The sequence below is a fragment of the Delphinapterus leucas genome, unplaced genomic scaffold (assembly GCF_059928025.1).
Source record: "Delphinapterus leucas isolate spDelLeu-1000000601 "Yukka" unplaced genomic scaffold, BTC_Dleu_Yukka2 spDelLeu_asBTCV2_sq49, whole genome shotgun sequence".
NCBI classification, from domain to species: Eukaryota; Metazoa; Chordata; class Mammalia; order Artiodactyla; family Monodontidae; genus Delphinapterus; species Delphinapterus leucas.
The window spans coordinates 3923542-3995630 of record NW_028322258.1 but is presented as its reverse complement, the minus strand read 5'-3'; positions in this window follow the sequence as shown (position 1 = coordinate 3995630).

Sequence of the window (72089 nt, the reverse complement as noted above, 5' to 3'; positions counted from 1 at the left end):
GCAGGCACTCAGTAAATGGCTAGTGCTTTTATTACTTTATTATTATTTAGGTCTTGGTTTTCCTTGAGTGTGTGAGTCCCCATAATGAAATGTAATTTCCAGTAGATTGAGTAACACCTGTTTTCACCAAAAATTTTAACTGAGTTCATTACTTTCTGTGCAACCCAGATTAGTTTTCTGCCTCCTTTTCTGTGCCGTATGTAGGTGTTCAGTAGATTTATTTAATAAATGTATGAATGCATGAACGCGTAGATGAATTTTTAAATGCTTCTTTTTGAGAAGGTAGAACAAATGTGACACAGTAGAACAGATAAGAAAATAATCCATGGAAAAAATGGCAAAGTCATGTATGTGTCCAGGGCCAGCCTAAGAGGAATTACTTTTTTTTTTTTTTTAGGAAAAATGTGTTGAATAGCTTATTTTAATTATTTTTAAAAGTTAAGTACAGGGACTTCCCTGGCGGTCCAGTGGTTAAGACTTCGCCTTCCAATGCAGGGGGGTGTGGGTTCAATCCCTAGTCGGGGAGCTATGGTCCCACATGCCTCGCAGCCAAAAAACCAGAACATAAAACAGAAGCAGTATTGTAACAAATTCAATGAAGACTTTAACAAATGGTCCACATCCAAAAAAAAAGTTAAGTACAAAACTTTGCTGATGATTTACATATTTAGGACCAATAAAATAATGTGAGATTAGCTGTACTAAAACAGAATGTTGAGCTACATTCACATTAAGTGACATTATATAGTCTGAGTTTATGGAAAACTTCTGAGATGGTGAGTGACCTTTGAGCAGAAAAAGACAGAAGGAGAAATGGCCTTTTCTACATTCTATTGTGCCTCTAAGTAAAATGCTTGGTAATCTAGCTACAAAGCTCTATGTCATTGGCCTTAGGCACGTACTGTGATCTACCTTGTGAAGATCAGATTTTGCCATGGAGAGGATTTGTAAAAGTATCACACATTCCAGTACCGTTGGCAACCACAGCTACCAAAAACTCCAATTTAAATTGATGAGCCTAATATCAGATGATAGTATCATTTCCTTGTGGGTGTTCTGGGAAAAGGTGGGTAGGAAATGTATAAAAGTGAATACTTTATTGACTGAAATAACACTTCATCATTTTGAAAACATAAAATACATTAAAGTTGTTATAGCATCATACATGAATATTTCACTGTATTTTAGACCTTGCCTACAAGCAATGTTTTCTGCCCTTTGAAAGAGAACCATGCTTGTGGTATGCATTAATCATAGAAAAGATCAAACACTGAAAAGAAATTCAGCCTTTAAAGACAATTTGCTTTGATTGATTCAGTGGGTTCTCCTAAAAAGTTAATACCCAGAATTATTGCTTGTTAAATTGGAGTTACAAATTCTTTCAGAGTTACTTAGTATTTTCTTTAATATCAGTATCAAGGAAGGCAAAGCAAATTTACATATTAGGAAATACAGGCACATAATCATAAAACAAGAAAACACAACGTTTTTATAGACTTTATTTTTTAGAAGTGTTTTAATTTTCCAGAAAAATTGAGAAGATAGTATAAAGTGTTTCCATATACACTATACCCATTTCCCTCTGTGACGATCAACTTATATTAGTATGTTACATTGTTACAATCAGTGAACAAATATTGATACATTATTGTTTACTATAGTCCATACATTAGTCCAGTTCCTTAGTTTTTACCTAATGTCCTTTTTCTATTCCAGGATTTCATCCAAAACATCACATTACATTTAGTTGCCATGTTTCCTTAGGCTCCTCTTGGGTTTGATAGCTTCTCAGATTTTCCTTGCATGACCTTGGCAATTTTGAGTGGTTAGGCTTGTGTAGGATGCCCGCTACTAGAATTTGTTTGATGCATGTTTCATTGATAATATTGGGATTATGTGTTTGGGGGAGGAAGACCACAAGAGTAGAAGGGTTATTTTGTCAGATCACATCAAGTGTACAAAGTATCAATATGCATTATGAATGCTGAGGTCGACCTTGATCACCAGGCTGAGGTAGTGTTTTTCAGGTTTCTCCATTGTAAAATTACTGTTTTCCCTTCTCCATATTGTACTTTTTGGAAGGAAGTCAATATGCTCAGCCCACAACTAAGGAATAGAGAGTTATGCTTAAGATGGAGTACTACATAAACTATTTGGAATTCTTTTGCACTGGAGATTTATCTATTCTCCCGCATTTATTTATGTATCCAATTATTTATTTATATCAGAAGAACTCACGGATTTTTATTTTATACTTTGGGTCATAATCTAATTCTACGTTAGTTACTTTGTTCCTCAAATTGCTCTAGTCCTGACCCTTGTGAACTCTTTTCAGTTCAGTGGCTCGTGTGCCACTCTGAGGTATCCCCATGCTATATATTTTTTTGGAACTTCCTTACTTTCTGACACTATAAGATGGCCTTGTATATAAATCTTGTATATTTACTGCCCCAGTCCTAGAATCAGCTATTTCTTCAAGGATAACTAGGTCTTTTTAGTGGAGAACAGCATTAGACAGCAGGATCTGGGTGTGGGGTGTGCTAATTGCTGCCCGGATGTCATTGCTTCTAGATCTTCTCAGCTGACAGAGCAAAGAGATAACATGTGTGTACATTCCCCACGTATATGGACATATCTATAAGTATCTCTCTACATAACCATGTGTGTTAAGGTAATATGAAGCAATATTAAGCTAAGCATGAATGTATATTGATGTTTCCAACTTTAATCTGTTACCACATAGATCATCTTAGCCTCATCTCTTGCTTATCTTTAAATTTCAACTGCGGCAAAACACTTGACTTTTAGAAGTATGAAAGTCAAATTGTAGCTACTTTGGGAAGCCACATCATCTAGCAGAAGAATTCTTAAAGGGCAAGGTGTATATCATCAAATTTTAATTTACAGTCAGCAGTACTTTGTAACATCCATAGGCCTCCAGACCTCTGCTTCCAAGAAGATGAAGTAGCCCATTTCTCCCAGGTTCTTCCACTTAAAACTAAAACCCTGAACATAACAACAGACAAACATAGGAAGACACTGAAAGGTGGAAATGAGAAGGCAGACTTAACTAGGGACTTTGGGACTTGAGGAATAACATGGTGATGAGTCCCCTGTGTTTCCTGTTGCTTCCCATACATCCTGGAGAGGGTATTACAGGAACCCCCAATCAATAACCACCAACAGAACAACAGACAAAAAAGCTTCAAAAAAGAAAACACAAAACCCCCGTTCCCCCTAGCCAAGGTATGAGGAAAGGGGTTGTCAAAGACAGAAAACCATTTGGGCGATAATATACACACTACTCGAGCCAAGTGCCAGTGGAATATTGCACCCATCCCCTATGTCCTGTGGTTTCAGTTGGGCCAAGCTAGGATTTGATCTTCCACACCACCCCACTCCTGCCCTCCAGAAGAGGCAGCGCTCTGATTCGCCACCAGGGCTGTTTCAGTGTGGTGCAGTGGTGAGCTGAGCCTCCACCCCTTTGCATTAGCAAAGAGACTTTCAAAGGTGGTGCCTGACAGGCTAGTTAACACTGGGCTGCCCTCACACAGTCGTGGGGTCCAATGGTGGGACCTAGCCCCCGTCTCTCCCTGACATCGATAAGAATAGGATGTTACAGGTTGGAGGGAGTAGGCACCCCACTAACCCCCAACACATGGTGTCAGTGAGACCCAATGGGGTGCTGAATCCCCATAACCGTCCTGAGGCAGTAAGACAGAATGAGATGGCACAAGCAGGGCTAGTTGGCAGTTCTCTTCCTCTTACCCTGGTGTCAGTGGGGCCAGCAGGTAGCTGACCCTCTACCCACACCCGGCATCAACAAGAAGGAATGAAGTGGGAGGAAGGACAGCAAACACAGCAAACACTTCACCTCTCCCCTCCCCTGGTGTCAAGAAATCTACTGGGGAGATGAACTTCCGCTCCTACTAAAAGGCAACAGAATGATATTAATGTTCCCACTTTTGGGGGGAAGGTGTCAGAAGGGCCAGTAGGATAGCTGAACTTCTACTTGATCTGTCTGCAGTGAGAGAATGTAAGTGCCCACTTTTGCTGGGGTTTTGACAGTAGGGCCCAGTGGAAATCTGTACGTAACCCCCCAGTCCTCATACTCCACCTCCAATAGGATGACTTCCTTCTAAAAAGTAATAATAAAATTAAATGGGATACAGAGTCATATAATAACTCACAATGTTTAGAATCCAATTGAAAAATACTCATGGCACCAAGAAGCAGGAAATCACAGAATAAATGAGAAAAGACAATAGACCTACACCAGCACTGAGATAAAACATCTATTGAAATTATCAGACAGGGGTTTTAAATAAGCTGTCACATAAATGCTTCAATTAGCAATTATGTGTTCCTTGACGGAAATGGGAAAAATAGAAAATGTGAACAAAGAACTAGAAGTTATAAGAATAAAAACAAATGAGAACAGTAGAACTGAAAAATACAACAATCAAAAAACTTTGCTCAAGAGTAGAGTGGAGATTACAAAGCACAGAATCGTGAACTTAGAAGAGATCAATACAATGTACCACATGTACAGAGAAAAATAGGCTGAGGGGTAGAGATGGGAGAAAGAACAGGATCTCAAGAACCTGTAAACAGTAACAAAAGCACTAACATTCATATCATCAAGGTTCCAGAATGAAAACAGAGAGCACGTAGGACTGACAAAGTATTCAGAGAAATAATGACTGAAACGTTCCCAATTTTTTAGAAGACATAAGCACACATCCAAGGATCTGAGCAAATCCAAAGAGGAAAAACACAAAGGTATCCTTGTCAAGACGCGTCATAATTAAACTTCTGAAAAGTAGAGACAAAACAAATCTCGAAAGTGGACAGGCAGAAACGATGCATCACTTATTGAGAAACCAATTCCAATGACAGCATATTTCTTGTCTAAAATTATGGAGTCAGAAGCATTGACATAACATTTTTCAAGTAGTAAAAGAAAAGAACTCTCAGCCACAAATTCACACTTTTTATATCCACTTTCTTGTTTGACTTATATTAATGGACTACCAACTCATCTTTCTATATCCGGGCCTGCCATCACACTTCTCCAAAAATCTAGTCACAGTATTTCCAGAGTGATCTTTCTGAAAAAGAAACAAATTTTTCTTATAAAAGTACCTGATTGTGTTATGAAACTTTTCTCTCTTCTAAGTTACCAGGTAAAATCCTTCAATGGATTCCCATCTTTCTTGGAGGAAAATCTCACATCCAAACTCTCTTTGTCCTTTTGGGCTGCTGTAAGATTATACTGCAGGTTGGGTGGCTCATAAACACCAGGAATTTTTTTTCTCACGGCTCCGGAGGCTGTGAGTTCAAGAATAGGTTGCCAGTATGGTCAGATGAGGGCCTTCTTCTGAATCACAGACTTCTCATTGTATCCTCACATGGCAGAAGAGCTTAGGGAGCTCTGTGGGGTCTCTTTTATAAGAGCACTAATACCATAATCATTTCCCAAAGGCCCCACCTACTAATACTATCAGCTACGGAAATTAAGATTTCAACGTATGAATTTGGAGGGGAACACAAAGACTAGACCATAGCACTTACTATACATACATGGACCATGCATGATCTGGCTTCTACGCCCCTCTCCATTGTCTTCTTTTCCTACACGCCAGTGAGCATTTCTCTTTTTTTTTTTTTTTTTCTTTTTTTTTGCGGTACGCGGGCCTCTCACTGTTGTGGCCTCTCCCGTTGCGGAGCACAGGCTCCGGACGCGCAGGCTCAGTGTCCATGGCTCACGGGGCCTAGCCGCTCCGCGGCATGTGGGATCTTCCCGGACCGGGACACGAACCCGTGTCCCCTGCATCGGCAGGCGGACTCTCAACCACTGCGCCACCAGGGAAGCCCCAGTGAGCATTTCTTATACTGATTATGAATGGAACTCCTTTCTGGACTGATCCTTAACCATTCATTTTCTGGTAAGTGTGAATTTATCTTCTCTTTTCTTCAAAACTTCATCCTTCCTTCGTGTTACATATCCATTTCAATTGCCTTCTACAGGAAGCCCTACTGATATCGCCCATATACTACTGTCCACAGCATGAATTAAGGTCTTACTGTGTCTTCCTATAGCACTCTGTAATATCTTTTACGGTAACTGTGGATTTTCTTACTTGAGTGTCACAATACATTGAATTCTAGGTGGCACTATAATGATTTTAGTAACAGTAACACTGGTGCCTAGTTTATCCCATGACATACTTTAGGTGTTCAATAAATGTGTGTTGAATGAGTGAATGAATGAATGGTCAATTTGAAATCTTAATCATGTTACTTTTCAAAAATCTGTTAAAAGATACCACAGTTTTCCAGAAGATTAGGGAGTTAGGACCTTAAACTTGATTTAACAGAGGAAATTTTTACTCATACATCCTGCTTAAATACCTCAAAGTAAAACCATAAACCCAGGAATTTAAGGTTATCCATTTGGACTTTCAAGCCAATAATTAATATCTCCTGCCCCGACTGTATTAGATGGTTTCGATGCTCCACTCATATCTCCCCAGCACTCATCATTCCAGTATATGCTGATAGAATCATGCTGCCGCCTGCAATTATCCACCTTAGGGCAGGCCAGAAGTGTACAGGAGTTAATGTATCTGGGTGTAGCTTTCAACCAAGGACAGAGGGGACTGGAAGATAAGTACTTCAAGTTTCTCACCGATTCTTGGGATAACTCTGAGACATGTTCTGTAGAGTTTCACAGAACTCGCCTGAAGTACTGGCAGCAGTTCCCTGCAGGAGTAATTTATTCGGTAATACACCTCTGTTGGCTTCCTTCCATGCCTCCATTCTCAATTCCCACTCCACTTCTGAGTTTTCTGGAAGCACCTCCCAGATGAGCAGTTTGCACTCAAATTATCGCCTCAAGTTCTGCTTCTAGGGGAACTCAGTTGATAGCCTCCTAACAACCCAGTGCTCCTTACAGAGCCGTCACTGGTACAAGTACCAAGGCACGGCACATTACGTATCACTCCTCCTAAATCCTAATATTTTTAAACAGATAGGAAAGAGCATGACCTTGAAGAGAAAAAGAGTTCATATGAGGATGGCCAATGGATAAAGGGAAGGAGGGACAGTGCCATTTGTTTTCCATTAATGATAGTGTGAAATGTATGGGCAGATGGTCTAACAGGTGTGACTATAATTTGAGGAGCCTGCTCCCTTGGTTACAGAAGACTGCTATTGTTATTATTTTGGAACCACAACCTCATGACTTTATAGTTTCACTTGATGTAACCTTCTCCTTTACCTTTAAATCTTCGTACATCACTGAATTGCAGCCAATAGATTTATTTTCTCCCTATGTCTCCATCACAGAAAAAGACACACACGTGCACACACACACACACGCGCGCGCACACACACACACACACACAGAGTTTTGTGTATGCCAGTGCTAGAAAAGACAAGCTCATGGTGCATGTATGCAATGGATATTGTACATTACAGGTCTCTGTGAAATAGTCTTCTGCAGGTTCCTATGTTTATTTTATGAATAATTAACTTTAGTAAAGTTAATTTCCTGAAGATCTTGTTGAAGACTGAAGAAAGGAAGTAAATTGTAAAGAAAAAGACTTCGAAACTTGCCCTTTTCGCCCTCTCTTTGTGTCTTAATGAACAAAGGATAACTGGGCCTTTTTTGAAGCCTTTGCTTGAGTTGAAGACACAAAATGCAACCTGTACTCTTATCATAATATGTTCAGTTTATGAGTACCCAAACTTATAAACCGTGAATTTCCCTAAAGTTATTATACCATCTAGAAGATGTTTGCTTGGACGTTTACTTAAAACCAAACAATTGAGGTCTATGTGTCCAAATAATTTCCTTCTCTCTTGCTGTCTCCATTTCAGTTTCCTGAGTTTCTGGGAAGGCCTGGTTTCCCCAAAGGAAGGATTTCTGGTAGAAGTCTGAAGGTCTGACCCAAGAAGAAAAAAATCCAGTACAGCCAATGAATTGAGGACAAGAAGTTTTCCGATCAGGTAGGAACATTTAATCTCATACATTACGATCGCCTTAAGTAAGGTGTGCTGATAGCTGGATATGATTTAACTGCTTGGAAAAAGATGCATATATATTATATGACCTACCCCACAAGGAAGCTGTTCTCAATTCTCTTAGAGGTTGTGGTGTTTATCAGAGAGCGCCTTGGGGGAAAATGAATACAATAACAGTATGATGCTTTTTTTTATTATTAGCTCATTGTTGCCAAGTACACTTGGTGACCTTGGTGCCTGTGGTTTAATCCAGGGGGTTAGACATGTGGAACAGCACATTAACCCTCTTTAGTATTTTCTCCCAAGACAAATCATTTTTATAGGTTGTCTCCATGGTCTTCTAGTTGCTTATCAAAATTAAGCATCAAGCCTTCTAAGTGTGCAATAGCCCCAGTCAGTGTGAGGAAATCAGCTTGGTTCTTATTGGGGCACAGCTTCTTGGCCTTGGCACAAAGTGACTTCGCATAGGGAGTTAGAAGGAGGAGAACGGGACATGAGAAAGGGGAGTTCTGTGTTCTCATTTACCTATGCATGTTGAAACTCCACTAACAGCTTTATTTTCATTAGCAATTTGTGATAAAAACTTAGGGTAAAGGGAATAATGAAGCTGTCCCATTATATGGCAGGACAAAAGATAGTAGTGACATCAAAATCAGGGCCTGTCCATCTCGTTTGCAGCTATATACTGAGTGTTTAGCATAGCATTTGACCCCTCATCAGTATTCAATAAGAAGATGCGTGTTGAATGATTTAGGGATGAATTGATGAATGAAAAAAGTTAATATGGTAGAAAATGTGTTTTATCCTTGTATTTTCGTGTGTTGACTTCTGTATTTCAAGACCCAGCACTGTAACTGACACATAGAATATAAGCAATAAAATGTGTTGAAAGAATGAATGAGTCCCCACTATTCTAAGAATAATTTTAAGACCAACACAGACCCCATATCTGCCAGAGGTATCCAGAGGTGAAAGCCTGGATCTCAGCTAGTGGTAGAGCTGACAGGATTTATCTAGTTTTAATAATTTACAGCTCATCCCATTACATTTAGGCATAGTACCTACATGAGCCATACAATTAAATGTTGACTGAAAAACAATGCACAACCTAGAAGTTGAGAATTATGTTTTATGTGGAAGACATACTGAGGACTGAAATCAGGAGACAGCCTCTCAGATAGCTCTGAGGGACTGTTCTGAAGAGCTAAGGGAGGGCACAGGGTATTTAGAGGTTCTTGCAAAAAAAAAAAAAGACAGGTAGTTGGAACATCAAAAGATTACTGTTAATTAAAGAAACTAGACATCTTAAGTTAATAAATGTAGCACTTTTCTATATATGGTGAGATGCAAGAATCTGGTCTCCTGGAAATCATTCCCTTGATTTGCACTTTAATTATCTAGGGCCAGTATCCTGTTTTCTCTATCCTGAATCCCCTCAGGGTGCGGCTTTGGGTGTGGCTTCAGTGGCTGATGGCTTGATGGCTATAACATCCTGTGTTACTGATAAGGCTGGCTACATTTTCTCCACATAAATGACTTGAATATGGATAGTAAATCTGTGGATTTGCAAAACGTAATTCTTGGAGCATTTTTATAAGGACAAAGTTAAGGGCAATTTCAGAATCACTAGTGGCTAAAATTGCTATTTATACTTTTCCACTGGTAGGTAGTAATCTGCTGTTGCTGTCTTCAGTATTCCCAAGGGATAACAAAAGCCATTTAATTCAAGAAAGAAAGGTAAAATTTAGCACAATGCAGCTTCCACAAAACCAAACACACACCCAACTCTCTCAGATATGAAGTAGTAATCTAAAATAGAATCCTGGAACTAATTGCAAAACAAGAGCAAATGTACTCATATTGGATAATTTTATTCTTTTATTAATGTTTGATACATATATGTATTTATTATTAAAATTCAAAGTTGCTGTATGGAGAAATAGTTTTGTACCAATAGTGTCTTTGTATGTGTTTATCAATAATGTATGAGATTGCCTCCTATGCTCCTTTTCTTTTATTGGGGGGGGGAGGGGGTGTGTCACGCTACGTCAAGGTCGGGAGTCAAACCCGCCACGACTGTCCATGAGGGGTTTTCCCGGGTCCCCACTTCAGGCCGGTGGGGGTGGCCAGGGGCAGCCGAAGACGTGCGTGCGTGCGTGCGTGCGTGCGTGCGAGCCTGCGAGTCCACGGGGCGGGCCGCGCGCGCCGGGAGTGTTTCAGCCCGGCCCCCGGCTCATTGTGGTCGCCTCACGCCGGCCCGAGTTCGCAGCAGCGCTGGAGGCCCCGGGCCTGTGACCACAAAGAGGGAGCCGGGGGTCGGACGGGAGCGCTGCTGCGGCAGCTGAGGCCCAGACCAGGCCCCCCTCAGCCTCCCGCCTGCCCGTCTGCCCCGCCCCCGCCGGCGGCGCCGCGCCCCTCCCCCAACCGCCAGACTAGCGCGGTGCGGGGCCCGCGCGCGAAGACATGGGGGAGAAGCTGGAGCTGAGGCTGGAGTCGCTCTTGGGGACCGAGCCCGCCGTCTACCCGTGGCCGCTGCCGGTCTACGTAAGTGCCACCCGTCCCCTCCTCCCGGACCCCCGCTCCTGTTCCCCCACGGCGCGCGCTGAGCCCACCGAGAAACGGAGCGACTCGAGTCGCCAGACCCTCTTTGGAGCCCCCCTTCCCGCCCCGCCGTGGTTCTCCGCGGCAGTTTCCAGCCCCCGCGCGCAGGGTGGGCAGAGGGGAGCCGGCGCCGGCCGGGGGTCACAGACTCGGCCGCGGGGATCCCGCGCTTCCGAGGGGCGCCCGAGCCGGTCTGCGGTTGGCTCTGCAGGGCTGGGGACCCCGGTCCCCCCGGTCCTGGAATGTCGGCGGGCTTGCCCTTCTGTGCTTTAGGATCTGACATGTAGGGTTTCTTTTTCCTGGTAGTTTATTCTTAGCGCTGTCAACGTGCTTAGTTTTTTTAATTTTTTTTTATTTTTCAGGGCACCCTTTCCTCCCTCTCTCCAGTTTTTTTGTGTTTCTGTTTTGTTTTGCTTTAGTCAGGCATTTTGTCCCTCTGATCTTGAGTGGGTGGGCTGGCAGGACACTTGGAGAGGAGGCGTTCTGTCCCCTGATCTTGAGTGGTCTTTGGAAAATGACAGGCCAGACGGAAATTTACACAGGCGTCCGGTGATTCCAGAAATGCAGGGTGTCCGGCTAGGTGGGCGCCCGGCCTGTCGTCCCCCGTGGCGGCGTGGTGCGCGTGTTCCTTGTCTCAGGGTTTACGCTTGGGCCCCGCAGCCCAGCTTCCAAAGGGAAAGCGCAGCGGGCGCCTTGGGCCGGCACCTTTGGGGCGCCCTTTCGTGCGCTCGGCTTGCGGGGGACCGGCCTCCAGGCGACCCGGCGGGGAAGCCCGCGCGACCCGGCCCTCGCGCGGGCTCCGTGTGTGTCAGTTTGTGGAAAGTGTGTCGCGCGCGGCCGGGGTCGGGGTCGGGACGCTGGGACCACTTGGGAGCCGATGTAGAGGGATATGATTTCCATTTTCAAGGCGCATTCATCCTGTGCAGGGAGACAGCCTAACATAAAATTTGCCTAACAAAAACTATATTAACAGGTGGAAAGACTATCTCCCAGTTGAACAGCGGATGCCTGGGACTCGTTTCATTGCTTTCAAAGTTCCTTTAAAAAAGGTGAGCAAAAGTTAATACCGTATTCTTCCAGAAATCTGAATTCACCATATAGAGCCCTGGCTCTCAACCCCGTCGTACTCCATTTTCCCTTTTTATAGCAAATACTTTTTAATACCTCTTTTACTATCCAGAAATGGGATTCATAGACAAATACAACCAACTTTTGTACTTAATTAAAAAACAAAAAAAAACAATGCAATGCCCTAACTATAAATAAAGAATAAAGTAATTTATAAGAAAGTAATATGTATCTCAGTATGTAAATGTTTGGGGATGACTATACTAGAAATAAAGAAATAGTCGGTTACTTGTACCATGAATGCAATAAACTGTGGACTTTGATTGATAACGATGTGTCAGTGTTGGTTCATGAATTCTAACAAATGAAGCACACTGGTATGGCATGTTGATAATGGGGAAGGCTGTGTGGGATGAAGGAGAGAGGGTGTAAGTGGGAACTGTGTACATTTTGCTCAGTTTTGCTGTGAATCTCAAACTGCTCTAAAACTAGTCTACTAATGAAGAAAAAAAGTGTGTGTTGCTGACACTTGAATAACCAAAGAGATCAATGGAACAGGGTACATGTATAAGCCAAATACATGAAAGAATATTTAGCAGTGAAAGCCATCCTTCCTATATGTAGATATTCAAGAAGTATTTACTTCTGTGTCTATTTTCAGGCACTCCGCTTGGAGCTGGCAATACAGTGGTAGGCAAAATTGATGTGGTCCCTGCCTTCTGGGAGTTTAGAGTCAGGTTAGGAGACCAACATGAAATAAACAAACATAGAAATAACTATATAGAAGTGAGCTTATTTTCTTCCGTCTAATCTCTCTGGAAGAAAGGATTGTAATATCGCTTGTAAGCTGCAGAGGAGGAAACTTGACTTTGAATCTCATATGTTAGCATCCCAGGGTTTGAATAAATGGATAACATAGTAAAGGATTTTAAACATATGTTCTTCCTTATTTTATTCTTTCTGACAGAGTTTTGAAAAGAATCTTGCTCCAGAAGAACGTTTCTCCCCCTTGGATCTCTTAACAAAATCCAAGGACAGAATGAAGAACTTGGGCTGATTATTGACTTAGCAAATACTCGCCGCTCTTACAAGCCAGAGGTAAATGGAAGGCGTAATTGAAAATGACCTTCTTTCTGATACTGTAATAATTCATAGTAGTTCAGTAGTTATCATCTTATGCTAAGGTGAGTCCTGGCCTTCTCTCGTGGGTTCAAAAAGGGAAGCTAGTGGTTTCCTTAAATACACATTTGTAATTGCTGTTTCAAAATGAGATGAAAGATATGAATTGAACTATAGTATTTGGCAGTAGGCTCTAGATATGCTTAAGAAATTCTATAAGCTTCCATGTTCTACATTTTGAAAATGAAGTAAACTTTTAGTAGTTACAGTAGTATCCTAAAAAGAAAGAAAGGTATGTCCATTATGTCTTTAGCACTTATGTTAAGCAGTTGCCTGAGCATGTTTAAGCATCAGTGTAAAAGACAATTGTTCTCTAAGTTTTATGCTTCCTTTTCCTGATGCCTTCTGATATAGTACAGAAACCCATCTATTCTCTTGGCCCATGTAGGACATTCCAGTGCAAAAGAATTATCCTCCTTCTGACCTGTTCCATGGCCTTGGGAGACAGTAACACCTAATGTCTTTTAATATTTGTAGAGCAGTTTGCCATTTAGAAAGTTCTTTCATATCCATTGACTTAGTTAATCTTCACAGCAATCCTTTGCTCTTGAAGTGGAAGTAGTACTGATATCTCCTACTGAGTGCTTACCCTGCACTAAGCTCAGAGGATAGACAACTACAATTACTAATTTTACAGACGATGAAACTGACTCTCGGAAAAGGAAGAATTGAAATTTCAGCTCTGTTATTGCTTTTTTTTTATTGTGGTAAAATATAGAGAAATCATATTTCTTTTAACCGTTTATAAATATGCAGTTCAGTGGCATTAAGTACAGTCACAGTGCTGTGTAACCATCACCGCTGTCTAGAACCAAAACTTTTTCATCATCCTCAACAAAAACTCTGTAACCATCAAACAGTAACAACCCCATTTTCCCTCCCACCAACCCTTGGTAACCTCTATTCTATTTTCTGTCTCTGTGAATTGGCCTATTCTAGGTACCTCGTGTAAGTGGAATCTGCAGTATTTGTCCTTCTGTGTCTGGCTTATTGCACTAAACGTCGTGTTTTCAAGGTTCATCCATGTTATAGCACGTAACGAAATGCCATTTCTTTTTTGGCTTAGAAAATCCCATTGTGTGTACATAGACCACAGTTTGTTATTCAACGGTTGATTGACACTTGGTTGTTTTCCACCTTGTAGGTATTGTGAATCATGCTGCTGTGATCATTGGTGTACAGATATTTGTTCAAATCCCTGCTTTCAGTTCTGTTAGATGTGCAGCGTAGGTAGTAGCAGAGTTGTTGGATCATAGCCTACTGCCAAATACTAAGCTCTACGCTTAACCTGTGAGAAAGTGCCAAACTGTTTTCTACAGTGTCGTCTTGTTTTTAAACAATTATCACAAATTTTAAGCATATACAAAAGTATAAAACTACTGTGAGTGTTCCTTGTATACCCAGGAACTCATCCAGCTTTCTTATTTACCAACTGATGGCTGTCATGTTTTATCTATACCCCCACCTGTTTCACCCCATTCCGTATTATCTTGAAGCAGCTCCGAGACAACATGTAAATTACACCTGTACGTTTTTGGTACGTGCATTTAAAATATAGGACTTTTATTCCTTAATATCATTTTTTAATATTAAATACCCAGGGAGTGCTCAAATTTGCAGTTGTCTCCTAAACGTCATAAAAAATTGTCTATAAGAATTTTGAATTAGATCCAAATAAGGTCCACACTTTGCCGTGGATTGTTAGGTCTCTGAAGTCTTGTTTAATCTATAGGTTCTCCCTCCATGTCTCTCTCACTTTTTTTTTCCTCCTTGAATTTTGTTTTTAAAGAAACCAGGTAATTTGTCCCATCTAGATGCCGATGATTACATTCCATGTGTTGGTAACATATTCTTCAGTCCTTTTATTTCCTGTAAATCGGTAGTCGATCTGAATGAAGCTTGCATGTTTTGTTTTGGCAAGACAGTTTCATGGGTGATGATGTGTTCTTCCATGGAGACGTATATAGTTGTGTCTTTCTGTGGTATTAGCAGTCACTGATGATTCATACCTACATCCATTAATTCAGTTGAGGCTTCAAAGAATGGTGAATTCTGTTGTTCTTTTTTTCACTTATTAGCTGGGTATATTTGTACGAGGAGAAGATTCCCCTCATCAGCTGTTTGGTTGCTCAGTTGTAGAGGCATGATTCTCTTCTTTTATTTAACAGTTTTCAAAATAATGAGTTGATTCACAAATATCCTCCAGTGTTGACCAGTTTTGTAAAATTTTATTTATTCCTCTCACCGTGGACTCCGTTACAGTTATTATTCTAACTGAGGCCCTATCTTTGGCCAGTTGGAGCTTCTCGGTGACTCCTGAGTCCTTTGGACATGACATCAGTTGTTTCTAGACTTTTTCAGTGGTCAGAGCTAGGAAATATGTACGTTTGTTTTTAATATTTTTAAAATATGTCATAGGTTCCTACTGCTACTTTCCATTTAAATTCAGAACTAGAGAATTTTCACTTATCCTTTTCTGTCTTCTATTGATAGTCTACTTTCTCCCACCTCAAGAATACCAGTTCTCAACAATGCCTGAAATTGCCTCTGTTTCCTAATTCGAATCCAAGTTCTTCTGACTCTATTCTACTACTCTCCTTAAATCACAGCCGCTTTATGGCCCTTGAAATGTAAGATAGAACATAAATGTAGGCAGAACTGTTTATATCATTTTGAGTTACATGTGCATTCATTCACATAGATTTGCTTTTCCTTTTGCATGCCTGGTAACTGTCCGTTCTGCAGTTTGAATGAAAATCAAGTGATAATTACTGGTTAAAGCAGCTTTGGAAAAAATGGCTCTCATCAGAATGACTGACATACAAAGTTTAATGTACTCTCCTGGTTTATATTCTGCCTTCTCTAATTAATTTTTTATTCTTTCCCTACAAAGGAAATAATACATATTTTCATGGTTTTGCCTTATAGGACTTACCAGAAACTCTTCCTTATTTAAAAATGTGTACAATTGGGCATCAGGTGTCAGATGACGACACTAGTTTTAAATTCCAGTGTGCTGTTAATGGGTTTCTGAAAGAACATAAAGATAACGGTGAGTTGCTTTTGTGTTTGTTTTTGTTTTTCCTTTACCTGAACTTTGGTATGCATTTTGAGTGGGGTTGGGGATTTTTAACATTTTTAGTAGTTCTGACATTCGTGTCAAGTTGTGTTTGGTAACATTAAGGTGGAAATGTCAGATGGTGCTACTAGAGTACGGTGTTTTTCCTGTTTATGGTCACAAACAATTGAGTTGAGTTTGGAAAGTGATCTTTGTGAGAAATATGAACTGAGCTAGCTTACTTATCTCTTTTTTAAAAATTTGAATGGAAAATACATAAAAACATAAAAATGTTCTTTTGTCCTGTTTATTGGTTGAGAGGTGGAAGAAAAGGTTTAGACTCTCAGGTTCTTAGCGTACATAAAAGAGAAAACAAAAAGCAAAGGTTCAGAGTGAGACAGATCCCTAGAAGCAAAACAAAACAGAGTGGACCAGGTAGAGTGGCTTCCTCATCATATATGTGTTTAAGATATTTTTGCTGCTTTTACCCTTCGGGTGCAAGTGAGGAAGAACACTACCACCTCTTACTCTTATCTTCAGACAGGAAGAACTTAAAAGGCTGGTGTTTTCTTGTTTCCGCTTTAAGATCTACTCTGTTGATAGTAGGTGTTAATAGCGTGTGAATTTTAAGGATCCACTTGCCTTTTTCTAGCATCTAACTATCAGAAGGAACATGGTGTTCGCCATGTTTTAAGACTGAGGAATCTTTTGTCTTTGGAACACCACTGACGCCCATGTGAAAGTGTTCATTTTGTCCTCTTTCTAAATTTAGCCTGAGGAGTGTGCACTTTATTAAATCAATGTAACAGACAGTAAATATTCCGTGTATATATAAAATGATGCACGTATATACATAAAACAGGGAGTAGGGGAGAGGGGATAGAGATGGAGGTGGGAAGATAGGGGATAGGAGGCGAGAGAGAGAGGGAGAGACTGGAATTTCAAGATAAATGTTCATTCTATAACCTGGTTGCTTAATGCAGGTACTAGCTCTTAAATATCTTCAGCCCTATTCACAGATCTTCCGTGTACTTTAGCTTTAAAACTTGAGAGGCTTGGCCTGTCCTGTGATAACCAGGGTGTCTAGAAAGGAGGCAAATTATCTGATGTGTTTAAACCGTAGTCACAGAAATGTTACCTCTTAAGACGTTAGGGCGCAGCTGCCGGCCTACTCACTTCCTCCAGGCTCCTTTGTGTGTGTTCTGTCTGTTCCGCGTGGGCTAGAAGATCCTTACAAGTGCATGAGAACACGTTTGTAAACCTTGATTGTTCACATGTTATACCAAGTGTAGTCCATTGCATATGCTGACTCCTCTGTGGGTCTTCTGCATGCAGTGGGCTAACTTCACCATGCTGTCTGCCATTGCAGTCTCAGGACCTTAGTTATGATCCATTGGTGACTTCCTCTGCTGTAAGGCCCTCCCACAGATGCCAGGCTCACTGATAATGAGGAGGAGACTATACTACGCACTCCCTAGAATGGGTAGAGACTCAGAAAATGAATTGTTTCAGTAAACACCGAGAGCCTTATAGGTTTGTTGTTAGGGCACGGGGATACAGAGGTGAGTAGAAGTCTTTGTTCAGTAGCAACTTCCAGTTGTCTAGGAAGAGAAACATGTAGTGAGTCTAAGTGGGTTAATTATGATAAAAGAATCAAGTGCAGCAGGAATATAGAGGAGAAATTGAGGAAGGCCTGACTGAGGAGACAGCGTTTGAGCTGGGCTTGGGGGAAGAGGATTTTGCCGGAATGAGGAAAGGACAGCCCAGGTATTGGGGACAGGTACAAAAGGCCCAGGGCTTGAACTTGTGCTCTGGAGGGGCAGCCTCTGGTGTGACTAGAGGGTAGTGTGAAAGGGCAAAGAAGTCATACATTCATTTTCAGCAAATATTTGTATAACACCTTCTAAGTTGAAGGCACTGTTCTAGGAAGTAGGAAGAGAACAAAGCTCTTGCCCTTACGTACTTTCCATTCTAGTGGGGGAGAGAGATGAATAAATAAGTCAATATGTGGAGTGTCAAGCGGTGGTAAATGCTTTGGAGAATAACAAAAGAAGATGAAGAGGTGAGGGAATGTGGTAGGTGATCAGGGAAGTCCCCTCTATTAAGATGTCGATTGAGCAGAGCCTTGCAGTGAGAAACAAGCCATTGGATATCTGGGAGAGTGGAGATGGGGTGGGAGGGTGTGTTCTGGGAGAGTGGAGATGGGGTGGGAGGGTGTGTTCTGAAGCAGAAGGAATAGTAGGTGCAAAGTCCCTGAGGCACGCCTGTGCTTGGCATGTTTGAGGAATAGTAAGGAAGCCAGTGTGGCTGGACAGGGGAAAGTGAGTGAGGGCAGGGCAGTAGAGAATGAGATCAGGGGAGGCTGGCAGGGCAAAGGAGGGAGGTGGATGATGTAGGTCCTTGTAAGTCATAGTTTGAACTTATAATTCAGTTGGAGAGACAGACTGATATTTGTTTATAAAGAGTTCTCAATGCTGTGCTAACAACCTGGGCTGTATTCTGTGCTAAGTGAAGATGTTCAAGCGACAGAGCAATCCAGCCAAGTTTATATTTTAGAAAGATAACAGCGTCACTATCCAAGACACATTGTAGACTAGGTATGTAGTACGTGTATAGTGTGCTGCTCTTCTATAAACTACAGGATACCTGTTACGTACAAATACTTACATACAAGATACAAGTGTGAATGTAAGCACTTGGGAAATATCTGAAAGAACCACACAAGAAACTGGGAGAGTCGGACAACTTTCCATGTCCCGTATGATTGGAATGCTGAAGGGTACACACACGAACTAATGGACGTGTGCTACCAGCCTCCGGCTAAGGAGGGAAATTGCAGGCATCAGAATCCTCTTTACCGATCAAGCGCGTTAATCCGCCTGCGTGATGACAGTCATCTCGACACGCCACGCGGTGGCGCATGCGCGGTAGAAGGAGGTCCGCGAGCTGCGTGGGCTTGTGCCTAGGCGCCTGTGGTTCGTGGCCTTGTGCTGGCACCGGGGATGCCGGGTTGGCGACTTTGGCACTCCTGGCGGGGGTGACATGAGCCAGTTCGTCGGCCACGAGGAAGGGCGGAAAGCACATCCCGGAAAGGTAATGCGCCTTGGCCCCTGGGCGTTGCCGGTGGAGCTCGGAGCCCCTGGGCCTGGGCTTCCGTCTCTTGTGCTGTCGCCTGTCACAGTGGCCCCCGGCGCTGTGCTAGGGGGTGCTGGTCGTCTCGCGGCTCAGTTCATAGTAGCTGAAAGGGACAGTGTGTGATGTTCTGATTTCTCCCCATCGTTTTAAAAGGGAGGCTCTGGCCATTGCTCCTTGGGTAAAATGCAGCGGGACTGCTTTTTAAGATGGGACTGTCAGTGTTGGGGACCCTCCTTAATTACCAGGATGGAATCCCCTTCAGTTCCTCAAGCTGTGTTGTTTAGGCACAGAAAATGTGAGTAATAGGCACTGGAACTAAGTTTGAGTGAAAAAACGCACCGGTACCGCCGAGTTTTCCATCGAGACAGTTGATCCGTGTTGTCTCTTGGAATTATAAAGGGCGTACTGTTGCTTCCTAACCAGTGTCCTTTGAGAGCTCTACCTCTGTACGTTCAAATGATGAATTTTGAGGCTTTGCTCATACGTGGAGTAAACCCTTAAATTCCCTAAGACCTTCCTTTCCTCCGTCTCATACCCCATTAAGCCCGCTTCAGTTTATCTCCTGAATTTCTTCTGAATCTGTCAACTCTTCCTCAACATCCTAATACTGAACTTGCCTGTCTGTTGCAGTGAGGCCCTAACTAGTGTCCATATATCTTGTTTCCTTCCAATCCATTCTTCACACAAGAAACCTTAGAAGCAAGTTGGGACATTGCTCATAAACATGGCTCAAAAACATTGTTTTGAGAATAGAAAACAAACTGTTGGCCTTTAACACTCTGCGTGGTCTAGAATCCTGTCTGCTTCTCTGCTACGTGGACTCCAGCTTGGTGCCTCTCCAACTTTAATATGGGTATGCCTCTCCTGTGGATCTTGTTAAATGCAGGCTGTAATTCAGTAGTTCTGGGTGGGGCCTGGATTCTGTGTTTCTAACGAGCTCCTAGGTGACGGTGACCCTGAGAGCAAGGGTCCAGCTCCTGCCTTTCTCCCTTCTTTCTGGAAGAGCAGGACGTCTGCCCCCCCGGGAGGAGAAAACATCTGCAACGTGACTACTAGCAACCAGCTTCCCTCACAGGCAAGGGACCTTTACCACTGCTCCCTACCATTTTGTCTGAGGCGCAGCAAGCCAAAACATTGACATGCTGAGGTTTGCAGCAAAGAGGAGGTTTATTCACAAGGCAGCCAAGCGAGGAAGTGACGTGACAATAGCTCTCAAATCCGCCTCCCCAAAGGCAAGGGGCTTGGGGTATCTATGGGATAAAGAATAAAGAAGCAGGGCAGTATGAGGCATGGGGAGCATGAGGAAAGGTGATTGGGAAAAGGTGTGCTCCTCATTGTCCTGAGCCGGCGTAACTAGGCTACGGGGCTCAGCACATTCTCAGGCTGTAGTTTTCGGCCCTCTGATGGCAGGAGGTCAAAAGGCACTGGGCCAGGTGGAAGATCGGTGGTCCTCTCCAGTCTTAACCAGCTCAGCCTAACTAGACACAGCTGATTCCAAGTTCCTGGACAATACCCGGGGCAAACATCTTATTGCTTATGCTACGTGCTATTTGGAGGACGTGCAAGTGTTCAAGCTACCTTGAGGAGTGAAGACAGGATTTGACTAATCCTTACACATGGTTTCACCTCCAGATGAGCAGAAGAGGCCTGTAGGCTGAATCTGGCTCCTGGCACCTGGAATTGGAGGCAGATGGTTTAAAAACAGGCTCTCCCGCCCTCTGTGTTATCTTAGGTAGATAGACTATTGAACCTTCCTGTGCCTGTTTCTCCACCAGCAGCATGGGGACACTCAGAGTCCCTCTCTTGGGGGCTGTTATGGGGGTTCAGTGAGCTATAGATGCATGCACAGGCACACGGGAGACACCCAGTGTGTGTTAGCTTCATGCTTACTTTTTATTAGGAGACCAGTATTGTTAGAAGATTTCTGGTTTGGACAACAGATTAGATAGGTGGTCATTACTATAGTTTATGCAACAGCAATTCACATTACCATTTGCAAAAAAGCAGTTGGTTGTCCAACGGGGATTATAAACATCCATTTACCATGAGCTACTGAACAGATACTTTACAGAGTAACTACTTCAAGTACTATTTAAGATCAATTCTCTATGTTGTCTTAAGCAGTTGTTAACCCCCAATTTCGTGAATAGTACCAAGTAAGTCACTTGAACATCAGCTAGAGCAATCTGTTATCACTTAGCAAGCCTAAAGCTATAGTTCAACAATTTTATTTACTGTTCTATGACAAAAATGACTCTCAACAGCTATGCCCTGGATAAGTAATCAGCTAAAGCTAGTTTGACTGACCAAATCTGATTTACTGAGTGAATAAGCCAGTTGATTTAGAAAGGTCTAATGCATATTTCTCATCCATTCAGCATTCAACTGTTTCCCATGCCTAAAATGTCTTTTTTCCCATTCGTACATATCCAGATTCCTACTTCTGTGCCGTAGGGCTTGGCTGAACTACAACTGCCTTTAGTGACACTTTTCTCACCTGCACAATTGGAGATAATTTTAGTCTCCTCAAGACTCCCACGGGGTTACCTCTGTTGTGACACTTGACGATTTGGTGGCATATTTTACTTTATTTTATTTTAAATAGCCTTCCATTACTCCGTGCACATCAAACGGTAAATGCTTTCTCCTAGTAAACGTGTATAACGATTTTCTGAACTCTTCTGCTCTGGGCAAGATTCATAAATACACCAGGCAAACATAGTGAAAGAGGAGACAGTACTTGTGTTATATTCAGTTGGGTCTTGATACCTAAGTGTGACTCTTAACCAAGGATTATGCAGTAATTAAGGACACAGGTTAAAGTTGTTTAGAGTGTGTCCTAAAGTCTCCCTGGCAGAATTTAAATCTCTACTCTGGAAATTGTAGACCTGAGACAAATTACTTCCCTAAACTTCATTTCCTACATCTGAGAAAGATAATAGTATCTACCTTGTAGTAGACTGAATAGTACCATTGCCCCCAAATGTCCACCTTCTAATCCCCAGAACCTATGAATGTCACCTTAAATGGCAGAAGGGACTTTGCCAATGGGATGAAAGTAAGGGTTTTGAGATGGGGAGATTCTTCTGGACTACCTGGATGGACCCAGATGTAACCACTGGTGTTCTCGTAAGAGAGAGGCAGAGGGAGTGTTTACTCCAAAGAGAATGTGATGATGAAGTTGGGGTTGGATTGATGTGGCCAGAAGTCAAGGAATGCTGTCAAGGAAACAGATTCTCCCTTAGAGCCTCTAGAAGGTGGATGGACGGCCTTGTCAACTCCTGGTTCCAGCCCAGGGAAACTGGTTTTGGACCTCTGTCTTCCAGAACCATAAGAGAATGAGTGTGTTTTGTTTTACGCAAGCTCATTGGTAGTCATTTGTTACAGCAGCCATAGGGAACTAATGCGTACCTCATAGGAACTATTTCTCCAATTAAAATGTGTGACTGGAAACACACTTGGTGGCATGTCTGACACACGGTAGGTATGCTACTGTGGGTAGTTCTTGGAAAGTAAAGCCTTGGTTTTTGAGGAATCATCAAAACCAGTACAATGGTTGCCATGTTTCTCCTTGTTCATCCTGGTGACAAACCTGTAGAGAGAGCTCCATCCTTTCCCACAGGACGCCCACCCCTAGTACTTACAGGGAAGAGGTTATGTCTCACTTCAGGCACCTTCCTCTTTCCCTTTCTACTTTTTGTTTCATTAATCTTCATCCAGCTGGCCTTTCTAAGTTAAAAAAACAAAACAAAACAAAACCATTTCTCAATGGATTCAGATACTACCCCAAGTTAATATTCCAGCCATGTTCTTGTTCTTCTGGGTCTCACCACCAGAAATTTCTGAGCTGAAATCCTCTCTAGTTTCTAGGATCAGTCACTTTCTAATTTCTCCCTTCTCAAGTTCAGAGTCTTGTCAGTTTAGTCCCTTCCCAAACCACAACATCTATTAAGGTGACACAGCAAAGTGATGAAAGTCTAGACGGTCTGGTTTTCATCCTGGGTTTCTGCCCGCTACTTACTGTGTGGCATTAGGCAAGCTATTCAACCCCCCTGGGCCTCAGTTTCCCCCCAAAAAGGTGAATATTATGAACATTACCTACCTATAGGGTTGCCATTATGAGGATTAAGTGAGTTAATATTTGCTAAGCACTTAGAATATTACTTGTTATAGTCTAAGCACTACAGTTGTGCTTGTTAATAATAATAAATGCAATTCCAAGCGTATAACTTACTCAACTTTCTGTCATAACTTTGAAGTGTTGGTCTATCTGTTGGCCAGCGTTGCAGGGAAATGAGTCGAGGCATGGGCTGAGGCATTGCTACCAGTGCGTGGTGTGTTCCCAGAACTAGGAACAGCCGTGTGAAATAGGTAGTGGTTCTACTTGGAGACGGGGCAGACTGGAAAATGACAGCCCTGGAGGTGTGTCCATAGGTTTGGTGTCAGAGCTGCTGCCTGCTGAAGCACTGATGCCGGCCTAAGCCGTAAATGGGGGGGGCGCTGGGGAAAACAGGGGCAGAATGGAAAGGGAAAATAGGGGAAGAACGGAAAAAGATAGCCTAGGGAGGAGGTGTGGTGTCCATAGCTTCGGGGTCAGAGGTGCTGCCTGCTGCAGCACCGATGACACCCGAAGCCGTAGATGGGGGGCTGGGGAAAAGAGGGGCAGAATGGAAAGGGAAAACAGGGGCAGAACGGAAAACGAAAGCCCGGGAAGGTGGTGTGGTGTCCATAGCTTCGGGGTCAGAGGTGCTGCCGGGAGCAGCACCAATGACACCCGAAGCCGTAGATGGGGGGCTGGGGAAAAGAGGGGCAGAATGGAAAGGGACAACAGGGGCAGAACGGAAAACGAAAGCCCGGGAAGGTGGGGTGGTGTCCATAGCTTCGGGGTCAGAGGTGCTGCCGGGAGCAGCACCAATGACACCCGAAGCCGTAGATGGGGTGCTGGGGAAAAGAGGGGCAGAATGGAAAGGGACAACAGGGGCAGAACGGAAAACGAAAGTCCGGGAAGGTGGTGTGGTGTCCATAGCTTCGGGGTTAGAGGTGCTGCCGGGAGCAGCACCAATGACACCCGAAGCTGTAAATGGGGGGCTGGGGAAAAGAGGGGCAGAATGGAAAGGGAAAACAGGGGCAGAACGGAAAACGAAAGCCCGGGAAGGTGGTGTGGTGTCCATAGCTTCGGGGTCAGAGGTGCTGCCGGGAGCAGCACCAATGACACCCGAAGCCGTAGATGGGGTGCTGGGGAAAAGAGGGGCAGAATGGAAAGGGACAACAGGGGCAGAACGGAAAACGAAAGCCCGGGAAGGTGGTGTGGTGTCCATAGCTTCGGGGTCAGAGGTGCTGCCTGCTGCAGCACCGATGACACCCGAAGCCGTAGATGGGGTGCTGGGGAAAAGAGGGGCAGAATGGAAAGGGACAACAGGGGCAGAACGGAAAACGATAGCCCGGGAAGGAGGTGTGGTGTCCATAGCTTCGGGGTCAGAGGTGCTGCCTGCTGCAGCACCGACGACACCCGAAGCCGTAGATGGGGTGCTGGGGAAAAGAGGGGCAGAATGGAAAGGGAAAACAGGGGCAGAACGGAAAACGATAGCCTGGGAAGGAGGTGTGGTGTCCATCGCTTTGGGGTGAGATGGGCTGCCTGGCTGATCTGAGAAAAGCGAGTGAAAGTGGGAGAGCTTCTCCCTAGCTGCTAACTCTTCTCAAGGTCTAGCACGCACTGAACACTGGCCTGCCGGCTCAGCCTGGGTGTTGCCATTGCATTGTACGTGTCACAGAGCAAGGGCGGGCGGGTCAGGGGGTGGGCTGGGGGCCCCACACAAGCCCAGCCCCTGGAGAAACCCGGCCCGAGGGCAAAGAGCCCGAGCCCTTCTGGACTTTGTAGCGGCTGGGACTTGTCGCTGTGGGTGGCAGGTGTTTGGCACCGGATGGGCCACCATGCGGAGACTGTTGGGGACTGTGGAAGCCTTGTCCTCCAGAGCTCACGCTGCCTGGGCACCGGCTCTGCAGACCCCTCAGCCCTGGGTATGTATCGGCCAGCCCTTCCCCGCAACGGGGCCCAGAGGCCAGAGCCTGCCCAGAGCTGAGTGCAGGAGGCACCCAGAGCTTGCCAGGCTGTGGCCCGCCTCCTCCGTGGACCTCCCCAGCTTGTCCGCGAGCCCTGGAGACAGGAGCAGGAGCGCCTTCTCCAGGGCTGCTGAGCTGCCAGCATCACCGTGAGCCAGGCGGTGAAGGTTTCTGAGCAGGGGATGCAGAGCCCTGACCCGACTGGATGCTGCACCCCACGATGCCCCTTCCTGGCAGGTAGGTTCTTTCTTCACTTGTTTTTCGAAATTTGGTAAAAGAACATTTCAACCTTCGACTGTTCTTCAGGGTATACAGATGGTAGTGGCTTAGCCGGGATTCGAAGCAAGCCTGTGTGATTCCAGAGCTCGTGCTCTGGACTCTGGCGCCTCCTTATCATATATGCTTCATGTGTTACTTTTTCTTTTGTTTCTTGAAGTCCTTATGATACTTAGCCCTAAGTGCCATACCTGTAATGAACACATCCACTGCCCTGTAGGAGGTGTTCCTTTGTTCAACGCGTGAATTGGTCATCCACCACACTGGGTTCTAATCTCAGAAGATAGGTCAGGGACCACCAGTTGTCAGCATAGCACCATCCCACATTTCTAATTGAGGCTTGGAGCCTAGATTTTTCCCTTTGGTCTAGTTTGAAGGATCCAGGTATGTAAAGCTTATATTCTAGATAAATCATGGGCTATCCTGAAAGGAATTCATCAATGAATTATTCTGTATGGATTAGAAGCCAGTTTCTCTGGCCTTCCTGGAGTATATCCAGTAAGGCATCTCATTCATGTCTAGAAAGCAAATATATCATTTATTGCAACTTCAGCGTGGAGCGATGTATTGGTTTAAAATAAAGTACGAGCAACACAATTTGGTCATTGTGAGTATGCCGGCTGGGTCCACTCTTTACTACACATATGTAACTCTAGAGCTTCTTATGCCCCATAGAGGAGACATACTCTTGTGTGTCTAGGACAAGGGAAACATGTGTTGTTATTCAGGAGCTGGAAGCTACAGCATGACAGGAAAGAATTGAAAAATCCTGGTCTTGGTCTACACGTCACTTTACCTTGTCCGAATCTTGTTTCTTTGGCTTGCTTCATTGGAGTGTTTTCTCTCTCCTGGGACTGACATTGTGTGTTCTGTATCAGGCATGTGACATGTAGAAGTTTCAGAACCCAGAATCATATAGATCAGTAAAAATCTATATATTTTTGTTTAAAATCTATTTAAAATCACACTGGGCATAATTCATATATTCCAAAAGTAGTTTGACCCTCTGCTCATGAGATTCTTTTTATGGTATGTCGAAGCAAATTTGGACTTCCATCCCCAATAAACTTTGAGGTTGGAGGACACAAAAGCTTTTGCTCAGACCTAAATTCTGTCTGAAAAAAAAAGGGTAACTATTATAAGCCCTTTCTAACCTCTCCAGGAGCAGAAATGATTTACAGCTATGGCATTGAACCATAATTTCTTGATCTCGTTTGAGAAGAGTTCAGTAAGAAACAGTGTCTTGAGTTTTGTTCGTTGGTTCCCTGTTTTCTTGTCTTGCGTGCCAACAATCCACTGTAATACGTGAGTGAGTATGGCAGCAGGCTGAGTGTTCCCTGGAGCTCATTAAATGAACGTGTTTTCCTGAAATGACTTTTGTCTCCTTGTTTTCAGCCCCTCTTCTTTCCTCTGTCCTTTACTATAACCAGGGCTCAGCAAAAGCTGACTGGCTTTGTGCAGACCCTACTTAGGGTAGTCTTTTCTTCATTATTTTATTCACGGCCCCTCCATTTCATTGTTTGCCTTCTCGAAATGTGTTGAAATCTTTCTGTGGTTGATGACTTCCACAATGTCTTGGCTCTTATTGGTTGATTAATTTGGGTATTTCTACAGTTTTATTTAAACCTGGTTTCAGGAGGACCAGAAAGTAAATATATTTCCTAGTCTGCCATCTTGAGCTGAAAATCCCTGTGGATTTTAGCATCCAATGTTCCCATGGGTAAAAAACCCAACCTTGGCCATTAATAGATGTACACTCAAGATTTCAGCTTTTCTTGAGCAATCACTAAGGATTTAATATGCGGTCACTTCTAATGGGAAAATAGTAACTATCTCATGGCGTTGATTTGAGGATTAACTTAGATAATGGACAAGAAAATGCTTGGTAAGGTTTTAAAAGCTATAAAAAATGTTTTTTGTTATTATTTGATTTGTTGCTATTTCAACTTTAGCTGACAGTTGTTTGTGACCTTGCTTATGTGAGAAAATGCCTTCTGGTTTATTGTTTTGAAAGCCAGATTATATTTTTCAATAGCTCAATGGAAATGGCATCATTTGTGAAGTTGAAGGGTGAAGGCATAAATGTTTCTTGACATTTGAATCAACTATTGGTCTTCTGGGGCTTGTCCTTATTCTCCTGCAGTCTCTAATCAACATGGCATCCAGAGAGATCCTGTTAAAACGTAAGTCAGATCATGTCACTCCAGGCTCTTCAGTGGCTTCTTCACAGGAAAAGCAAAGTCCTCAAAGTGCCTCCACAGCCCTAGAAATCTGGGCCTCTGTTTCCTCTCTGACTGTTTCCTTCTCCTCTCCACTTTGCTCCCTCTGTTTTCCACACACTGACATCCTTTCTGCTCCTTGGATACTCCAAGCCCACTCTTGCCTCATTGCCTTTCCATCTGACTGTTCCCTCTGCTTGTACTATTCACTTCCCAGATATGCACCTTGCTCCCTCTCACAACCTTAGGTTCCCTCTTAAATTTTATCTTCCCCAGAAAGCCCTCAGTGATCACTTAGTTTCAGATCGCAGCCTCCTCCTACCAGCTAACAATCTCCATCCCCCTTCCCCGCTTGCTGTTTTTCTCCAGCACTTACCTGATATACTAGTTATTCTACCCATTTATTCAATTTTTATTTACGTATTTACACTTACGATTTTATATTTGCTTCTTTACTTTTGTCTCTCCCCTCAGCTCGAGAGAGGCTATATTCATCTGTGTTAATCACTGCTGTGTTTCCTGAACATGCCTAGAAAACATACTGAAGAAGGGTGCCTGAAATTTGGTAAGGGAGCCATCAGTTTTCTTGGCTGAATGAAGAAATATGTTCATAAATTAATGAACAAATCTCTGGGGTTTCTGAATTAAGGACTAATGGGAAGAGGAAGGCAAATGGTTGGGACAGGGTACTGCAAGAAGTAGTATTTGGAGTACTCTGATAGCTCTCCTAATAGATAACATTTTGTTCATTTAAATAGTTTTAACGAGAGAGCTGGGAACTAGGGACACACAGCATCGAGGTTTTATAATGCATTCTGTAGAGTTCTTTTCGAGTGTGTTCAAATATCATTGAAAATATATGCATGCATATAAACCTCTGTTACTTTATTTAGTGCTTTACAAGAGCCCCTCAAGGAAGGGGTAGTAGCAACTATCAGTATCCTTCCTTTATGATGAGCTTAATTTATTCAAAATTACATCCTAATTTATTTGTAACTGTGAAACTAGACTTAGTTATTTAGTAGACCCTCCCTAGAAACCTATGACGTTAATAAAACCAGCAAAAATGTGTTCAGGTTCCAGTGATACACACACTACAGACTCAATTATGTGTCATCCATTTTAATGAAGGGAAGAAGTGATTTAGCAAACACAGAGCAAACAAACAGAATATGAAGGTTTGTCCTCCATTAATATTAGTAATGGATAAAGTGGGCTCCAACGCCTTCAACGTAGCTTGAGACCCATCATCTCTGTGTCATGGGAAGGGGGATGCTCGGCCAGGATGTCTTTCTGTGTCACTGAGAAAATTTTCCGTAATGTATAACGATACTTACTGAAACGGATATGGGGCATTTGGGTAATTAGGAATCCGTTAGCATATTTTTCCGGAAGCCTTGACTACGAAACGAAGATAGTAGATTTGGACACTTGCAGCTATGCAGAAGTTGTTTGGGTATTCATCTTTATGCCGAATGAAGTAAGCTTATTTCATCTCTGCAGCTTCCCATATACCATTTTCCCACCTCTGTTTTGTGTTTGGAAAGACTTTTAGAAATTAAAACTCAAGTTAAAAAGTGAGTGACGGGCTTCCCTGGTGGCTCAGTGGTTGAGAGTCCGCCTGCCGATGCAGGGGACACGGGTTCGTGCTCCGGTCCGCGAAGATCCCACATGCCGCGGAGCGGCTAGGCCCGTGAGCCGTGGCCGCTGAGCCTGCGCTCCGCAACGGGAGAGGCCACAGCAGTGAGAGGCCCGTGTACCGCAAAAAAAAAAAAAGAAAAAGAAAAGAGAGTGAGTGACAACTTAAATGATATATGGAATATTTTGCTGACTTAGAAGAGCATGCAGAATTAAATATGACCCAGTTGAAATGTTAATTTTATTTTAATGTGTATATTGGGGTGGAGTCTTAAAGGTGCCAGAAAACAAGCATTCACCCATCCTGTTTGGAAGTGCAGCACACAGGCACCTTCAGTTACCAGTTCTGTTCACTCCACAGAATCATCTTGGGAAAACATACTGTTTTTTAGGTACCTGGTGTATATCTTAACCAGTTTGAAGAATTTCCCAAATACCTGTTAATATGTAGTTCTCCGATTCCAATCTTGCCACGTCCTGTACCAGTGACACAGCACATAGGAGTTTTATTTCTCTTTCTTTCTCTGGGTTCTTGAGAACCCAACGAAAGAACAATGGAATGGCATCAAAGAGATCAGGGTTCTTGACTCAGATTTACCATAAAATAATAGTGTCCTCTTGGGAAAATTATAGTTGTTCTAGGCCCCTTTCCTTTTCTTTACTTTGACAGAGCTGCACTAGATGACCCCAAGTAACACTGCGCTCTTTGCAGTAGTAGCTTAGACGTTATTGGTTTTCTGAAACAAATGAAGACAGTGACACAGGAAACTGTGCAACATCTCTGTAACGATGTTTTCTTAGACTTGCCTCCATTTTTCAGATGATAAGATGGCTGAGCACAGAAGTAGGTGTTTTGACCAGAGGTTCCAGAGTAGAGGGAACTGAACCACAAGTTTCCTTCATTCCTGAAGCTCACTTAGCCAAAACATAGGCTTCTGAATATTAAGCTGTAAAGCATATTATCAGTGTGCTTTAAAAGAAGCGGTTCTTCTAGGATTTCTAATTAATAGCAGGCGGTTTTGAAATTCTTAGAAGATCATCGAATTTTGTGAGATTTACAGCTCTATTTTCCTGTCAAGCAAGTTGTATCAGTGCCAGACAATCATCTGAGCTTCTGGATGCTTCTCTGAACCTCTTGAATTTTTCTTCTTGCTATCTGAAATTCATGCCAGATAAGCCTTTTTGTAGAGAGCGTGTACAGACTTGTCTATTTTCATATACGAAAGCGATGCAGTGAGCCAGGTCGGGGGTTAAGCCCTCATTCTCAGAGTGGTATTGAGCTCCTGGTGAAATGTAATCCTCATTTCCTCAGAATAGAAAAGCAGTTATCTCACGTTTTTAATGCCATTAACTCTTTATACATTTATGTATAATACATATATTTATTGTACCTACGAGGTGTGCTCTCTTTGGGAAGTACAAAGCTATTTGAGACGTAAGTTGTTCATTTTTTTGTTTTCCCACAAATACTGTGACCCTTTGAGCAGGAAGGTCTGTGTTTTACTAACATCTAGAACAAGCAGCTAACACGGTGTCTAAGATGTAGTCAATAAATATGAAATAGGTAAATGAACACATTTTTAAGGAAGGGCCAGGGCATGAACAAATAGAAAATTTTCATTTTCAGTCACAAAGCCACAACAGACATAAAAATGATACAGACAACAAGTGCTACGGTCATTCAAAGAAGGCATAGAATAGATACAACAAGGATCTCCCCTATGGCACAGGGAACTGTACTCAATATTTTGTAATAACTTATAAGGGAAAAGAATCTGAAAACGGAATCACTGCGCCGTACACCTGAAACGGACACGACATTGTAAATCAACTATATTTCAATTAAAAAACAAACAAACAGACAACAGCAACAACAAAAACCCAAAGAGGTCATAGAAGTTCTTATGAGATTCCCGAAGAGAAGAGAAGCCAAATGAGGACGGGAGAGGCGGCTTTTGAATCCGTTCAGAGGAGAAGTCACAGAGGAACTAGTCATTGATCTGAACTTGAGATTAAGATTAAGATGAATTAATCTGAATTAATTAAGATTGCAACACAGGGATATTACAGATGAAGGTAATCACATAAACTTACTATACTGAAACTTGCAGAGGTTATGAGTGTTGTTCAAGATCCCAAAGCAAGTGCATTGTGGAATCAGAATTTTAAGTGAGGCCTGATGAACTAAAAACAAACCAACACAGAAACAAGCCCTTCCTGTGACACCACGTTGCCTTTGAAGTCGTTTTTTTTGGTGGGTTGGCAGAAACTGGTTCCAGTGTTTCTTGCAGGAATGACTGGCCATAGGACTGGGCGTCGTAGCTTCCTGCCAGGCGGCCGAAGGTCGCAGGCAGGTGGGTCACTGGGACACACGCGGAGGGGCTCCTGCCCGGCCCCCTGGCCGCTCAGTGCCCCTGCCCCAGAGCGGGGGTGGGGGCCTCAAAGCAGCCTTGTCTGAGTCCCCTGCCACTAGAGAGAGTATTGGCCCAACACTTGTAGAAAACGGGGACCTTGCTGGCAGTTCAGTGGAGGGACACAAATAAATCTTTGCCGACTTTCTGCTGAAGCTCACGAGGGCTCACTCCTAAGCCTCTTACAAGGCCAGCTGCCGAGGCTGCGAGAGATGAGTCAGGGCTCTCCCTCCACCACGGGGAGATCGCTGGTTAAAGCGCTCACGAGGGAGTGAACCGCGTGTCCGCACCGACACGCATGGGCAGAGCTCGTCGATGCCTTCTGTCCGGGGTACGAAGCCCTCTCCTGCCTCTTCCAGGCTCTCTAGAAAGCATGTGCAGAGCCTCCCACTCCACCCTCGGACTCCGTGGGCCACAGCTGGAGGGACCAGCCAAGGAGCCGTGGCAGGAGGAGGCCAGAGGGCAGCGGGCCTCGGCCGGAGCCCGTCAGTCGGTCCCCATTCACACACCACCAGACGATCCTCTTGACCTGGGCAGTAGCCGCCAACCGACCGCTAAGGTGAGCCCGGCGCGCGCTTGGCTACCTGGCATGGCTGGGAACCCCAGGATCTCCTGGCAGAGGCGGGCATTCTCCTGGGCCGGGTCCGCGGGCGTCTGCGTGTGCAGGGCCTGAACCACCTTGGCCAGGACGATCTGGCACAGGTTGAAGAGGCCTGGGGCGTGGGAGGAAGGAGACGGGGGGCTGGCACCGTGTCCAGGCCGCGCTTGCCAGCCGGGCAGACCGGAAGCCCCCTTCCCTTCCCTCGGTCCGGCCGCATCTGGGTTGGCCTCCCGGGACTTGATGAGCTTGTCCAGCAGCTCCTGAGGGACGGTGCTGCCCGTGCCCCACCAAGACTGGCAGCAGCGCCAAGGGCCTCACAGGGCACGGCGCCCCCGGCCCCGGAGCCTTCCCTCTGGTTCTCATCACCGGCTGTCAGCAGACTTGCATGCAACGTGCTTTTCTTTTCTCTTGTCTTCTTTACGTCCCTCAGCCACGCAATGCGGTGAAGCCCTGACGCTCGCTGCCACGTCGGTACACCCTGAGAACACGATGCTCAGCGAGAGAAGTCATACAGAGAAGGACACACAGGGCGTGACCCCACTGAGGAGAAACATCCAGAGCAGGTAGATCCACAGAGTCAGCGAGTGGGTTCCTGGTTGTCAGGGGCTGGCGAGGGGACGGAGTGATAGCGAAGGGCGTGAGGGACATTTTCGGGATGATGGAAATGGTCCAAAGCAGTAGTGACGTCTGTACGGCTCAGTAAACTGTACCCACACGCCCCGGTGCAGCCTGTGAGAGCATCACTCTCAGGATGAAGGGCTGACCACAGGAAGACCGAACGAGCAGAGGGTCCTGGGCCCAGACTCTCAGCTGGCGCCCCCCACGTGGGGAAGTCACTGGGACTTGCTGAGCCTCCACGGAGACTGGCAGCAGCCCCCGAGCTCACAGGGCACTGCGCCCCCGGCCCCAGAGCCTTCCCTCTGGTTCTCATCACCGGCTGTCAGCAGACTTGCAGGCAACGTTCCTTTCTTTTCTTTTGTCTTTTTTAAAGGCAACTCTTGAGTACATGTATTTAACATGCAGGGAACCAGCCCTGACTCCTTGATCTGGGTCTTCCAGCCTCTAGAGCCTCGAGGACATCCATTTCCGTTATTTACGCGCCCAGTGCCTGGGGTTTGATGATGGAAGCTGACACCGAGGGCGTCACCACGTGTGGGGTGATGTCAGTGAAAGAATCCCGTGGCGAGGGCCTGCCTGAGGACCACGCATGCCCGGGCCCTCCCCGCCCCCTGCCTGCAGCCCTGCGCCTGGGAGCGGAGCTGGTGCATCGCATGCCCGACGTCGTGGAAGTTGGTCTCCCGCTCATCATGCCGCAGCAGGGAGGGCAGGTTGGGCGTAGGCTTGGTGTAGTTGGCCACCATGGCCGCGATGGCGATCTGGCAGCTCCCATCGTGCTGTAGGCAGGCCGAAGCAGGCCGCGTGCCCGGACTTCCCCACCCTGCGGAGGGACGTGGATGGGGCCCCGCTTCCACAGAGGAGCCCCGGCCCACGGCCGACAGGTTCCCCCACGCACGCACCGAGGATAGAGGTCAGGTAGAACTTGCCGATGGATGACCTTGCCCGAGGCCGCGTCCCAGACCGTTTAGAGCCTCACGTCTTCGTGACACATGCTGGTGCCCTCCTCCAGGTCGAAGGTCAGCCCCAGCAGCTCCTGGGAGATGCCCAGCAGCCCGCGTGTGACCGCCTGCATGGGGAAAGACTCATTGAGCAGGTACTGGCCCACGTGGTAGCGCGTCTCCTCCCCCTGGTTCACGTAGTAGCGCAGGTCCCAGGCGTTGATGGGGCCGTCAAAGTGCAGGCCCCGCCTCTGGCACTCGGCCTTCTTTAGCTCCAGGATCACGGCCGCTCCTGCTCCCCGAGGGGCTTCAGCTTCTGGGCCAGCTCACCTGCGGGCGGAGGGGAGAGGCTCGGCTACGTCCCTGGGGCGGCCCCCCAGCCACCCCCGACCCTGTGCCCCTCGAGGCAGAATGAAGGGTCTGGGAAGGTGACCCCCAAGGGCTGACACAGTGGGGTCTCAGGCAGCACCACGTCCGGTCAAGATCCGCCTGACCCCGTCCCCACTGGGACTCAGGGGAAGGCGGTGTTACCTAGGACAGTGGCCACCACCTGGCTGGTCTTGTCCGTGTTCATCTCCAGCACGGAGTCGGCATGGTGCGGAACCCCAGCAGGCGGGACTTCAGGGCCTGCAGCCTCACCAGCTCCCTGAGGATCACGCAGTTCTCCCGGAAGCCAGAGACGGAAGGCGCTGGGGACCGAGGGCCACGCCCTCCCCACGGGCCCCGGGCCAGGTCCCTGCAGGCGGGCAGGGCTCCCAGGCCACTGGCGGGCACAGCCAATCCCCCTCCCTCCTCCTCCTGGCCCAGATTTCTAGACACTTTGGTGCTGTCCTAACACGTGGTCTTTATTAACACAGGTCCTTTTGGAAGCAGAAACGGCATGAACGTGATGGGCTCTAAGGCCAAGGGCAGGAAGAAATGCGGCCAGGCTCTCCAGGAGCCACCAAGGGGCCTCCCCGGGCTCAACAAGACAAACACGGCTGCCGTGCAGACAGTAGCTCAACCCCACGGCGCCCGAACACCCAGCCCCTGGACGGTGAGACACCTGTTGCTGCAGGTGGCCCGTGGCTCACTGATGAGGCCCGGCCCCAGGCGTACGCCACCTTCTCGGGGGCCACCTCTCCGGTCTGCAGTGGGGTTCTCCTGGGAGCCCCCAGTCACCACAGCACCAGCGTGGCCTGTCTGCAGCCCAAGAAGGTGGGGACACAAGACTGTCCCCCGTGCCCCCCGCATCCCCCGCGAGGCCGAGCGAGCACCAGTGGTGTCTGCGGGGAAGATGAAGGGCTCACGCACAGCCCGCATCTACAGAAGCACAGACTGCAGCCACATGCGCTATGGAACAAACACAAGTGTCCATGCAGGACCCGATGTCTGAATGTCAAGGCCATGCCCGGGCCACAGTGAGAAGGTGCATCCCCCATGCAAGCCACAGAGAGGGGATGGGGGGGGTCCATCTGCGATTCTGAGCTCATCGGGCATCACCCCAGAGGGAGAGGGAGAGGGAGAGAGGTAGACAGACGTACAGAGGGAGAGAGAGAGGGAGGGAGAGACGTCTCTCCCTTCCCTGGGGGTTCTCTAGTGCAGCCAAGGCTGAAAACCACTGCATTTTGGGAGATGGGTCCTCGTGGAAGAGTTAAATAGTCGCTCATGGCATTATCGACACATACTAAAAAGGCCCCAAATCTTGGGGAGTCAGGGAGGGGAGTGTCGGCTGCCTCGTAAACGAGGAGAGATTGGGCATCAGAGGAGGTGCCTGTGCAGCCTGCGCCCAGGGCCCCGCAGACTTCATCTCCCAGCGGTGGTCCTGGGCTGGAAGTCAGCGGGGAGGTCAGGCTGTCCAAGCATCAACGTTGACTTCAGGGCTGATCTAAAAGGCGCCTGGGGTTTGTTGAAGCAGAAAAAAGAGAAAGCAGTAGGGAGAGGATGGGAGTGGGAGGGGGAGGGAGCCCCCCTCCTCAGCACTTCTACCGCTCTCCCTCTCTCTCTCTCTCTCTCCCTTTCTCCCTCTCTCCCTCTACCTCGCTGCCTCTCACTCTCCCTCTGCCTCCATCTCTCCCTCTGCCTCTCTCCCTCCCTCTCTCCCTGTCCCTCTTTCCCTGTCCGTCTCTCTCTCTCCCTCTTTCCCTCCCCATCTCCCTCTCCCCCTTTCCCTCTCCGTCTCCCCTTCTCCCTCTCTCCCTTCCTCTCTCCCTGTCCTTGTTTCCCTGTTCCGCACGCTCTGGCTCTACCTCTTTCCCTCTCCCTCTCCCTCCACCTCCTTCCCTCTCTGGAGAGGGAAGGAGGTGGAGGGAGAGGGAGAGAGAGATGGAGAGGGAGGGGGGAGAGGGAGAGAGAGATGGAGAGGGAGGGGGTAGAGGGAGAGAGAGGGTGGAGAGGGAGAGAGTGATGGAGGGAGCGAAAGATGTCTCTCCCTCCCTCCCTCTCTCCCTCCCTCTCTCCCTCTCCCTCCCTCCTTCTCCTCCCTCTCCCTCTGGCTCCAACTCTCCTCCCTCCATCTCTCCCTCTCCCTCACTCCCTCCCAGAGAGGCAGAGATAAGGCAGAGGGAGAGAGGAAGAGGGAGAGATGGAGGGAGAGGGAGAGGGAGGGAGAGGGAGAGAGGGAGAGGGAGAGGGAGAGGGAGAGGGAGAGAGAGAGGGAGAGGGAAATAGGTCTCTTCCTCCCTCCCTCTCCCTCTCTCCTCCTTCTCTCCCTCTCTCCCTCTCCCTCTCTCTCTCCCTGTCCCTGTTTCCCTGTTCCGGTCTCCCTCTGTCCCTCTCTCTCTTCTTCTCTCCCTCTCCCTCCATCTCTCCCTCTCCCTCTCTCCCTCTCCCTCCATCTCTCCCTTTCTGGGAAAGAGTGAGGGAGATGGAGACATGGAGGGAGAGGGAGGAGAAGGAGAGAGGGAGGGAGAGAGGTGTAGAGGGAGAGAGGGAGAGACGTCTTCGCTCCCTCCCTCTATCCCTCTCTCCCTTTCCCCCCTCTCTCTCCCTCTCCCCCTCCCTCTCCTGCTCTCCCTCTCCCTCTTTCCCTCTCCCTCTCCCTCCACCTCCTTCCCTCTCTGGAGAGGGAAGGTGGTGTTGGGAGAGGGAGAGCGGAACAGGGAAACAGGGACAGGGAGAGAGGGAGGGAGAGGGAGGGAGGAAGAGACCTCTTTCCATCTCCCTCTCCCCCCCCCTCCTCTCCATATCTCTCTCCCTCTCTTCCTCTCCCTCCCTCTCCCTCTCCCTCCATCTCTCCCTCTCCCTCTCTCCCTCTCCCTTGTCTCTGCCTCTCTATCTCTCCCTCTCTGGGAGGGAGTGAGGGAGATGGAGAGATGGAGGGAGCGGGAGAGTTGGAGGGAGGGAGAGGGTGAGAGGGAGGGAGGGAGAGAGGGATAGAGGGAGGGAGCGAGAGAGGGATAGAGGGAGGGAGGGAGAGGGATAGAGAGAGGGAGGGAGAGAGGGATAGAGGGAGGGAGCGAGAGGGATAGAGGGAGGGAGCTAGAGGGATGGAGGGAGGGAGAGAGGGAGGGAGGGAGAGACGGTCTTTCGCTCCCTCCCTCTCTCCCTCTCTCCCTCTCACCCCTCTCTCTCCCTCTCCCCCCTCCCTCTCCTGCTCTCTCTCCCTGTCCCTCCACCTCCTTCCCTCTCCGGAGAGGGAAGGAGGTGGAGGGACAGGGAGAGGGAAAGAGGTAGAGGGAGAGCGTGCGGAACAGGGAAACAGGGACAGGGAGAGAGGAAGGAAGAGAAGGAGAGGGAAGAGGGACGGGGGAGGAGGGAAGAGGGAGGGGGGAGGAGGGAAGAGGGAGGGGGGAGGAGGGAGAGAGACGGGGGAGAGCGAGGAGGGGGAGGGGAGGGGGAGAGGGATGGGGGAGAGCAAGGGGGAGACGGAGGTGGAGAGGGAGTTGGGAGAGGGACGGGGAGGGGGGAGAGGGAGGGGGGAGGGAGAGAGGGAAAGAGAGAGAGGGACAGAGGGAGAGGGAGAGAGGGAGGAGGAGAGGGACGAGAGGAAGCAGGGAGAAAAGAGAGAAAGAACACACCATGCTACATTTCTGTCAAATGACACCGGGGATCCTTACACAACCAGGAGAAAATAAGACAGCGAGGCTCTTTCTCAGCTGGAACTGGAACTGCAGATGGGGCCAAACACCACCAGGGTGGCCACACATGTCCAGCTGCCGCCCCAGCCCCCTGAGTCTGGTCACCAGGTCTCTGAGTGTTTGCTCCAGGGACCTGGGGTTCACCCTGTCACCCTGGAGGTCGGGCCTAGACAGCATGGCCCCGGGCTGGACACATAGGGAGAAAAGCATCCCCACAGGCCAGCTTGTGCGAGCCGATTCAGCTGCCAGATTCTAGAGGCCCGGGATCACCCTGTGGCCCATGAAAGCCAGGAGCCAGGAGGGTCTTGCATCGGGATTCCTGTCCGTTGGACTGGAACGTTTATGTAAGGAGTCTTGGAAACAGTGGTAAGAAGACTGAATTCGAACGAGCTTTAGGATATTATGGACCACTCCGAAGTGTGTGGGTTGCTAAAAACCCTCCCGGCTTCACTCTTGTTGAAAATGAAGATCCCCGAGATGCAGCGGATGCTGTCTGAGAAGTAGACGGGAGAACACTCTGTGGCTGCCGAGTAAGAGTGGACCTGTCGAATGGGGAAGGGAGAAGTCGAAATCGTGGCCGCCTCCTTCTTGGGGTCGTCGCCCTCGAGATGATTATCGGAGGAGGAGTCCTCCCCCTCACCACAGATCTCCAAGACGGAGAAGCTTCTCCCGCAGCCGGAGCAGGTCCCTTTAGTAGATATAGGAGAAGAGAGAGATCACTGAGGAGAGAAATCGCAAGCCGTCCCGATCTTTCTCTAGGTCTCCTAGCCGATCCAGGTCAAATGAAAGGAAATAGTAGACCACTTTGCAAGAGGAGTGGTGCACAGGAAATACCTTCATTTGACAGGAGTATGTACAGAAAATTCAAGTTTCGTTTGAGACTTCCGAAGCTTGATGCACCTTTTAAATGTTTTAGCTGTTCCCGTTTGTCTGTCTCTTGGGACAGTGACACATAAAGGTGTCATTCTCTGTGGTTTGAAATGGGTCATATGAGGCATGTAATATGAAGAATTGTTTCTTTACAATGTTCTCTTAAGCAGAATTGAATTTGCTTTGAATTTTTGGTCTTGCCTAGACTGATAATAAAACTCTAACTCCTGCCCACCTAAAGTGTGATGTTTATCATTATGGAAACAACACTGGCAAACATTAAAAAGACTTTCTGTAGCTGGGATGTGGTATGCAGCTGTAGTCAAGCAAGCAGTCTTTTAAAGGTGCTGTGAACACAAGCCAGCAGGGAGAAATGAAAGCCGCACCCTTACCCTAGATTAGAGGTTTAAGAATTCCACTAGTCTTCACACTGGACAAGAGCTTGTCCAGTGAGTTTAGCATCTAAGAAGTTTCAAGGAAGTTAGTTAACCTTTGAGTTAGGTCATAAGTCCCCTCTGTGATTGCTGTACATGAATACATAGCTATTTGTAAAGTTTTTACGAAGTTGAGATTATCAAGATACCAATGTCCTGCCAGATAAAGAGTATATTGTAGAGCTGAACTTTGAGTTACTATGCAATTTTTTTTTTCATGCTGTCATTTGTAATATGTTTTGTGAGACTCCTTGGGATTAAAGTTTTGGTTCCAAACGGAACAAAGAAAACAAAAAAAGGATCCACCTGCCAATGCAGGGGACCCGGGTTCGAGCCCTGGTCCGGGAAGATCCCATGTGCCGCAGATCAACTAAGCCCGTGGGCCACAACTATTGAGCCTGCGCTCTAGATCCTGGGAGCCACAACTACTGAGCCCCCATGCCACAACTACAGAAGCCCGCACATCTAGAGCCCGTGCTCCGAAACAAAAGAAGCCACTGTAATGAGAAGCACGTGCCCGCAACAAAGAGGAGCCCCTGCTCGCCGCAACTAGAGAAAGCCCGTGTGCAGCAATGAAGACCCAACGCAGCAAAAAAAAAAAAAAAAAAAAAAAAAAAGACGCTACTGGCCAGGTGATCAAGGGTAAAATTGTTTGTCACAAGTCCCGTTGATGGTGTGTATTCTTGATGTGTGTATCCTTGATGGTGTGTATCCTTGATGATGTGACCTGAGGAGAATGACATTTTTATCTCTGTCTGCATCTTCCGCCCCAAACCCCATAACTCCAGCCCAACCATAAGAAAAACATCAGAAAACCAACAGGCAAACAAATTGAGGGACAAAATACCTGACCAGTCCTCCTCAAAACTTTCAAGGTATCAAAACCCAGGGACGTCTGAGAAATGTCACAGCCCAGAGGAGACTGGGACAGAAAAAGGATGTTAGGGGAAAGCTAGGGAAATTCTAATAAAGTGTGGACTTTAGTTAATAATAACGTATCCATCTCGGTTCCTTAGTTGGATAAGCATGTCGTACTAAACTACTAAGGTGTTGGAAATAGGGGTACTGGGTCGGGGGTCCACAGCACTCTGTACACCCTGTACAGATCTTTGCAACTTTTTTGTAACTCTAAGCTATTCTAAAATTAAACAACTACTAAACAGAGATAAGAATGTTATTTCCCTGATTTAAACATGCCTGAGTTTGTTTTCATGGTCACATTTGTGCTATCTGGATGTGTCCTGGAATCAGTAGCAAAGGAGAGTTGCCAGTCCCTGGGAAGATGCAGCTCGTTTGCAGGTAGCTTGCTCTGGAGCTGAAGACCACGGTGGGAAGTCTGCAGCCTCGGGCTGCACTTAGAATCATGGGAGGGGATGTAGCAGCTCAGTTAGGGATGGAACCTATAAATAAAACTTTTTCTTTTCCATTATGGCTTATCACAGGATATTGAATATAGTTCCCTGGGCTAGACAGTAGGACCTTGTAGATTATCCATCCTATATTTAACAGTTTGCGTCTGCTAACCCCAAACACCCAATCCAACCCTCCCTCACTTTTTCTCCCGCTTGGCAAACACAAGTTTGTTCTCTATGTCTGTGAGTCTGTTTTTGTTTCGTAGACAAGTACATTTGTGTCGTATTTTAGCTTTCACATATAAGAGAGATCATATATGTGTCTTTCTCTTCTGACTTACTTCACTTAGTATGATAATCTCTAGGTCCATCCACGATGTTGCTGCAAATAGCATTATTTCATTCTTTTTATGGCTAAATATATTCCATTGTATATATGTACCCCATCTTCTTTATCCATTCCTCCATCAGCGGACACTTAGATAGCTTCCACATCTTGCCTATTATAAATAGTGATGCAATGAACATTGGGGTGCATGTATCTTTTCTTTCTTTCTTTCTTTGTTTCCTTGTTTGTTTGTTTGTTTCTTTCTTTCTTTCTTTCCTTCTTTCTTTTTCTTTCTTTCTTTCTCTCTCTCTTTCTTTATTTTTTTGTTACACAGCATGTGGGATCTTAGTTCCCTGGCCAGAGATGGAACCCATGCTCCCTGCACTGGAAGCACAGAGTCTTAACCACTAGACCACCAGGGAAATCCCAGGGGTGTATGTATATTTTTGAATTAGAGTTTTCTCCAGATCTATGCCCAGGAGTGGAATTGCGGGACCCTATGGCAGCTGTATCTGTTCTCTGCACGTCTCACATCAACCGCGTGCACTCCAATCCTTGCTCTCAACGTCATCTTCGGGGAACACAACCTGCGACAGGGACCTTGACAAGAAGAAATGGCTCAGGGAAAAGCTAGCTGCACAGGGAGGAGATAGAGGCCATCGACCCTGGGGTGTGGCGGGGAGAGTGGGCACAGAGATTGGTCATTTCGTCCCTGATACTCAGCCCTCCTGGCTGCCCCACTCTAGGTCACCTCGGGATACAGAGGTGACCCGGTTAGAGTCCCAGCCTGTGCAGGAATCTCGGGGCACAAGCGGGTCTGAATAATATTAGTGCAGGGTCTCCCCCATGGCACTGGGGTTATTTGGGGCGGGTCATTCTCTGCTGGGGGCCCCTCTTGGGCACTGTGTGGGGTTCAGCAGCATCCCTGTCCCCACCCATTTGATTCCAGGGTCCCCTCCCCCCCAGTTGTGACAACCACAGATTTTCCCCAGACATCACTGAAGAACTGGGGGAGGCGGAAGCAGGATGGCCCTGGGTGAGGACAGCTGTGTTGAAGCAAGCAGCCTGGCTTAGGGCAAGGTCTGCCCCAATCCCGTCAGAGCCTGCATTTAGAACTGCCCCTTCCCTCTCCCACCTCCCATGCCCTGCAGTGGTCTCCGAGACATCATCCCCATGTAAGAAATCACACCTTCTCAGTTTACTGTCCCCAGCACCTAGAAGAGTGTCTGCTATGTAGTAGATGCTTCATAAATACTTGCTGAATAAAGGAGTTGAATAAAGGGATGAGTGGATGAATGAATGAAGGTTACCATGGAAGGAGGGGGGAGATTCCCTTTCTGGCTCTCGGGGATTGGGATATCAAGTGAAAGATCCATCCTAAATAGGCTGACCAGCCTTCTGGGTTCCCCAGAAATGAGGGTTTCCCCATAGTTCCAGCGCTCAAACCTGAGTGGTCCTGGGCAAAGTGGGGGCGGGTGTTGGTCACCCTGTGTAAACACAGTAACAATTCCAACTGCAATAGCAATGGCCAAGGACCTCTACGGTCTTACTGACCAGGCACAGTTCTTCACCTGGCGGGGAAGGGTGGGCCAGGATTGGAATTCCGGTGATCCAGGGTGGGCGGGTGAGGGCACACCCCGGGCTTGTGTAGGGGAGTCCAGGAAGGTTCTGGAGGAAGTGACAGTGACACAGGAGGGAGGGAGGAGTCTAAGGAAGAACGTCCCACACGACAACGTGTGCCAATGGCCCTGGGCCCAAGGTCACACCTGACCAGGGCTTGCTTGTTTTCTTTTTTTCTAATTTACTTTTCCCCACATGGATATGCAATTGTCCTAATGCCATTTATTGAAAACTCCTTAATTTCCTCACTTTCTGTCATATCAAGTTCTCATCTATCTGTTTCTGGACCTTTATTCTCTACCATAGAGCTATACGTCCCATCCTTGCACCACTAGGGCTGTTTCATCACTATAACTTTATTTTTTACTCATTTATTTCTTTGGCCGTGCTGGGCGGCATGTGGGATCTTATTTCCCTGACCAGGCTTTGAACCCGCACCCCTTGCAGTGGAAGCTCGGAGTCTTAATCGCTGGACCTCCAGGGAAGTCCCCAGGGCTTGCTTTGACATCCATCGAATGGTGGCGGGTGGGCACGGGGAGCAGCTGTCTGTGAGCCACCCTGTGTAGAAATGCAGGGTGGAGGGCAGGACAGCTGGAGCGGGAGGGGAAAAGGCGGAGGAGGGAGGGAGGGAGGGATGGCGGGCGGGCGAGAGACAGACAGAGAGTTTCCGGAGACAATAGCTCTGGCCGTGTCCTAGGGCATGAAAGCTGAAAATAGCTCCTAGTGCCGGGAGCCCTGGAGCCGGAGCCTGGGAGCCATTGTGACTGGCACTCCTCCCTGGTGTGTGTGTGTGTGCGGGGGCGGGGGGCTCTGGACTTCTCAGGCTGGGAATGGGGTGCACGGAGCAAGGACGGAGCAGGGACGGAGCAGGGACCCTTCTCTCTGGGACCTCGCAGGCCATCCTTAGCTCACAAAGCTGAGCCACTCCCGGCCCTACGAGGGGGGGGCTTATCCTCCCTGTCCCCTGGATCACACCCCCTCACACACGACTTCCCCTTGTGTGCTCCCAGCAACCAAGAGAATCTGTTTTTAAAAGAGTTGGGGGAGGGGGGTAAACATACAAACAAGAGCAGAATGGATACTTTTTCCGAATGGGAATGGCTCTGTGTAACCCCTTCCCCAGGGTAACCAGAGTCCTGACCTCTAACACCCTTGACGAGTCAGCCTTGGTCTGGGCTTGCAGACCCACGGAAGCTTCCTCATCCCCTCCTTCAGACCCCGTCTCTCCCTCGGCGTCTTTGTGAGAGGCACCCGGGGAAGTGGGACTGCTAGGCTGTACTGCTGCTAGAACTGCACCTGGGCTCCACCAGGCTCCAGCCCCCCGCCCTGTGCACCTCTCTGTCCCTGAGGCACCTCAACTGGTAGGAGCGGCATCACCTTCCCTCCCGGGACTTGTGACACTTAAGGGAGACACAGAAAGGACAAGCGTTTGGCTCCCTGGCTGGCAAAGAGCAGGTGCTCAATTGTCATAAGTGGCCGTATCAGTGAGGGTTCTCCAGACAAACAGAATCCATAGGGTGTGTGTGTATATACACACACACGTACATATGTACACGCATACAAAAATATACAGCTGTGTATATATGCAGTACGCATACAGACATATACACATATAGTATATACAATACGCAAATACATATATACACACATATATATAAAACGCATAGTTTGTATATATACAGTATGTATACACACATATACACGTAATATATACAATAGACACATACAGATACACTATACATACACACATATGAAATGCATCGTTTGTGTATATACAGTATGTACACATACGTATAACATATGCAATGTACACACCTAGGTACGTCTATATCATACATATATACACACATAGAAAGATATTTAGGTGTGTATATATACAGTATACATACATACACATATAATATATGCAATACATACACGTACATACATATAGACACGCATATACACCTACATAGAAAAGCATGTAGAATAAAAATATATATGTACTGCATATATAAATTCCTTGTATTCGTTCCTCCTTTACGCAAAGTGGACCAATTTCAGTGTTAATGTCTTCTGAAAAATCCCTTCCTGGCCACATCTGGAATAATGTTTGTGGTTGCCGGGGCCCCACGCAGTGCGCACATGAGATTAACCATCCCCGTGGCGATGATGACACTTTATTTTCTCCCTTGACCATTGTCACTACTATTCCAATTAAAATGGCAGTGCTATGAGGGCAGGGCATTTCCTTTTTGGCCAGTACTGAGCGTCCGCGGTCTGGTGCCTAGCATAGGCTAAATACACGGCAATTTTGTGAACAGAAGCCGGGATTCCAGCTGTCATATTTAATAGGAATTATAGTCTTATTATTGGGGGGGAGGGGTTGTGTCACGGTACGTCGAGGTCGGGAGTCGAACTCGCCACCACTGGCCCTGAGAGGTTTGGCCGGGTCCCCACTTCGGGCCGGTGGGTGTGGCCAGGGGCAGCCGATGACGTGCGTATGTGCGTGCGTGCGTGGGAGCGTGCGTGCGTGAGAGCGTGCGAGTCCACGGGGCGGGCCGCGCGCGCCGGGAGTGTTTCAGCACGGCCCCCGGCTCATTGTGGTCGCCTCACGCCGGCCCGAGTTCGCAGCAGCGCTGGAGGCCCCGGGCCTGTGAGCACAAAGAGGGAGCCGGGGGCCGGACGGGAGCGCTGTGGCGGCAGCTGAGGCCCAGGCCAGGCCCCCCTCAGCCTCCCGCCTGCCCGTCTGCCCCGCCCCCGCCGGCGGCGCCGCGCCCCTCCCCCAACCGCCAGACTAGCGCGGTGCGGGGCCCGCGCGCGAAGACATGGGGGAGAAGCTGGAGCTGAGGCTGGAGTCGCTCTTGGGGACCGAGCCCGCCGTCTACCCGTGGTCTACGTAAGTGCCACCCGTCCCCTCCTCCCGGACCCCCGCTCCTGTTCCCCCACGGCGCGCGCTGAGCCCACCGAGAAACGGAGCGACTCGAGTCGCCAGACCCTCTTTGGAGCCCCCCTTCCCGCCCCGCCGTGGTTCTCCGCGGCAGTTTCCAGCCCCCGCGCGCAGGGTGGGCAGAGGGGAGCCGGCGCCGGCCGGGGGCGCCGACTCGGCCGCGGGGACCCCGCGCTTCCGAGGGGCGCCTGAGCCGGTCTGCGGTTGGCTCTGCAGGGCTGGGGACCCCGGTCCCCCCGGGCCTGGACTGCCGGCGGGCTTGCCCTTCTGTACTTTAGGATCTGACACGTAGGGTTTCTTTTTCCTGGTAGTTTATTCTTAGCTCTGTCAACGTACTTAGTTTTTAAAATTTGTTTTTATTTTTCAGGGCACCCTTTCCTCCCTCTCTCCAGGTTTTTTGTGTTTCTCTTTTGTTTTGTTTTAGTTAGGCATTTTGTCCCTCTGATCTTGAGTGGGTGGGCTGGCAGGACACTTGGAGAGGAGGCGTTCTGTCCCCTGATCTTGAGTGGCCTTTGGAAAATGACGGGCCAGACGGAAATTAAATTAAATTGATATATAATATTGTATCCGTCCAAGGTGTACAATGTGATGATTAATATATATATAGTGTGTGTGAAATGATTACCACAATAAGTTTAGTTAACCTTAATTCACATAATTACAAATGTTATCTTTGTGATGAGAACTTTCAAGATCTACTCTCTTAGCAACTTTCAAACATAAAATACGGTATTGTTAACTGTAGTGACCGAGCTGTACATTACATCACCATTACTCACTTGTCTTATAACTAGAAGTTTTTACCTTTTGATCATCTTCCCTCATTTTCGTCACCTCCAACCCCCAGCTCTGGCAACCGTCATTCCATTCTTTCTATCATGAGTTCAGTATTTTAGATTTCACATATGAGATCATAAAGTATTTATCTTTCTCTGTCTGACATTTCATTTAGCATAATGCCCCCCAAACCCACCCATGTGGTCACAAATAGCCAGATTTCCTTCTTTATCATGGCTGACTAATAGTAGGTTGTATGCACCCCCATTTTCTTCATCCATTCATCCACAAGAAAACACTGAGGTTGTTTCCATGTCTTGGCTACTGTATTGGGTTGGCCAGAAAGTTCATACAGTTAATGAATACACTGTTCAGTCAAACTTGGTGAAAATGAGTCTTTTATTTTTACTTAAAATAAATCTTTGACAAAGCCAGCTAGGCATCCCTTTGAGTAACGACTTATATCACATTGAAATATTTTAAACATATGAACAGTAATAGCTGAAATGACAAATGTTACTAATATTGACACAATTTATCAAGGAGAATAGGTTAGAATATGTTAAAATGCAGGTGGACAGTGAAAGAACAACTATAACTTTTAACTAAATATTGTCTTGATATTTAGACCATTGGTTAAAATCATGATAACAGGTTTCATCCGTTTCAAGAAAGCAGAATATTTGCAGATCACTTAACATTTACTAGGTATGTTCTCAGTCTGGAAGGATGTATTTCACTTACATGTGTCATTTAATTTAACCACATCCCTCTGTAATAGATAGTGGTATCCCTATTTGCAGATAGGAGACAGGCTCAGAAAGATTAAGAATGTTACCTAATTCTAGTAAGTAGCCAAACCTAAACTGATCTAATTCCAGGGCAAAGCTCTTTCTGGCACATCAGTGTGGGTCTTTATCTCTTTGAGAATTGTTGAACATTAAAAGCCTTCTTCCAGGTAAATGCATAAAGAAACAACATGAGCAATGATATAACAATACAAGTCTCACTAAATAATTGGTGTGTTTGGCCTTGCTTTTGCTGATAGATCTTTTGCAAAATTGCTTTTCTCTGAGATATTTAAAGTGGACTTTAACTATTTTCTTGGAAGGCTTTCCTAAATTATACCTATCAGAAAGCTGCTTTGCTTTAAGGCCGAAGAAAAATGAAAGCTTACTTAACTACACTTAGGTGCCAGGGTCATACTATGAGCTCTACACCTGCCAGGATTCACGCTAAGATAGATAGGGTGGCTCAGCAAACTGTCCATAGTCCTGTGATTTCTTTCTGATATTCTGAAGTAGAAATAATTTCATAACTGTTCACAAAAGAGAGAAACACTGTTTCTTGGTCCTCAATATCATACTGCTGTAGGCTAATTCTTTCTCTCTTCTGTTGCCCCTTAGTATAGAGAGTGTGTTTTGGGGACCCTCCTTCACGATCTTCTCCATTCCAAGAGCATCTTACATAAATCCAGGACTTCTCAAGCAGCCAGTTTTGCCAGATGGTCTTAGGGTTGGTTGTACCCATATATGTATAATCTGAACTTCTCAAGTAAGGTCCTTAGAGAGCATAATGGCTAAGAGAATTGGTGCTGATACCAGACCTGAGTCCAAATACTGCCTATGCCCCTAACTAGCTGTGTAACCTTGGAGAAGTAACTTAAGCCCCTTAAAGGGATTAGATTTCTCACCTGGAAAATGGTATAATAAATGCATCTACCTCCTATGGTTAGTGTGTAAATTAATGTAACTTGAGATGGTGCGTGTTAAGCATTAGCACAGTGCCTGTCTCTTGTTAGTAATACCTGCTTTTCTTATTAATTATTCTCTTTATATTCCCAGTTCCAGCTGGGTGCCTAACATATAATAGTTGTTCAGCAAATAGTTATTGGATTGAACCAGCTCTGAAATTGAAGCATTGGGTCAACAGCAAAGTAGTCACCCCACCATCATTTCTCCCAGAGAAAGGGAGAATAGATGGAAGCCAGCCATCATACTTTCTTTTCTTATTCTAAACTTCCCATCGAGCCCCAGCAATAAAATAATCTTCCTGGACCCTAACAATTTCAAGGATTCTTCAAATCACACTATTTGAAAATAGCTGGGTTGCCCTAATCTAATATGTCCCAGGACCCCAAGGTCACCAAGCTTCTATTAATGAAGTCTAGTTAAGATAAATGATAACAGTTAGTCAACCAACTGCTTATGAGCTCATTGGGCTTTTTAAAATTTACTATCTGCGCTTCATAGAGACACAGGTATTTTGCTTTTGTAGGACATTCAACAGTCAAAGTAGTCTTTTAAAAAGCACAAATCAGACGCTATTATTGCACTGCTTCTAACCTCTAAAGGCTATCTATTGTAAAGAGATGAAATTTTCAACTACTTAGCCAGGCTCACAGGGACCGTGTGCTCTGGTCACTTACTACATCTTTCCCTGACCTTCATGGGGCTCAAGGCACAGTTGTCCTTTTCAGTCCCTCAGATGCAACAAGCTCTACTTCTTGCTCTCCCAGCTTTAGATGGGCTAATCCATCTACCCAGACCAATTTCCCTCTTATCGTTAAGGTCTCGGTTCAAACGCCACCACTACTATCTTGACCAAAGAGACCTGCCTCCTCAGTGCCTCTCCATCCCTTTGTCCAGTCGTATTTCTGTCACTGTACAACATTTATTTACACGTTTACTCTGTCTTCCTCCACCACTGGACATTTGCTTAAGAGCAGGGACTTTGTAATTTTTTGCTTCCAAGGCTTGCAGCGGACACTGGCACGTAGGTGTGTAGGAAATGTGTGTCTAATAAAGAATAAATATGTGAATGAAAAAAAAAACTGTGAAACACTAACACAAGATTATTCTTCTTTCAAAAGAATAATGAAAAATAATTTCATTCAATAAGAGTCATTCTTAGTTACTGATCCATGACTTAGTAGATCCCATTCAATTTAAAATGTCCCCTTTTTTTCTGATACTTTCACAAGTCATTAATTAAGTGTTGCTCACTTTTAAGGCCAATCTGTGAGACATTATTTAACTTGTCTCCTCTAAAGTTCCAGCATTAACTCAGGCGGGGCTTCACCAAGTACTGATCATGTGACCTTGGCCTCTCATTGCCTCCGTTTTCTCATTTGTAACATGGGTATAATAATCGGCTTATTTCATACGCCTATGAGGAGGAAAACTTCGTGTGTGTGTGTGTGTGTGTGTGTGTGTGTGTGTCTATATATATGTATTTAAACAGTGTCTTAGAATAGTGTCTGGCACATGATAAGCATTATAGAAGTATTGACTGCTGCTACTAGTACTGTTATTATGAGAACTAACTGTTGAGAATAATCCTTCATATAGGGGTTTATTCCACTGAAGATAAAGGAAACTCATAGAATGTTAGAAATCAGATTAAACACGGAAAGCCAGTAAAATATACCAGGACAGAAGATGATGAGAGTGTGAAAGGATAGAGGAAAAAAAATGGTTTTTGTTTTTCTTTTTCTTTTTTAAAGAAGGAAAGAGCCTAGAAATAGGACAAAAACTATCCATTGGCTATACTGACATGGAGATCGCTGGTGACCTTCATAAGTAAAATTTCAGGACAGTGGGCAGAGAGATTACGGTGAGGGAAGTCAGATGGATGTAAATTATAGAGTAGATGGGACGTGAGGAAATGGAAACAATATATGATGATAACAATTTTGAAAAGTTCAGACATGAATTGGCTAAAGAAGATATGCAGGGATTAGAGGAGGAGGGAGGCTTTCGTGTTACACGTATAGTTTTTAACATTTTAAGTTGGAGTTACTAGTCTAGAATGAGGTTGAATTTTGGCAAGAATCATTCATAAGGAGTAGATGGGTTGTAGAAAATGCAGTGCTGTGAAGTACTTGAGAAGATGAGAGAAAATGAAATGCTATCTGTAGTGCACGTGGCCTTTGAACTTGAACTCCTGTAGTGCAAGGGAATACAAAGATCAATGCAAATGCTAATGAATTAACGGATTTGGCAGTGGACTATTTACTGACTTCTGTGTTCCTAATGAGTTAGGAAGCGCCTCACCAGCTCAGAGTGAAGGAAGTAGAGAGGATGGAGGGAAATTTGAGGAGGGTAGGGAAAGCTTCTAAGAAAATAGTCCTTAAGGAGAATTAGAAAGAACTTACTGTAAGTCAGAGCAATATTTCCAGTCTTGAAAATCCATTTGAAGTTGGTGTTTATTAATTTATTGGAATACCAATTTTCCCTGCCACATGATGTTTCTCCAGCTACCTGGATATAAGTTACACAGAGGCAGAAAAGAATGAGAGATAACAATCGAGGGAAAATACAATTAGTATTTTTTTTTTACCTTTTTCCACTTCCCCGCTCCAACTCTGGGGAGCCTTCATGGACGTGGCTGCCCTCGCAGCCTGCAGCAGCACGCTGTTATCAAAGAATTCAAAGAAATGGAACATAGGTTTCCAACTTAATAATTCAGCAAAATCAAAAATTGTATATAATGTTTTCTGTTGGCAAAGATTTTTGCAATATAATTTGGTTCCATCTTTTGACAAGTAATTTGGCAATGTCTAGCAAGATAAAAATGTTAATAGCTTTTTACACATTAATTCTAATTCTGGAAGCTTATGCCGATAAATAATTTATAATCCAGAAAATTATTATATAAAGATGCTCATTGTCATGTCATTTGTAATAACAAAACATTGGAAACACCTTTAATTGTTAAGAATAGGAAAACAGTTTAGGAAATTATATCCACTTAGTAGAAAGTGACACAGTTACTATATTATAATTACAAGATGATGGAGCAAAATAAAATAATGCTTAATAAAGAAAGAATGAAGAAAGCTGACCTAAGATTGTGTCTTCCTTATGACAGTAATTATGTAAACATATCAATGTTTATTAAAGCTTAAAACCAAGATAAAGTTTTAAAAGCTCTGTACCAGTAATGGGGATTTTATGTTCGTTTCAAAATATTTTTTGACACAACTCTTAGAATTTTGTTTTGTCTACTCCTTTTCTTAAGAATTTCTGATTATTACCTCACTTTTCATTTCATAGTTTCAAATAAAGCCAGCAATTTTATCATCAGAGAAGATTAGACTTATTGGACAGTTCATAATTCCAAGTTATTTGGTATAAAAAGACCATATACACTTGTAGGTGCTTTCAAAATAAAATTTCGAGAAGTTTTTTTTTTTTGCTTAGTCTTTCCTAGTATGGAGATGAAGCAAACTACCTAAAATTGCTAGCCATTCTTTTTTCATTTTTCTCATTTTATTGATTTATCTTGCCCTTCACAGAAATGATAAGAAATGAGTCTGCAGTTGCCTCTGCCAATTTCTTAAATCCTCTATTATCCACATTATGAAATCATACTAGTATGAATGCTTCCAGTATTTTCAGAACTCTTTAGTTAGTATACTTTAGCATTCTGTATGAAGTATCTTATGTAAGTGTAAAATTTAGACTCAACTTCTGGAAGCTTTTGATTTCTTAGTTCAAAAGTGAGAGATCCTTAGTTCAGCCATATGATTAACAATTACTTGTATAGTAAGAAGCTCCTAAATTAGTGTTTTATGGGTACCTGGCAGTTTTCTTGCCATTTCTCAGAAGTTCTCTATTAAACACATTCTCTCTCTTTCTCTCTCTGTATCTCTCTGTCTCTCTCTGTCTCTCTCTGTCTCTCTCTCTCTCTGTCTCTCTCTCTCTCTCTCTCACACACACACACACACACACACACATTGTGATTAAAAGCACAGATTTTGGCATTATGAAATCTAAGGTTCAATTTCCAGTTGTGTAGTTTCTGGGCCACTTCACTTTAGGCAAGTAACCTAATGTCTCTGAACCTTGTTATTTTCATCTGTAAAATAGAAATTACAATTATATCAGACAATCCTCAAAACATCCGTAATGATTTTAGAGTTTCAGAGTCAGGTAAAAGCAGGCACTCAGTAAATGGCTAGTGCTTTTATTACTTTATTATTATTTAGGTCTTGGTTTTCCTTGAGTGTGTGAGTCCCCATAATGAAATGTAATTTCCAGTAGATTGAGTAACACCTGTTTTCACCAAAAATTTTAACTGAGTTCATTACTTTCTGTGCAACCCAGATTAGTTTTCTGCCTCCTTTTCTGTGCCGTATGTAGGTGTTCAGTAGATTTATTTAATAAATGTATGAATGCATGAACGCGTAGATGAATTTTTAAATGCTTCTTTTTGAGAAGGTAGAACAAATGTGACACAGTAGAACAGATAAGAAAATAATCCATGGAAAAAATGGCAAAGTCATGTATGTGTCCAGGGCCAGCCTAAGAGGAATTACTTTTTTTTTTTTTTTAGGAAAAATGTGTTGAATAGCTTATTTTAATTATTTTTAAAAGTTAAGTACAGGGACTTCCCTGGCGGTCCAGTGGTTAAGACTTCGCCTTCCAATGCAGGGGGGTGTGGGTTCAATCCCTAGTCGGGGAGCTATGGTCCCACATGCCTCGCAGCCAAAAAACCAGAACATAAAACAGAAGCAGTATTGTAACAAATTCAATGAAGACTTTAACAAATGGTCCACATCCAAAAAAAAAGTTAAGTACAAAACTTTGCTGATGATTTACATATTTAGGACCAATAAAATAATGTGAGATTAGCTGTACTAAAACAGAATGTTGAGCTACATTCACATTAAGTGACATTATATAGTCTGAGTTTATGGAAAACTTCTGAGATGGTGAGTGACCTTTGAGCAGAAAAAGACAGAAGGAGAAATGGCCTTTTCTACATTCTATTGTGCCTCTAAGTAAAATGCTTGGTAATCTAGCTACAAAGCTCTATGTCATTGGCCTTAGGCACGTACTGTGATCTACCTTGTGAAGATCAGATTTTGCCATGGAGAGGATTTGTAAAAGTATCACACATTCCAGTACCGTTGGCAACCACAGCTACCAAAAACTCCAATTTAAATTGATGAGCCTAATATCAGATGATAGTATCATTTCCTTGTGGGTGTTCTGGGAAAAGGTGGGTAGGAAATGTATAAAAGTGAATACTTTATTGACTGAAATAACACTTCATCATTTTGAAAACATAAAATACATTAAAGTTGTTATAGCATCATACATGAATATTTCACTGTATTTTAGACCTTGCCTACAAGCAATGTTTTCTGCCCTTTGAAAGAGAACCATGCTTGTGGTATGCATTAATCATAGAAAAGATTAAACACTGAAAAGAAATTCAGCCTTTAAAGACAATTTGCTTTGATTGATTCAGTGGGTTCTCCTAAAAAGTTAATACCCAGAATTATTGCTTGTTAAATTGGAGTTACAAATTCTTTCAGAGTTACTTAGTATTTTCTTTAATATCAGTATCAAGGAAGGCAAAGCAAATTTACATATTTATTAGGAAATACAGGCACATAATCATAAAACAAGAAAACACAACGTTTTTATAGACTTTATTTTTTAGAAGTGTTTTAATTTTCCAGAAAAATTGAGAAGATAGTATAAAGTGTTTCCATATACACTATACCCATTTCCCTCTGTGACGATCAACTTATATTAGTATGTTACATTGTTACAATCAGTGAACAAATATTGATACATTATTGTTTACTATAGTCCATACATTAGTCCAGTTCCTTAGTTTTTACCTAATGTCCTTTTTCTATTCCAGGATTTCATCCAAAACATCACATTACATTTAGTTGCCATGTTTCCTTAGGCTCCTCTTGGGTTTGATAGCTTCTCAGATTTTCCTTGCATGACCTTGGCAATTTTGAGTGGTTAGGCTTGTGTAGGATGCCCGCTACTAGAATTTGTTTGATGCATGTTTCATTGATAATATTGGGATTATGTGTTTGGGGGAGGAAGACCACAAGAGTAGAAGGGTTATTTTGTCAGATCACATCAAGTGTACAAAGTATCAATATGCATTATGAATGCTGAGGTCGACCTTGATCACCAGGCTGAGGTAGTGTTTTTCAGGTTTCTCCATTGTAAAATTACTGTTTTCCCTTCTCCATATTGTACTTTTTGGAAGGAAGTCAATATGCTCAGCCCACAACTAAGGAATAGAGAGTTATGCTTAAGATGGAGTACTACATAAACTATTTGGAATTCTTTTGCACTGGAGATTTATCTATTCTCCCGCATTTATTTATGTATCCAATTATTTATTTATATCAGAAGAACTCACGGATTTTTATTTTATACTTTGGGTCATAATCTAATTCTACGTTAGTTACTTTGTTCCTCAAATTGCTCTAGTCCTGACCCTTGTGAACTCTTTTCAGTTCAGTGGCTCGTGTGCCACTCTGAGGTATCCCCATGCTATATATTTTTTTGGAACTTCCTTACTTTCTGACACTATAAGATGGCCTTGTATATACATCTTGTATATTTACTGCCCCAGTCCTAGAATCAGCTATTTCTTCAAGGATAACTAGGTCTTTTTAGTGGAGAACAGCATTAGACAGCAGGATCTGGGTGTGGGGTGTGCTAATTGCTGCCCGGATGTCATTGCTTCTAGATCTTCTCAGCTGACAGAGCAAAGAGATAACATGTGTGTACATTCCCCACGTATATGGACATATCTATAAGTATCTCTCTACATAACCATGTGTGTTAAGGTAATATGAAGCAATATTAAGCTAAGCATGAATGTATATTGATGTTTCCAACTTTAATCTGTTACCACATAGATCATCTTAGCCTCATCTCTTGCTTATCTTTAAATTTCAACTGCGGCAAAACACTTGACTTTTAGAAGTATGAAAGTCAAATTGTAGCTACTTTGGGAAGCCACATCATCTAGCAGAAGAATTCTTAAAGGGCAAGGTGTATATCATCAAATTTTAATTTACAGTCAGCAGTACTTTGTAACATCCATAGGCCTCCAGACCTCTGCTTCCAAGAAGATGAAGTAGCCCATTTCTCCCAGGTTCTTCCACTTAAAACTAAAACCCTGAACATAACAACAGACAAACATAGGAAGACACTGAAAGGTGGAAATGAGAAGGCAGACTTAACTAGGGACTTTGGGACTTGAGGAATAACATGGTGATGAGTCCCCTGTGTTTCCTGTTGCTTCCCATACATCCTGGAGAGGGTATTACAGGAACCCCCAATCAATAACCACCAACAGAACAACAGACAAAAAAGCTTCAAAAAAGAAAACACAAAACCCCCGTTCCCCCTAGCCAAGGTATGAGGAAAGGGGTTGTCAAAGACAGAAAACCATTTGGGCGATAATATACACACTACTCGAGCCAAGTGCCAGTGGAATATTGCACCCATCCCCTATGTCCTGTGGTTTCAGTTGGGCCAAGCTAGGATTTGATCTTCCACACCACCCCACTCCTGCCCTCCAGAAGAGGCAGCGCTCTGATTCGCCACCAGGGCTGTTTCAGTGTGGTGCAGTGGTGAGCTGAGCCTCCACCCCTTTGCATTAGCAAAGAGACTTTCAAAGGTGGTGCCTGACAGGCTAGTTAACACTGGGCTGCCCTCACACAGTCGTGGGGTCCAATGGTGGGACCTAGCCTCCGTCTCTCCCTGACATCGATAAGAATAGGATGTTACAGGTTGGAGGGAGTAGGCACCCCACTAACCCCCAACACATGGTGTCAGTGAGACCCAATGGGGTGCTGAATCCCCATAACCGTCCTGAGGCAGTAAGACAGAATGAGATGGCACAAGCAGGGCTAGTTGGCAGTTCTCTTCCTCTTACCCTGGTGTCAGTGGGGCCAGCAGGTAGCTGACCCTCTACCCACACCCGGCATCAACAAGAAGGAATGAAGTGGGAGGAAGGACAGCAAACACAGCAAACACTTCACCTCTCCCCTCCCCTGGTGTCAAGAAATCTACTGGGGAGATGAACTTCCACTCCTACTAAAAGGCAACAGAATGATATTAATGTTCCCACTTTTGGGGGGAAGGTGTCAGAAGGGCCAGTAGGATAGCTGAACTTCTACTTGATCTGTCTGCAGTGAGAGAATGTAAGTGCCCACTTTTGCTGGGGTTTTGACAGTAGGGCCCAGTGGAAATCTGTACGTAACCCCCCAGTCCTCATACTCCACCTCCAATAGGATGACTTCCTTCTAAAAAGTAATAATAAAATTAAATGGGATACAGAGTCATATAATAACTCACAATGTTTAGAATCCAATTGAAAAATACTCATGGCACCAAGAAGCAGGAAATCACAGAATAAATGAGAAAAGACAATAGACCTACACCAGCACTGAGATAAAACATCTATTGAAATTATCAGACAGGGGTTTTAAATAAGCTGTCACATAAATGCTTCAATTAGCAATTATGTGTTCCTTGACGGAAATGGGAAAAATAGAAAATGTGAACAAAGAACTAGAAGTTATAAGAATAAAAACAAATGAGAACAGTAGAACTGAAAAATACAACAATCAAAAAACTTTGCTCAAGAGTAGAGTGGAGATTACAAAGCACAGAATCATGAACTTAGAAGAGATCAATACAATGTACCACATGTACAGAGAAAAATAGGCTGAGGGGTAGAGATGGGAGAAAGAACAGGATCTCAAGAACCTGTAAACAGTAACAAAAGCACTAACATTCATATCATCAAGGTTCCAGAATGAAAACAGAGAGCACGTAGGACTGACAAAGTATTCAGAGAAATAATGACTGAAACGTTCCCAATTTTTTAGAAGACATAAGCACACATCCAAGGATCTGAGCAAATCCAAAGAGGAAAAACACAAAGGTATCCTTGTCAAGACGCGTCATAATTAAACTTCTGAAAAGTAGAGACAAAACAAATCTCGAAAGTGGACAGGCAGAAACGATGCATCACTTATTGAGAAACCAATTCCAATGACAGCATATTTCTTGTCTAAAATTATGGAGTCAGAAGCATTGACATAACATTTTTCAAGTAGTAAAAGAAAAGAACTCTCAGCCACAAATTCACACTTTTTATATCCACTTTCTTGTTTGACTTATATTAATGGACTACCAACTCATCTTTCTATATCCGGGCCTGCCATCAGACTTCTCCAAAAATCTAGTCACAGTATTTCCAGAGTGATCTTTCTGAAAAAGAAACAAATTTTTCTTATAAAAGTACCTGATTGTGTTATGAAACTTTTCTCTCTTCTAAGTTACCAGGTAAAATCCTTCAATGGATTCCCATCTTTCTTGGAGGAAAATCTCACATCCAAACTCTCTTTGTCCTTTTGGGCTGCTGTAAGATTATACTGCAGGTTGGGTGGCTCATAAACACCAGGAATTTTTTTTCTCACGGCTCCGGAGGCTGCGAGTTCAAGAATAGGTTGCCAGTATGGTCAGATGAGGGCCCTCTTCTGAATCACAGACTTCTCATTGTATCCTCACATGGCAGAAGAGCTTAGGGAGCTCTGTGGGGTCTCTTTTATAAGAGCACTAATACCATAATCATTTCCCAAAGGCCCCACCTACTAATACTATCAGCTACGGAAATTAAGATTTCAACGTATGAATTTGGAGGGGAACACAAAGACTAGACCATAGCACTTACTATACATACATGGACTATGCATGATCTGGCGTCTACCCCCCTCTCCATTGTCTTCTTTTTCTACACGCCAGTGAGCATTTCTCTTTTTTTTTTTCTTTTTTTTGGCGGTACGCGGGCCTCTCACTGTTGTGGCCTCTCCCGTTGCAGAGCACAGGCTCCGGACGCGCAGGCTCAGTGTCCATGGCTCACGGGGCCTAGCCGCTCCGCGGCATGTGGGATCTTCCTGGACCGGGACACGAACCCGTGTCCCCTGCATCGGCAGGTGGCCTCTCAACCACTGCGCCACGAGGGAAGCCCTAGTGAGCATTTCTTATACTGATTATGAATGGAACTCCTTTCTGGACTGATCCTTAACCATTCATTTTCTGGCAACTGTGAATTTATCTTCTCTTTTCCTCAAAACTTCACCCTTCCTTCATGTTACATATCCATTTCAATTGCCTTCTACAGGAAGCCCTACTGATATCGCCCATATACTACTGTCCACAGCATGAATTAAGGTCTTACTGTGTCTTCCTATAGCACTCTGTAATATCTTTTACGGTAACTATGGATTTTCTTACTTGAGTGTCACAATACATTGAATTCTAGGTGGCACTATAATGATTTTAGTAACAGTAACACTGGTGCCTAGTTTATCCCATGACATACTTTAGGTGTTCAATAAATGTGTGTTGAATGAGTGAATGAATGAATGGTCAATTTGAAATCTTAATCATGTTACTTTTCAAAAATCTGTTAAAAGATACCACAGTTTTCCAGAAGATTAGGGAGTTAGGACCTTAAACTTGATTTAACAGAGGAAATTTTTACTCATACATCATGCTTAAATACCTCAAAGTAAAACCATAAACCCAGGAATTTAAGGTTATCCATTTGGACTTTCAAGCCAATAATTAATATCTCCTGCCCCGACTGTATTAGATGGTTTCGATGCTCCACTCATATCTCCCCAGCACTCATCATTCCAGTATATGCTGATAGAATCATGCTGCCGCCTGCAATTATCCACCTTAGGGCAGGCCAGAAGTGTACAGGAGTTAATGTATCTGGGTGTAGCTTTCAACCAAGAACAGAGGGGACTGGAAGATAAGTACTTCAAGTTTCTCACCGATTCTTGGGATAACTCTGAGACATGTTCTGTAGAGTTTCACAGAACTCGCCTGAAGTACTGGCAGCAGTTCCCTGCAGGAGTAATTTATTCGGTAATACACCTCTGTTGGCTTCCTTCCATGCCTCCATTCTCAATTCCCACTCCACTTCTGAGTTTTCTGGAAGCACCTCCCAGATGAGCAGTTTGCACTCAAATTATCGCCTCAAGTTCTGCTTCTAGGGGAACTCAGTTGATAGCCTCCTAACAACCCAGTGCTCCTTACAGAGCCGTCACTGGTACAAGTACCAAGGCACGGCACATTACGTATCACTCCTCCTAAATCCTAATATTTTTAAACAGATAGGAAAGAGCATGACCTTGAAGAGAAAAAGAGTTCATATGAGGATGGCCAATGGATAAAGGGAAGGAGGGACAGTGCCATTTGTTTTCCATTAATGATAGTGTGAAATGTATGGGCAGATGGTCTAACAGGTGTGACTATAATTTGAGGAGCCTGCTCCCTTGGTTACAGAAGACTGCTATTGTTATTATTTTGGAACCACAACCTCATGACTTTATAGTTTCACTTGATGTAACCTTCTCCTTTACCTTTAAATCTTCGTACATCACTGAATTGCAGCCAGTAGATTTATTTTCTCCCTATGGCTCCATCACAGAAAAAGACACACACGTGCACACACACACACGCGCGCGCACACACACACACACACACAGAGTTTTGTGTATGCCAGTGCTAGAAAAGACAAGCTCATGGTGCATGTATGCAATGGATATTGTACATTACAGGTCTCTGTGAAATAGTCTTCTGCAGGTTCCTATGTTTATTTTATGAATAATTAACTTTAGTAAAGTTAATTTCCTGAAGATCTTGTTGAAGACTGAAAAAAGGAAGTAAATTGTAAAGAAAAAGACTTCGAAACTTGCCCTTTTCGCCCTCTCTTTGTGTCTTAATGAACAAAGGATAACTGGGCCTTTTTTGAAGCCTTTGCTTGAGTTGAAGACACAAAATGCAACCTGTACTCTTACCATAATATGTTCAGTTTATGAGTACCCAAACTTATAAACCGTGAATTTCCCTAAAGTTATTATACCATCTAGAAGATGTTTGCTTGGACGTTTACTTAAAACCAAACAATTGAGGTCTATGTGTCCAAATAATTTCCTTCTCTCTTGCTGTCTCCATTTCAGTTTCCTGAGTTTCTGGGAAGGCCTGGTTTCCCCAAAGGAAGGATTTCTGGTAGAAGTCTGAAGGTCTGACCCAAGAAGAAAAAATCCAGTACAGCCAATGAATTGAGGACAAGAAGTTTTCCGATCAGGCAGGAACATTTAATCTCATACATTACGATCGCCTTAAGTAAGGTGTGCTGATAGCTGGATATGATTTAACTGCTTGGAAAAAGATGCATATATATTATATGACCTACCCCACAAGGAAGCTGTTCTCAATTCTCTTAGAGGTTGTGGTGTTTATCAGAGAGCGCCTTGGGGGAAAATGAATACAATAACAGTATGATGCTTTTTTTTATTATTAGCTCATTGTTGCCAAGTACACTTGGTGACCTTGGTGCCTGTGGTTTAATCCAGGGGGTTAGACAGGTGGAACAGCACATTAACCCTCTTTAGTATTTTCTCCCAAGACAAATCTTTTTTATAGGTTGTCTCCATGGTCTTCTAGTTGCTTATCAAAATTAAGCATCAAGCCTTCTAAGTGTGCAATAGCCCCAGTCAGTGTGAGGAAATCAGCTTGGTTCTTATTGGGTCACAGCTTCTTGGCCTTGGCACAAAGTGACTTCACATAGGGAGTTAGAAGGAGGAGAACGGGACATGAGAAAGGGGAGTTCTGTGTTCTCATTTACCTATGCATGTTGAAACTCCACTAACAGCTTTATTTTCATTAGCAATTTGTGATAAAAACTTAGGGTAAAGGGAATAATGAAGCTGTCCCATTATATGGCAGGACAAAAGATAGTAGTGACATCAAAATCAGGGCCTGTCCATCTCGTTTGCAGCTATATACTGAGTGTTTAGCATAGCATTTGACCCCTCATCAGTATTCAATAAGAAGATGCGTGTTGAATGATTTAGGGATGAATTGATGAATGAAAAAAGTTAATATGGTAGAAAATGTGTTTTATCCTTGTATTTTCGTGTGTTGACTTCTGTATTTCAAGACCCAGCACTGTAACTGACACATAGAATATAAGCAATAAAATGTGTTGAAAGAATGAATGAGTCCCCACTATTCTAAGAATAATTTTAAGACCAACACAGACCCCATATCTGCCAGAGGTATCCAGAGGTGAAAGCCTGGATCTCAGCTAGTGGTAGAGCTGACAGGATTTATCTAGTTTTAATAATTTACAGCTCATCCCATTACATTTAGGCATAGTACCTACATGAGCCATACAATTAAATGTTGACTGAAAAACAATGCACAACCTAGAAGTTGAGAATTATGTTTTATGTGGAAGACATACTGAGGACTGAAATCAGGAGACAGCCTCTCAGATAGCTCTGAGGGACTGTTCTGAAGAGCTAAGGGAGGGCACAGGGTATTTAGAGGTTCTTGCAAAAAAAAAAAAAAGACAGGTAGTTGGAACATCAAAAGATTACTGTTAATTAAAGAAACTAGACATCTTAAGTTAATAAATGTAGCACTTTTCTATATATGGTGAGATGCAAGAATCTGGTCTCCTGGAAATCATTCCCTTGATTTGCACTTTAATTATCTAGGGCCAGTATCCTGTTTTCTCTATCCTGAATCCCCTCAGGGTGCGGCTTTGGGTGTGGCTTCAGTGGCTGATGGCTTGATGGCTATAACATCCTGTGTTACTGATAAGGCTGGCTACATTTTCTCCACATAAATGACTTGAATATGGATAGTAAATCTGTGGATTTGCAAAACGTAATTCTTGGAGCATTTTTATAAGGACAAAGTTAAGGGCAATTTCAGAATCACTAGTGGCTAAAATTGCTATTTATACTTTTCCACTGGTAGGTAGTAATCTGCTGTTGCTGTCTTCAGTATTCCCAAGGGATAACAAAAGCCATTTAATTCAAGAAAGAAAGGTAAAATTTAGCACAATGCAGCTTCCACAAAACCAAACACACACCCAACTCTCTCAGATATGAAGTAGTAATCTAAAATAGAATCCTGGAACTAATTGCAAAACAAGAGCAAATGTACTCATATTGGATAATTTTATTCTTTTATTAATGTTTGATACATATATGTATTTATTATTAAAATTCAAAGTTGCTGTATGGAGAAATAGTTTTGTACCAATAGTGTCTTTGTATGTGTTTATCAATAATGTATGAGATTGCCTCCTATGCTCCTTTTCTTTTATTGGGGGGGGGGAGGGGGTGTGTCACGCTACGTCAAGGTCGGGAGTCAAACCCGCCACGACTGTCCATGAGGGGTTTTCCCGGGTCCCCACTTCAGGCCGGTGGGGGTGGCCAGGGGCAGCCGAAGACGTGCGTGCGTGCGTGCGTGCGTGCGTGCGAGCCTGCGAGTCCACGGGGCGGGCCGCGCGCGCCGGGAGTGTTTCAGCCCGGCCCCCGGCTCATTGTGGTCGCCTCACGCCGGCCCGAGTTCGCAGCAGCGCTGGAGGCCCCGGGCCTGTGAGCACAAAGAGGGAGCCGGGGGTCGGACGGGAGCGCTGCGGCGGCAGCTGAGGCCCAGACCAGGCCCCCCTCAGCCTCCCGCCTGCCCGTCTGCCCCGCCCCCGCCGGCGGCGCCGCGCCCCTCCCCCAACCGCCAGACTAGCGCGGTGCGGGGCCCGCGCGCGAAGACATGGGGGAGAAGCTGGAGCTGAGGCTGGAGTCGCTCTTGGGGACCGAGCCCGCCGTCTACCCGTGGCCGCTGCCGGTCTACGTAAGTGCCGTCCGTCCCCTCCTCCCGGACCCCCGCTCCTGTTCCCCCACGGCGCGCGCTGAGCCCACCGAGAAACGGAGCGACTCGAGTCGCCAGACCCTCTTTGGAGCCCCCCCTTCCCGCCCCGCCGTGGTTCTCCGCGGCAGTTTCCAGTCCCCGCGCGCAGGGTGGGCAGAGGGGAGCCGGCGCCGGCCGGGGGTCACAGACTCGGCCGCGGGGATCCCGCGCTTCCGAGGGGCGCCCGAGCCGGTCTGCGGTTGGCTCTGCAGGGCTGGGGACCCCGGTCCCCCCGGTCCTGGAATGTCGGCGGGCTTGCCCTTCTGTGCTTTAGGATCTGACATGTAGGGTTTCTTTTTCCTGGTAGTTTCTTCTTAGCGCTGTCAACGTGCTTAGTTTTTTTAATTTTTTTTTATTTTTCAGGGCACCCTTTCCTCCCTCTCTCCAGTTTTTTTGTGTTTCTGTTTTGTTTTGCTTTAGTGAGGCATTTTGTCCCTCTGATCTTGAGTGGGTGGGCTGGCAGGACACTTGGAGAGGAGGCGTTCTGTCCCCTGATCTTGAGTGGCCTTTGGAAAATGACAGGCCAGACGGAAATTTACACAGGCGTCCGGTGATTCCAGAAATGCAGGGTGTCCGGCTAGGTGGGCGCCCGGCCTGTCGTCCCCCGTGGCGGCGTGGTGCGCGTGTTCCTTGTCTCAGGGTTTACGCTTGGGCCCCGCAGCCCAGCTTCCAAAGGGAAAGCGCAGCGGGCGCCTTGGGCCGGCGCCTTTGGGGCGCCCTTTCGTGCGCTCGGCTTGCGGGGGACCGGCCTCCAGGCGACCCGGCGGGGAAGCCCGCGCGACCCGGCCCTCGCGCGGGCTCCGTGTGTGTCAGTTTGTGGAAAGTGTGTCGCGCGCGGCCGGGGTCGGGGTCGGGACGCTGGGACCACTTGGGAGCCGATGTAGAGGGATATGATTTCCATTTTCAAGGCGCATTCATCCTGTGCAGGGAGACAGCCTAACATAAAATTTGCCTAACAAAAACTATATTAACAGGTGGAAAGACTATCTCCCAGTTGAACAGCGGATGCCTGGGACTCGTTTCATTGCTTTCAAAGTTCCTTTAAAAAAGGTGAGCAAAAGTTAATACCGTATTCTTCCAGAAATCTGAATTCACCATATAGAGCCCTGGCTCTCAACCCCGTCGTACTCCATTTTCCCTTTTTATAGCAAATACTTTTTAATACCTCTTTTACTATCCAGAAATGGGATTCATAGACAAATACAACCAACTTTTGTACTTAATTAAAAAACAAAAAAAACAATGCAATGCCCTAACTATAAATAAAGAATAAAGTAATTTATAAGAAAGTAATATGTATCTCAGTATGTAAATGTTTGGGGATGACTATACTAGAAATAAAGAAATAGTCGGTTACTTGTACCATGAATGCAATAAACTGTGGACTTTGATTGATAACGATGTGTCAGTGTTGGTTCATGAATTCTAACAAATGAAGCACACTGGTATGGCATGTTGATAATGGGGAAGGCTGTGTGGGATGAAGGAGAGAGGGTGTAAGTGGGAACTGTGTACATTTTGCTCAGTTTTGCTGTGAATCTCAAACTGCTCTAAAACTAGTCTACTAATGAAGAAAAAAAGTGTGTGTTGCTGACACTTGAATAACCAAAGAGATCAATGGAACAGGGTACATGTATAAGCCAAATACATGAAAGAATATTTAGCAGTGAAAGCCATCCTTCCTATATGTAGATATTCAAGAAGTATTTACTTCTGTGTCTATTTTCAGGCACTCCGCTTGGAGCTGGCAATACAGTGGTAGGCAAAATTGATGTGGTCCCTGCCTTCTGGGAGTTTAGAGTCAGGTTAGGAGACCAACATGAAATAAACAAACATAGAAATAACTATATAGAAGTGAGCTTATTTTCTTCCGTCTAATCTCTCTGGAAGAAAGGATTGTAATATCGCTTGTAAGCTACAGAGGAGGAAACTTGACTTTGAATCTCATATGTTAGCATCCCAGGGTTTGAATAAATGGATAACATAGTAAAGGATTTTAAACATCTGTTCTTCCTTATTTTATTCTTTCTGACAGAGTTTTGAAAAGAATCTTGCTCCAGAAGAACGTTTCTCCCCCTTGGATCTCTTAACAAAATCCAAGGACAGAATGAAGAACTTGGGCTGATTATTGACTTAGCAAATACTCGCCGCTCTTACAAGCCAGAGGTAAATGGAAGGCGTAATTGAAAATGACCTTCTTTCTGATACTGTAATAATTCATAGTAGTTCAGTAGTTATCATCTTATGCTAAGGTGAGTCCTGGCCTTCTCTCGTGGGTTCAAAAAGGGAAGCTAGTGGTTTCCTTAAATACACATTTGTAATTGCTGTTTCAAAATGAGATGAAAGATATGAATTGAACTATAGTATTTGGCAGTAGGCTCTAGATATGCTTAAGAAATTCTATAAGCTTCCATGTTCTACATTTTGAAAATGAAGTAAACTTTTAGTAGTTACAGTAGTATCCTAAAAAGAAAGAAAGGTATGTCCATTATGTCTTTAGCACTTATGTTAAGCAGTTGCCTGAGCATGTTTAAGCATCAGTGTAAAAGACAATTGTTCTCTAAGTTTTATGCTTCCTTTTCCTGATGCCTTCTGATATAGTACAGAAACCCATCTATTCTCTTGGCCCATGTAGGACATTCCAGTGCAAAAGAATTATCCTCCTTCTGACCTGTTCCATGGCCTTGGGAGACAGTAACACCTAATGTCTTTTAATATTTGTAGAGCAGTTTGCCATTTAGAAAGTTCTTTCATATCCATTGACTTAGTTAATCTTCACAGCAATCCTTTGCTCTTGAAGTGGAAGTAGTACTGATATCTCCTACTGAGTGCTTACCCTGCACTAAGCTCAGAGGATAGACAACTACAATTACTAATTTTACAGACGATGAAACTGACTCTCGGAAAAGGAAGAATTGAAATTTCAGCTCTGTTATTGCTTTTTTTTTATTGTGGTAAAATATAGAGAAATCATATTTCTTTTAACCGTTTATAAATATGCAGTTCAGTGGCATTAAGTACAGTCACAGTGCTGTGTAACCATCACCGCTGTCTAGAACCAAAACTTTTTCATCATCCTCAACAAAAACTCTGTAACCATCAAACAGTAACAACCCCATTTTCCCTCCCACCAACCCTTGGTAACCTCTATTCTATTTTCTGTCTCTGTGAATTGGCCTATTCTAGGTACCTCGTGTAAGTGGAATCTGCAGTATTTGTCCTTCTGTGTCTGGCTTATTGCACTAAACGTCGTGTTTTCAAGGTTCATCCATGTTATAGCACGTAACGAAATGCCATTTCTTTTTTGGCTTAGAAAATCCCATTGTGTGTACATAGACCACAGTTTGTTATTCAACGGTTGATTGACACTTGGTTGTTTTCCACCTTGTAGGTATTGTGAATCATGCTGCTGTGATCATTGGTGTACAGATATTTGTTCAAATCCCTGCTTTCAGTTCTGTTAGATGTGCAGCGTAGGTAGTAGCAGAGTTGTTGGATCATAGCCTACTGCCAAATACTAAGCTCTACGCTTAACCTGTGAGAAAGTGCCAAACTGTTTTCTACAGTGTCGTCTTGTTTTTAAACAATTATCACAAATTTTAAGCATATACAAAAGTATAAAACTACTGTGAGTGTTCCTTGTATACCCAGGAACTCATCCAGCTTTCTTATTTACCAACTGATGGCTGTCATGTTTTATCTATACCCCCACCTGTTTCACCCCATTCCGTATTATCTTGAAGCAGCTCCGAGACAACATGTAAATTACACCTGTACGTTTTTGGTACGTGCATTTAAAATATAGGACTTTTATTCCTTAATATCATTTTTTAATATTAAATACCCAGGGAGTGCTCAAATTTGCAGTTGTCTCCTAAACGTCATAAAAAATTGTCTATAAGAATTTTGAATTAGATCCAAATAAGGTCCACACTTTGCCGTGGATTGTTAGGTCTCTGAAGTCTTGTTTAATCTATAGGTTCTCCCTCCATGTCTCTCTCACTTTTTTTTTCCTCCTTGAATTTTGTTTTTAAAGAAACCAGGTAATTTGTCCCATCTAGATGCCGATGATTACATTCCATGTGTTGGTAACATATTCTTCAGTCCTTTTATTTCCTGTAAATCGGTAGTCGATCTGAATGAAGCTTGCATGTTTTGTTTTGGCAAGACAGTTTCATGGGTGATGATGTGTTCTTCCATGGAGACGTATATAGTTGTGTCTTTCTGTGGTATTAGCAGTCACTGATGATTCATACCTACATCCATTAATTCAGTTGAGGCTTCAAAGAATGGTGAATTCTGTTGTTCTTTTTTTCACTTATTAGCTGGGTATATTTGTACGAGGAGAAGATTCCCCTCATCAGCTGTTTGGTTGCTCAGTTGTAGAGGCATGATTCTCTTCTTTTATTTAACAGTTTTCAAAATAATGAGTTGATTCACAAATATCCTCCAGTGTTGACCAGTTTTGTAAAATTTTATTTATTCCTCTCACCGTGGACTCCGTTACAGTTATTATTCTAACTGAGGCCCTATCTTTGGCCAGTTGGAGCTTCTCGGTGACTCCTGAGTCCTTTGGACATGACATCAGTTGTTTCTAGACTTTTTCAGTGGTCAGAGCTAGGAAATATGTACGTTTGTTTTTAATATTTTTAAAATATGTCATAGGTTCCTACTGCTACTTTCCATTTAAATTCAGAACTAGAGAATTTTCACTTATCCTTTTCTGTCTTCTATTGATAGTCTACTTTCTCCCACCTCAAGAATACCAGTTCTCAACAATGCCTGAAATTGCCTCTGTTTCCTAATTCGAATCCAAGTTCTTCTGACTCTATTCTACTACTCTCCTTAAATCACAGCCGCTTTATGGCCCTTGAAATGTAAGATAGAACATAAATGTAGGCAGAACTGTTTATATCATTTTGAGTTACATGTGCATTCATTCACATAGATTTGCTTTTCCTTTTGCATGCCTGGTAACTGTCCGTTCTGCAGTTTGAATGAAAATCAAGTGATAATTACTGGTTAAAGCAGCTTTGGAAAAAATGGCTCTCATCAGAATGACTGACATACAAAGTTTAATGTACTCTCCTGGTTTATATTCTGCCTTCTCTAATTAATTTTTTATTCTTTCCCTACAAAGGAAATAATACATATTTTCATGGTTTTGCCTTATAGGACTTACCAGAAACTCTTCCTTATTTAAAAATGTGTACAATTGGGCATCAGGTGTCAGATGACGACACTAGTTTTAAATTCCAGTGTGCTGTTAATGGGTTTCTGAAAGAACATAAAGATAACGGTGAGTTGCTTTTGTGTTTGTTTTTGTTTTTCCTTTACCTGAACTTTGGTATGCATTTTGAGTGGGGTTGGGGATTTTTAACATTTTTAGTAGTTCTGACATTCGTGTCAAGTTGTGTTTGGTAACATTAAGGTGGAAATGTCAGATGGTGCTACTAGAGTACGGTGTTTTTCCTGTTTATGGTCACAAACAATTGAGTTGAGTTTGGAAAGTGATCTTTGTGAGAAATATGAACTGAGCTAGCTTACTTATCTCTTTTTTAAAAATTTGAATGGAAAATACATAAAAACATAAAAATGTTCTTTTGTCCTGTTTATTGGTTGAGAGGTGGAAGAAAAGGTTTAGACTCTCAGGTTCTTAGCGTACATAAAAGAGAAAACAAAAAGCAAAGGTTCAGAGTGAGACAGATCCCTAGAAGCAAAACAAAACAGAGTGGACCAGGTAGAGTGGCTTCCTCATCATATATGTGTTTAAGATATTTTTGCTGCTTTTACCCTTCGGGTGCAAGTGAGGAAGAACACTACCACCTCTTACTCTTATCTTCAGACAGGAAGAACTTAAAAGGCTGGTGTTTTCTTGTTTCCGCTTTAAGATCTACTCTGTTGATAGTAGGTGTTAATAGCGTGTGAATTTTAAGGATCCACTTGCCTTTTTCTAGCATCTAACTATCAGAAGGAACATGGTGTTCGCCATGTTTTAAGACTGAGGAATCTTTTGTCTTTGGAACACCACTGACGCCCATGTGAAAGTGTTCATTTTGTCCTCTTTCTAAATTTAGCCTGAGGAGTGTGCACTTTATTAAATCAATGTAACAGACAGTAAATATTCCGTGTATATATAAAATGATGCACGTATATACATAAAACAGGGAGTAGGGGAGAGGGGATAGAGATGGAGGTGGGAAGATAGGGGATAGGAGGCGAGAGAGAGAGGGAGAGACTGGAATTTCAAGATAAATGTTCATTCTATAACCTGGTTGCTTAATGCAGGTACTAGCTCTTAAATATCTTCAGCCCTATTCACAGATCTTCCGTGTACTTTAGCTTTAAAACTTGAGAGGCTTGGCCTGTCCTGTGATAACCAGGGTGTCTAGAAAGGAGGCAAATTATCTGATGTGTTTAAACTGTAGTCACAGAAATGTTACCTCTTAAGACGTTAGGGCGCAGCTGCCGGCCTACTCACTTCCTCCAGGCTCCTTTGTGTGTGTTCTGTCTGTTCCGCGTGGGCTAGAAGATCCTTACAAGTGCATGAGAACACGTTTGTAAACCTTGATTGTTCACATGTTATACCAAGTGTAGTCCATTGCATATGCTGACTCCTCTGTGGGTCTTCTGCATGCAGTGGGCTAACTTCACCATGCTGTCTGCCATTGCAGTCTCAGGACCTTAGTTATGATCCATTGGTGACTTCCTCTGCTGTAAGGCCCTCCCACAGATGCCAGGCTCACTGATAATGAGGAGGAGACTATACTACGCACTCCCTAGAATTGGTAGAGACTCAGAAAATGAATTGTTGCAGTAAACACCGAGAGCCTTATAGGTTTGTTGTTAGGGCACGGGGATACAGAGGTGAGTAGAAGTCTTTGTTCAGTAGCAACTTCCAGTTGTCTAGGAAGAGAAACATGTAGTGAGTCTAAGTGGGTTAATTATGATAAAAGAATCAAGTGCAGCAGGAATATAGAGGAGAAATTGAGGAAGGCCTGACTGAGGAGACAGCGTTTGAGCTGGGCTTGGGGGAAGAGGATTTTGCCGGAATGAGGAAAGGACAGCCCAGGTATTGGGGACAGGTACAAAAGGCCCAGGGCTTGAACTTGTGCTCTGGAGGGGCAGCCTCTGGTGTGACTAGAGGGTAGTGTGAAAGGGCAAAGAAGTCATACATTCATTTTCAGCAAATATTTGTATAACACCTTGTAAGTTGAAGGCACTGTTCTAGGAAGTAGGAAGAGAACAAAGTTCTTGCCCTTACGTACTTTCCATTCTAGTGGGGGAGAGAGATGAATAAATAAGTCAATATGTGGAGTGTCAAGCGGTGGTAAATGCTTTGGAGAATAACAAAAGAAGATGAAGAGGTGAGGGAATGTGGTAGGTGATCAGGGAAGTCCCCTCTATTAAGATGTCGATTGAGCAGAGCCTTGCAGTGAGAAACAAGCCATTGGATATCTGGGAGAGTGGAGATGGGGTGGGAGGGTGTGTTCTGGGAGAGTGGAGATGGGGTGGGAGGGTGTGTTCTGAAGCAGAAGGAATAGTAGGTGCAAAGTCCCTGAGGCACGCCTGTGCTTGGCATGTTTGAGGAATAGTAAGGAAGCCAGTGTGGCTGGACAGGGGAAAGTGAGTGAGGGCAGGGCAGTAGAGAATGAGATCAGGGGAGGCTGGCAGGGCAAAGGAGGGAGGTGGATGATGTAGGTCCTTGTAAGTCATAGTTTGAACTTATAATTCAGTTGGAGAGACAGACTGATATTTGTTTATAAAGAGTTCTCAATGCTGTGCTAACAACCTGGGCTGTATTCTGTGCTAAGTGAAGATGTTCAAGCGACAGAGCAATCCAGCCAAGTTTATATTTTAGAAAGATAACAGCGTCACTATCCAAGACACATTGTAGACTATGTATGTAGTACGTGTATAGTGTGCTGCTCTTCTATAAACTACAGGATACCTGTTACGTACAAATACTTACATACAAGATACAAGTGTGAATGTAAGCACTTGGGAAATATCTGAAAGAACCACACAAGAAACTGGGAGAGTCGGACAACTTTCCATGTCCCGTATGATTGGAATGCTGAAGGGTACACACACGAACTAATGGACGTGTGCTACCAGCCTCCGGCTAAGGAGGGAAATTGCAGGCATCAGAATCCTCTTTACCGATCAAATCAAGCGCGTTAATCCGCCTGCGTGATGACAGTCATCTCGACACGCCACGCGGTGGCGCATGCGCGGTAGAAGGAGGTCCGCGAGCTGCGTGGGCTTGTGCCTAGGCGCCTGTGGTTCGTGGCCTTGTGCTGGCACCGGGGATGCCGGGTTGGCGACTTTGGCACTCCTGGCGGGGGTGACATGAGCCAGTTCGTCGGCCACGAGGAAGGGCGGAAAGCACATCCCGGAAAGGTAATGCGCCTTGGCCCCTGGGCGTTGCCGGTGGAGCTCGGAGCCCCTGGGCCTGGGCTTCCGTCTCTTGTGCTGTCGCCTGTCACAGTGGCCCCCGGCGCTGTGCTAGGGGGTGCTGGTCGTCTCGCGGCTCAGTTCATAGTAGCTGAAAGGGACGGTGTGTGATGTTCTGATTTCTCCCCATCGTTTTAAAAGGGAGGCTCTGGCCATTGCTCCTTGGGTAAAATGCAGCGGGACTGCTTTTTAAGATGGGACTGTCAGTGTTGGGGACCCTCCTTAATTACCAGGATGGAATCCCCTTCAGTTCCTCAAGCTGTGTTGTTTAGGCACAGAAAATGTGAGTAATAGGCACTGGAACTAAGTTTGAGTGAAAAAACGCACCGGTACCGCCGAGTTTTCCATCGAGACAGTTGATCCGTGTTGTCTCTTGGAATTATAAAGGGCGTACTGTTGCTTCCTAACCAGTGTCCTTTGAGAGCTCTACCTCTGTACGTTCAAATGATGAATTTTGAGGCTTTGCTCATACGTGGAGTAAACCCTTAAATTCCCTAAGACCTTCCTTTCCTCCGTCTCATACCCCATTAAGCCCGCTTCAGTTTATCTCCTGAATTTCTTCTGAATCTGTCAACTCTTCCTCAACATCCTAATACTGAACTTGCCTGTCTGTTGCAATGAGGTCCTAACTAGTGTCCATATATCTTGTTTCCTTCCAATCCATTCTTCACACAAGAAACCTTAGAAGCAAGTTGGGACATTGCTCATAAACATGGCTCAAAAACATTGTTTTGAGAATAGAAAACAAACTGTTGGCCTTTAACACTCTGCGTGGTCTAGAATCCTGTCTGCTTCTCTGCTACGTGGACTCCAGCTTGGTGCCTCTCCAACTTTAATATGGGTATGCCTCTCCTGTGGATCTTGTT